The 72,089-nt window shown below is 41.0% G+C and overlaps 2 protein-coding genes across 2 annotated transcripts in view; both read left to right on the top strand.

Moving 5' to 3' along the window:
* The window catches only part of LOC102789955 (zinc finger protein PLAGL2-like), an 11,064-nt gene extending 2,060 nt beyond the window's left edge, over positions 1–9,004 (top strand). The window contains exon 2 of the mRNA XM_006807159.3: positions 4,245–9,004. Within this exon, the coding sequence (XP_006807222.2) occupies positions 4,636–5,937 (1,302 nt within the window). The 5' untranslated portion in view covers positions 4,245–4,635 and the 3' untranslated portion in view covers positions 5,938–9,004. The remainder of the gene's footprint in view (positions 1–4,244) is intronic.
* A 2,903-nt stretch (positions 9,005–11,907) lies between these two features.
* On the top strand, positions 11,908–51,066 carry mfn2 (mitofusin 2). Its single transcript, XM_006807158.3, has 18 exons — positions 11,908–12,260; positions 15,341–15,522; positions 17,296–17,431; positions 17,524–17,686; positions 17,764–17,888; positions 23,900–24,008; positions 24,738–24,845; positions 25,397–25,550; positions 29,499–29,566; positions 30,947–31,068; positions 31,283–31,409; positions 31,482–31,586; positions 42,535–42,637; positions 46,267–46,490; positions 46,756–46,911; positions 47,406–47,602; positions 47,709–47,843; positions 49,307–51,066. Exons 2-18 carry the CDS (start codon positions 15,345–15,347, stop codon positions 49,374–49,376), a joined length of 2,280 nt encoding a protein of 759 aa, XP_006807221.1. The 5' UTR covers positions 11,908–12,260; positions 15,341–15,344; the 3' UTR covers positions 49,377–51,066.
* Positions 51,067–72,089: the final 21,023 nt, after the last annotated feature.

Raw genomic sequence — 72,089 nt, 5'->3', positions numbered from 1 at the left:
GGAGTGTACAGATTGAGGAGGTCAGTGAGGTAGCTGGGCGCATTTTACCCAAATGCAATCAGGGTAGCACACCTTTCACTTTGATCGTGTTGCACTGTTTTTATTGGTCTTCATGCATTCATACTGCACTTCATTGTGTGTTTTCAGGGGGTTGTTGTTGTTGTTGAATTAGTTGTTGTTTTGCAGTGCAGACAAAACTCCATAGCATGCTTTGCATATCATTTGGTCTTGCTTAGAGTCACTTTCCCAGTATGGCCACAGTATGTCTAAACAACAGATCATGATCCACATTGAGGGACAATCTCTTCAGCTTCTGCTGTGTCAGACATGTGAATTTGGTTGTTTATCTGTCTTTGTACATAGTGTTACTCGTCCAGACTAGTCCAGGAATCTTCATGCTGCATGTTGCAGGGGACAGCTCTAATTGGCACAAATTCATGAATTTTAATTAGGGAAATGGTCAGTAATAAATATAGTTGAGGGCAAAAAAGGATTGGTTAATTTGCTTATATTAGAGTCAGGTGATACTGAATAAGGATAGCAGTCAGCCATGATTGTCATCTTGTTTTTATCTAAAAAATTAGGTTAGTTAACCTCCTAGGACCTGGCGTCCACATATGTGGACATCACATTTTGGGTTGTCTAGACCAAAATACTTAATTTTTCTCTACAAGGGCCAGATATCCACTTTCAAGGATGTTATACTGCCACTGTTCTATCAAAATTTAAAACAAATGTCCTCATATGTGGATCTCATTTTTCTCAGAAACAAAAATTAGGTTAAAAAAATCTGGTAATTCTTTGTTTTTACATTCATCAGGTCCCAATCAACCCAAATACCAAATAAAAATTAAAAATGCATGCCATGAAAGAGTTTGGGTCTTAGGAGGTTAAAGCCTAATCTTTGCAACACATGTGACACATTCAAGGCATGAACAAGCACAATTTTGTAAGACCTCATTAAAGTATTGTTGATTATTTTCAAGGTGGAAAAAAAATCCAGACTTTGAGCTTAAGAATTGACAGATGTTTGACATCCTTGTGCTCTCTGTCCCTTTTGGTAATTGTAGTCTACCTCAATTTCTTCTCTACCTGAGCACTCAAAGTGCTTTATACAACATGCCTTATACACTCATTTATATAAGCACTTTTTTCCTATGCTTAAGTGGTTTCTATCCAACATTCACAGAGATTCATAGAGAGACACATTAGCTGGCTTCCTTTCTGTACAAAAATGTTATTTGTCCAATCTCCAAAAGTTGATTCTGTTCATCTGGACGTAGCGTTTTCTGGGAGAAACGTTTCGTCTTTGATCAATGGTCATGAGAATTTGCATAATTATGATTAAGGAATGTCTGTGAAGGTTCTCAGTCATCCAGGTCATTGTAGTCAAAGAAACGTCTTCAAGTAACTTAAAGAAGTCCAGATGCTTTTCTTTGCAAGCTCCTTTGACTATGATTAAGGAACTGACCTCACAGCCCATTGTTCCTCAGGGGGCTGGTTTCAGTCATTATGCAAATGTACTGTTTATAAGATTGGGGAAACCTGCAGTCAGCTGAGACTGAAGAAGTCACTTGGATGAGTGACGAAACGTTTCTCCCAGAAAACGCTACGTCCAGATGAACAGAATCAACTTTTGGAGATTTATTTTCCTGGATGATTGAGAATGCATCAAGACGTTATTTATCCAATCTAATTTTTCTGTGCCTCACTTTCTCTGTGCCTCACTTTCTCTGCGCCTCACCACCTAATTGAGTCACTCCATCTCAAATCAATTTGGGCTGTTTGCTCAACCATCTCCAATTTGCATAAACATTTTGTGGTACAAAAACTTTAACTTTCCACTTGGGCTGCAACGATTCATCAGCATAATCGATGACATCAATTATAAAAATTTATCGACACAGAATTTGCTCCTGTCCATTTCTTCATTTAGTCCAAAGTTGAGGTCGCCCCCAAGAACAAGTGATATATTACATTGTTACATTATGAATGTACTGTGAGTATAATAATACTAATGGAAATGAGTAAGGGTAGCACGGTGGCACTATGGTTTGTACCGTTACACCAAGAGGTGTGAGGCAACAGTGAGTTCAATTCCACCATCAAGTCAGGGTCTTTCTGTGTGGAGTTTGCATGTTCTTCCCATGTTTGCATGGGTTCTTTCCGGGCGCTCCGGCTTCCTCTCACAATCCAAAGACATGCAGTTAGTGGGGATGGGTTTACTGGAAATTCTAAATTGCCCATAGGTGTGAGTGGTTGTGTGTCTCTATGTGTTAACCCTGCGGATGCCTGGCGACCTGTCCAGGGAGTACCCTTCCTCTCTAGGACAGCTGGAATAGGCTTCAGCCCCCCTGCGACCCTGGCAAGGATACGTGGAAGAGAATAGATGGATGGAGCATGTACGTACTTGTCTGTGAGGCTATAGTGGATGTGCTGACACTGAGTGCGTGTGTGTGTGATTGTGCCATGCCGATGTGAAAAATCAGGGGGGGTGGTTTGTGACTGTGTAGGAAAACAGGTGATCGGTGCAGTGAAAGAAGTAAGAAAACCATGGAAAAGGGCAAATGGGAGGGATGAAAGAGAAAACTTGAACGAAAACAAAAACATTGTAATGAAATATCCCTAAGATGTCAGTGTAGGTTCTTAGTTATCCAGGTCACAGTGGTCATGGTAGACTACCACGACGTGAATTTGTCTGAAAACCTCACGTGGGTATGCAACTAGGGCCGCAGTGATTCATTGGGTATTTCGAATAATTTAATTTAAAAAAAAATTTAGACACAAATTCTTTGCTTTGATACTTTGTGAACTCAGCTTGAGTGAAAGAAAATGTGTTTCTCATGTCCAAAACACTAGCGCTGTTCCTGTAATCACCATTAAAACCTTTGCTGGCAAAAACTAGCCAAGTTCTTCATCAAAGCACCTGATCAACAAACTCCGACATGAAGACATCAAACTTTGTAGCTGTTCCATCCACCGCTTTTTGTTTTACACAGAGAAAAATCTGCAGTAAGCATCCAGAAGATGCATTAAGATATGCAGATAAACTCTTAATGTGGTCTGAAACATGTTTGCTGAAGGCTTATGTCAGCCGTCTTATTGTGGAAGCAAACGGGCAAAAAATGGGGCACGGTGTGTAATTTATTTCAAGGTTTTCATGTCTTTTTTTTTTTCAGATTGAAAGTGAAATAATATAAAATACTATCTCAGTTAAATTGTGTTCATATACACACTGACCTGAGTGATTTTAGGTTGGACAGTAAATATTAATGTCTACTCTATCATAAGGTCTTGTTTTCAACAGGGAAAACTTCAGAATGCTGATATGCTTGCTTCTCTTCATTGGAGCTACCGCATTCTCCTTTAAGGGCTTACAGACACAAACTCACTCATTCACTTTCACTTGTACACTTAAACACACAGAAATAAACAAAACTCATAAAGCCTTCCAAAAAGACAGAGTAAAGATGCATTTTGCTTAGATTGCATGTTTATTTAGTTTTCTTTGACATTGACTTAAACCTCGTGCGTTCTCCCAAGTAGTAATAAATATATTAAAAATAAGGCTTTTATGAAACCCCTGAATAAAAAATTTCTTCTTGAAAATTTACAGTTCAGTATTTAATGTTACATAAAATAAACCATATACACGTGTCTTTGAATGGCAAAGATGCAGAAATATCTGCATGGCTAGATGCAGCAGTGCTCGTTCAGCCTGACTAGAGCCTCCTTGCTGGGTGTCTCCCTCTGTTCGCTCACTGCGTTTGTGTCTAGTCTATGCGCTATCACTATGTGTTCTCTAATAAAGGTGAACCCTCAAACCTTCTTCTACTGGCAGCTCATGTCTAAACTGTTTCTCCTTTGGCACAAATAATTTACCTGTTTTTGTGTTCTGAAACTATTAAAATTCTGGCACAGTAAAGAAAGACAAATGCCAATGTCATGTATATGATTACCTCACTGCATACACGAGTAGACATGTATCAGCTAAACAGAAAACAGTTTTAATTGCTTTGATAACTCTGTGCATGCGTGTGTACAAACGAGAACAGTAGTCTAATAACTTAACAGTTGTAGCTTTAAGTGTTTGAGCTCAGAGAGAACCATCTTTTGGTGATATAGTGGTACTATTACTATTATTGTTGTTGTAGTTGTCATGTGATGTCTGCTGCACGCCATCTAAGCCCAGAGGTTTCATGTGAACACACTGACGCATTTTCCTGCACTTTTCTGTTTTGCAGGTCTGTGAAGATGCCGGGCTTCCTGTCATTCAGCTACTGAATGCTAAATTAGACTGCAGGCCAACACAAGAACATTTCTCAGGAAACACACAGACCCAGTCTGAGCTTCCAAAGCTCCTCATCACAACAGCCCTTTTGGGGTTGCTATGGCAGCTGCTGTCACAGAAACCAAGTGCTGGACACAGGCTTGCCCCAGTAAGGCAGGACAAACCTCTAGTCATTGCTGCAAGAGACCGTCAGACAGCACTTAGCATTTATCGTGCACTTTAACAAACGATCCGAACTCCGTGGGCTGATTGTACCGTCTCCTCATGAGTTTTGTGTTTATCAGCGCAGGCTCGTGGCCAGAGTCCCTGAGCAGCACAGCCGAAACCCACCATTGTATTAGACCATGTTCCACCAGCAAGACCATCTAAAGAGCCAGCCACAGGAGAGCCATCCTGCCGTTCGGCAGCTTTTTCACTGCCAGGACTGTGGGAAGCAGTACAACACCCAGCTAGGTTACAGACGCCACCTCGTGGCAGCTCACAGTGCTGCAGCAGCCCTGCCCTGCTCAGATGTCGCTCCTTCCCTGCTGGAGCACCTGGGTGGCCATATTGACAGGCCTCCACCGTCAGAGGGAAGCATTAATGTTGTGGTGCCAGTAAGAGAGAGGAAGTACTCCTGTGAGAGATGCGACCGCCGTTTTTACACACGTAAGGATGTGCGCCGTCACGCGGTGGTGCACACAGGACGCCGTGACTTCCTGTGTCCGCGCTGTGCCCAACGCTTTGGCCGCAGAGACCACCTGACTCGCCATTTGAAGAAGAGCCATGCCCAGGAGACGGGGTTGATGCCACCCTGCAGTTCCAGCACTCCTGTGGCTACACCGAGCCCCTCCACTATGTGCCCAGTAAAAGAGGAGCCCAGCCCAGTCACCCCTGAGATGGCCTCTGTCTCCAAGGAGCCCATGGAGACTTTTTCCAGGGAAATGTACTCCTCGTACCACATGGCCAGTCCTGTCCCTGGCATGGGCCAACCTCATGGCCTTATTCAAGGCTCCTTGTCCTCGAGCATGGGTGTGGCTCGCCACATGCCCTCTCAATCTTCCCAACCCCACCATCATCACCTGGCACCATCGGCAGCTCCACAGCAGCAGCATTACAGCAACGTGCCACGGTACCAGCACCACAGCTCTACCTCATATCCTCGTGGCGACGTGGACAGCTTCCTGCTGGACCTGCAGAGTGCCCCCCCGCCTCACCTGAGTGCAGTAAACTCCTCTACCTCTACTTCTGCTTCCCCTCAGAGGGACGTTCTGGCTGAAGGGGTGAGTGCTGGTGGTGACCCACACTTGATGTCCAGGAGCCCTGCTGTGCCCTCAGCTGAGCTGTCCTGCACCACTAACATGGACCTGGGACCCCTGCTGAGCTTCTTACCTTTCAGCCTGCCACCGTACAGCCCTCACATGGGGATGGGAAGCTTAGTGATGAGCTATCCACCTACCACCACCACCACCGCGTGCTCTCCATCCTCTTCCACCGGGCTGTCCTCCCAGGCTCCAGGGCCGTTCACCTTCTTCCACTCTCCGCAGGCTAGTGCACCACAGGGCCCTGGGCCCCACAACCACACCCAACTACCTCAGGCATACAGCAGTCCTGCTATGAGCACATCCACTTCCCTACCTCATTACTACCAGGCCTTTCAGCAGTAAGCAGCTGTCCCCGCGCAGTGCTCAATGTTTTTGTTCATGAAAATAGTCAAATTAAGGAACGGCGTCTTTACTGTAAAACAGATGTCTTGTTTTAGATATTGTTGAACGCAACAAATCACCTCAGCAGTATTACCTCATTATTTAAAGTAAGCTTGAATGTTTAAGAAGGTGTAGATGTTTTAACTGCAACCAAAATATACTTGTACTTCTCCATCTAGAAACAGTAGATGCACTTCATACAGGTGCTGCTTATTGCTCTCACTGAGCCTGTCATCTGTGAGAAAAGGACACCTTCCTTACTCAGGTGGATGTGAAAACATTGGCGCATTACAGAGAGCGAGCACTACCGAAAAGACTAAGCCTCAGAGCACCTGTTTGTTTGACATTTGGATCAGCTTCCTGTCAATGCCGTGCATCATCCATACGATGCATCCACATGTTATTGTCTTTCAAAATGAAGCGTATTTTGTCCGCTTCAAGTTTCAGCAACCCTGTACAAATGTCTGTCAGATCAAACATCTCATCCATCTTACTGGAAATGAAGCACAAATGAAATAGAATGAGCTTTGTGACCATTAACACAGTCCCTTTTTAGAAGCTTAGGGACATTTAGTCATAAATCTTTTATTTTTTATTTTCACCGAAGACATGCCAAAACACATGGGGGGCTGCTCCACTGTTACCGATGGGGAAACAGGTTTCGAAATGTTCTGACTCTGAACCAGAATATTTGACACAATAGGAACTGATAAGACAAAGTTTCCTTAGAGCAAAATGAACTCATTGAGCAGTACTACCTGTTTTGTTCCAAATATTTCTGTTTTTGAGTTGCAGCATGGATTACCTGTAAAGAGCAACTGGGTGAATCACAGTTTGCTCTCCAGCTATTCAGTTTCTTAAACCATCTCAGAGTCCAGGTTGCTGGAGCCTGTCCCAGAGGGGCTGAAAAGTGGCCTCCACTCTGGACAGACTACCAGGGAGAAACAAAATATGGACATTTAGGAGGCTGAAATACATTACTGAGGTGTCATTTAACGGCCAGTATGAACAGGATGCAGTATTACAGAGAAAAATCTGTTACTTTCATATTTATGGGGAATATTTAAACAAACCACTGAATCCCATGTTTTCTAGGTTTGGGTGTGTTTTTTCAAATCAGCTTAATATTATTTTTCTCATTGGCGGCTGCTGCTGCAATGACCACAGCATGACGAGAAACCTTTTAAATGTACACATGTGAATCAAGGGATTGCTGGAAATGGTAGGAAGTATTGGTTGGACGGTGGCCGCCCTGGCTTCGTGACCTGACGTGGGGCAGCTGGGAACTGATTTAAGCAGAAGGAAGCTTCACATTCCACCCTGTTACCCGTGTTTTCTTTTTTCTGAACTGGACCACTGGATGTGAGCACCGTTAGAACCGAGCACGAACATCCATGTGGAGCATTTCTACCCATTTTACTGTTGCTATTAACACCGTTCTTCAGTGGCTGTGGTGCTGGACTCTGTGAATCTGATAAAATTAGCACTATAAGCACCCTCATCCCTCTTGTCCTGGTCTCACCTTTGCTGCTGATACACGGGGAAGCAGCTAAAGAGTGGATGGTGTCACAGCAAAACAAGAAGCCTCCAGTAACAGACCCAGTTACCTGACATTCACCCAATGTGTCAGGGCTGGTGGAATGGTTTTAAGTCTTCAACTGGTGTGAAGTGACTGATGTGATCTTTAGAGAGGGAGTCATTTAGATGACTCTTTCCTCAACCTTCATTCATAAACCCCTCTAATTAGCACTGTGCCAGGCTTCACATTGTCTTAAAATGCTACTGTTGTGCCTCTCTAAGAGTGTCTAATCTCGTGACTGGGTTGAAGCACTTAGGACAATTCTCAAAAAGTTTGAATTTGATGTGTACCTCAGACCTGGAACTGTGGCTTTCTGCTTTATTTCTGTTTGCTTTTAGTTGTTTGGACTATTTTGGTGCCATTATATTGAAACTTTAAAGGTAGATTTGTTCTTTATGTAGTTGCAGACATAATTCAAACCTTCTACCTCTACATTGTCACGTAACTTTTGCAGCAGTCATTAGAAATTGTTTTAACACGAAGCAGTTTTTAGCACTGAAGAAGGGGAATTTTTCAGAAGTCATTCTGACGGCCTGCATATACACGTGGGCTCGAGTGCTATATTGGAGAGTCATTTCTGTACTTGCCTTTAATGATATTTCTACTTATTTACTACCTCAGATGAGACGGGAAGCTGTCCATCTAACTGCAGAGAAACTTCTCTGTGTAGTTTTATTTTTGTCACAAGCACATGTACTTTGTAGTTCTGTAGTTTTTATTGAAGCTAGCTGCTGCAGCTGATGCTACAGCCTGTGCGTTCACTGCTCGTGCCTCAGCCTGTTTAACACTTGTTTCGGTTAGGGATCAGGCCTCCGTCTAAAGGAATTTCACAACTCTTTATTGGAATGTTGAGATGAAATTGAAGGGAGCGCTGACGTGTTCCAAATAAATGTTCCTACAGTGAGCGTAGCAGATTGATCAAAAATCGAATAAGTCTCCAGAACACAAAACAAAATCAACAGTCGTATGGAACAATACATACGATACGTGTGAAGAACAATAAGCTGGACAGCCACAGAGAGGCTGTCCCAAATTTGGCATAATTGTTTGAGAATGTATGTTTGAAAAGTTTGCCAGCAAACACAGATGGTCTTCACGTGAGCTGTGACTACAACTGGTTGCACTGCTCGCTGCTCTGTCGGCCTCTGAAGCCTATCCCAGCTACCGTAGACCGAGAGGCGGGGTACACCCTGGAAAGGTAGCTTAAGCAACTATGGCAAATGTGATCAAACGCACTCCAGACTGATGGCGGAGAAGGGCAGAAACAAGGTTTCACCTCACTAATGACTGTGGTGCCTGCATTTAGCCTGGCTTTGAGAGCCAGTCCAGTGCAGGTTTAGCCACCTTAAACTTAGTTACTTTTTGCTTTAGGGATTTATATTCTAGTTTAATAGACTAGGAGACTGTGACAAGAAAAGGAGTTGTCATTTTCTAATTATCTGAACATAAAGTCATACAAAATAAAATCTTTAGATTTACACTGTCTGTGTCTATGTGCATTTTTATGGAAATCAAATTGCAAAGTTGGAGTATGTGTATTTAACCAGACTTGGAGTACCTTCATGTAAGCTGTATTTGTATATGTCTGTGAAGGTTCTCAGTCATCCAGGTCATCGTAGTCAAAGGAGCTTGCAAAGAAAAGCGTCTGGACTTCTTTAAGTTACTTGAAGACGTTTCACCTCTCATCCGAGAGGCTTCTTCAGTTCTAAGGTCAAATGGTGGAGAGTCCCAGATATAAACCTGGTGGGAGTGTCCCCCCACAGAGGGACAAAAGGACCCCCTGATGATCCTCTAATCGCCTGAGCCAAGGTGTGGAACTGGGTGTGGGTCCCAATCAGCCAGAGTTTCGGGTGAGTTCATTGTGAAACCTGGCCCCACCTTATCATGCGAATTCCTGAGGTCAGATGGCCCAGGATGTGAGTGGGCGTTAAGGCGTCTGGGAAGGGATCTCAAAACTGGATTATAGATGGCAGAGAGTTGGTGTCGTAAACCACCGCCTCTGTTCAAAGATGGTCGCTCACAGTGGACATAGATGGCTTCTTTCACTCCTCTTTCAAACCATCTGTCCAAAATGTGAACATTGGCATCCTCGAAAGAGTGTCCTTTATCCTTAAGATGCAGATGGACAGCTGAATCTTGTCCTGTGGAGGTGGCTCTTCTGTGTTGTGCCATGCGCTTGTGAAGTGGCTGTTTGGACCAAACAGCCACTTCACATATAAATGGCCCACCCTGTAGAATGATTGGTAGAGCCTTCAGGCCCCTCTTGTGTGAAACCAGTTTGGATTCAGGAGACATTTGAGAGGACAGATGGTTTGAAAGAGGAGTGAAAGAAGCCATCTATGTCCACTGTGAGCGACCATCTTTGAACAGAGGCGGTGGTTTACGACACCAACTCTCTGCCATCTATAATCCAGTTTTGAGATCCCTTCCCAGACGCCTTAACGCCCACTCACACCCTGGGCCATCTGACCTCAGGAATTCGCATGATAAGGTGGGGCCAGGTTTCACAATGAACTCACCCGAAACTCTGGCTGATTGGGACCCACACCCAGTTCCACACCTTGGCTCAGGCGATTAGAGGATCATCAGGGGGTCCTTTTGTCCCTCTGTGGGGGGACACTCCCACCAGGTTTATATCTGGGACTCTCCACCATTTGACCTTAGAACTGAAGAAGCCTCTCGGATGAGAGGTGAAACGTCTTCAAGTAACTTAAAGAAGTCCAGACGCTTTTCTTTGTATTTGAATACAGAAACAAGGTGAATAGGATAGTAACTGTGCTGGTCTTCTGCATGCTGACGCTACCTATAGATTATTTTTAAACCAGATTTAGTTTACTTTTTATTAGTGAGTGAATTGCACTTAAATACAAGCATAAGAAGGCAGAATCTGTGGCCATAAAGCCAGAAGCTTTTCAGATATTTCTGTTAATCCCATAGAATGTCATTTTAAAATATGACTATTGTCAATACATTAAATATTAATATAAAGTCAAACCAACTACCAAGTGTACACAACAAGTTTGAGCCAGTATGCTTTGCATTCTGGGATGCAGCAAGGTAATATAGATGTGCCAAGATCTGTATGCGGTAACTAGCTGTGAAATGATCATGTAGGCTCTGTTCTCAAATAGTCCAGAACAAAGCACCTTCTTCCTGTATGTACCTTTGTTGCTCCCGATAAAGCAGACTAACAATTCCCAGATGGTTTGTAATGATGCATTTTGGTTTGCCCACGAGATCTTATAGTTAAAAACCTCATAGTACCATATCAGCCCTGTCTTATGCTGTATTGCGGCTTCCCGCCCTCATTTCTAAGTACATTTCATGACAAAAACACATACAGACACTTTCTATCTCTCTCTCTCACACACACTCACACTCTACAAGAAGATTGTTAAATTATGCATCTGTGCATTTTAATATTTTTGAGCTGTATGTTTTGGGGGGAGGTTCTTACAGGTGCAGCATTTCTATGTTGGCGGTCTAGAGAAGATTTCCATGAATGATCTGCTGGCACTTCATGATCATACATCCTGTCAGATCTCCATGGTGAGGATTCTGACATGTCTATCTCAGTGGATAACACATCTGGCATTTGGTGTAGGTGAATGTAGCTGTTCACAGTAATGTGGAATTGGGTCTTGTTGATTGTTAAATTAAAGCACAACACCTGCAAGCTGGTTTGTTAAATACTGTTAAAATACTGTGTGTGTGAAGCTGTTGTAAAACCAGTCTAATGCTAAAAATGCCAAAATACAAGCTATTTCAGATCACTCTGATAATGACAGTAACTGTGGGTTTCTCTAGACCATAGGTGTCAAACTCTGGCCCACGGGCCAAATTTGGCCCGCAGCCTAATTACATTTGGCCCGCGAAGCCATACCAAATTACTATTAGAGCTGGCCTACTGGTATTATACAGCTAATATATATATTGTTTAGTATTAAGCTATGCTTGTTCCATATTCAGTTTTTCAGCAAAACTTGTTTGGGTCCATAAGAAAAGATTCATTCTCATATCTGGAGGAAGATTTTTTTTTTCCAATAAATAGTAATGTTAGCCCGCAACTTTGTTCCAGTTTTGAATTTTGGCCACTGTGTATTTGAGTTTGACACCCCTGCTCTAGACTGTCTCAGGTTGATGTTATTTCTTTGTCTAAAATATAGTACTGATGACTCGTTCAAACTTACAGACTTTATGAAAAGAGCACAAAATACTGTAAGCACAAATATTTTTGTTCATGGGCAGCAGGAAGCATCAGCTAAAAGCCACGCCCCTGCTACTTCCATACCGTGCCACCAGAGGCGCAACAGCTGTTCTCCAATCCAGCAGGTGGCGGTATTCCACCTTAGAGCTGTTTGCCATTGACACTAAAGAAGAGAGCGGGTCGAGCAGATAGTAAACGGAGTAGTCGACACAATGCTGAAACAAAGTGTGCGCTGAGAAACTATATAAGGATCAACCTTTAAAATATACTGTTTGACGTTTTTGGGGTTTACTAAAAACCAACGCAGTCAAAGTCAAACTCGGTGCTTTAAGGTCCTTGGAACACGCGGAGACGCCCCTTGCAGTAGCAGCTAACTTGAGTTATCAGTATAACGTACAGGTGTGTGGGGTCGTGGGGAGCTCGGTGACTTGTAGAGCATTCAGAAGCCTCGGGGGCACAATGCAAGAGGACTGTTTGTGAAGAACGACTCCATCCACGGTAAGGCACACCCACGGCTCTGACTTAGCAGGTCGTTAGTGAAGCTAGCCTTAGCTCCTATCGAAGTTGCTTGACAGGTCAGCTCGTAGTTCGTAATTTATCCTTGAGGAGCTACTCCAGACTGTTAACAGGACTTTGTGTCATGGTCAAGAACAAAGATGGAGGAACATATGAGAAACAGAAGCTTAATCAGAGATTGTGCAGCCGGAGTACTTGATGACATAGATTAGCTTGCACAAAGATGATGAAAGCGTCAGTGTTAATATAGCTTGGCGCAACGTGCCGAGTGTTTTTATTTTATTTTATTTGTGTTTATATTAAAAGCAGCATTAAGAAGAGCTTGATGGCACTTTTGCAATATTATCTTCAGCACTGTGTGAAAGGTCGCAGGGGCGGTGACGGAGCGCAACCAGCAGTTTTGACTCTGCGTGGATGAGGTGAAGATCGACACGTGATATTCTTTTCAAATGTAATGAAGCTTTCATAGATCTGCAGTGCCATCTTTGTCGGTATTCTCATAAACCCACACTCACATAGCGGGGGTGCCGCTAAAAATGATCAGTGTAATTTTCCAAAGCTGTGCGGGAAGTCGTCCTCAGTCGTTTTAGCCCGTTGCTCTCTGTGTACTCTTTCCACACTGACAAAAATGACTTGACATCAGGCTCATGTTTTCCTAACAGCAGGTATCAGCAATAAGAAGCAGTTATTTCCCAGATACTACACGGAGCCTGATTCATTTAAAAGAAACTTGCTTAGTGTTCATTTGTGGTTCGAGGCTGATATGTCACATGTTTGGGAAGTTATTTTGTTACAGGTTGCAGTATTATAGTATTATTGTAGTATTATACCCTGTATCAAGTTCTCAAAACAGAAGAGTATTCGGATATGAATACTACATTTTATATTGAATTTAGATACTCATTTGCAACAGTATCCACAAACTGTGCCATCTTTGCCTCCTCCAGCTGACACAAACCCACTGCTGCTCCTCACTAATGGCTTCCGTAGTTAACCTTCATCACACTAAACCAATACTTCAGGATGATGTTCAGAAGTCAGTATTAAACAGTTATCATAACTGTTAACCTGGCTTACTGCACACGTTAACATTAACCCTTTTACTATTAGCATTTAACCTTAAGACTACTGAGCAATTCAAGTAACAACTAGTGGACTGTAGTTAGATAAAGGATGAATAATTATTGCAAGCTGAATCGGCTGTAAATGGAATATTGAGCCGTGACAGAATGGATTAGGTACACGTGGAGACCCAGGCGGGCTGCTGGCTGTCCAGAGCAGCTGGGGAAGTGTAGCTGAACTGAGCAGGGAGTCCAGAGTGTAGAGAACTAATGGGAGCAATAAAGAGTGAAATCAGTGCAGCGCAGAAGAATTAGATGAGCTGAGGGGGAAAGAGCTGTAGACTGAGGAGGGTCAGCATGGATGGTGGATGAGAGAGAAACCGCAGGGGACAAGATGAAAATCTTTAAGTTTTCTACTTTTACAATATTGTTTTCAAATTTGACTCTGATTTAGATATAGCAGTTGTGATGTCAGTGACTGCTACAGTCTTTCACAGTGGGCACTCTTTTTTTTTTTTTTTAAATCTTCTTTATCTTAACTTATTATTATTTGTACTATGCTTCATCCAAAGTTTATTTGTAACTTTTTTAAATACATTTTTAGATGTTAGGTATTTTGCTGTTTGTTATATTGCTTGTTTATTTAGGTTCTATAGGTTCTAAAATCACAGAGCCAGCCTTCCTAGTAAGTTTATTCAGTGTGTTACTTTTACCAGCTCTGATGCTGCTGCCCCAGCAGACAACAGCAAAGAAAAAGTACAGTAAGCTTACCACAACTGACAGGTAATCTCTATCATATTGCTGCCCATGTTGAAGGATATCAGCTTCCTTAGCAAATAGGGGCTTCTCATTCCGTTCTTGTTTCCAGGCTTTGTGCTCGTCATCCACTTCACCCTGTTGTGGATGTGGAGGCCCAAGTACATAAGTACTCCTTGTCCCAGGATAGACACGGACTGTGTAGCCATCCTCTTCCTTCTGAAGATGACCCTTTAATTTGGTCTTTTTTTTACATTTAGGAGCCATTAGTCTGAGAGAGGGAAACAAGGCTGTGCTTAAAAACACACAGAGCAGACTGTTGGCCAATGATAATATTTAAATAAATCAGATAATCAGCTGTCAGAACATCAGCAAAGTTACCATAGTGACAACATTATTTGGCTTGGCGCTTAAAGGCTTATAAGACCCAGACTGTAAATGGTATCTTCTTGCTTTAGAGATCAAGAGAAGAAGTTGCTCTACATGTGTGTTCTGTGCTGTGAAAATGTATTCAAAGAAAGAAAGAGTGAAAAACAGCTGCTTTCTGCTTTTCTTAAATCAATCTAAATATAATAGAACTGCATCAAGCACTGAAATAGCACTCCTTTCATTCAAATACCTCCAGATCAAAAAGTATACATCTGTTGCCTTTGAGGAGCACCTTGTGGGAAAGGGGACACATTTTCCTACAATTTGAGGATCAAATGATGGCTCTAGATCGAAAATTGTGGATTCCCCAGCAGGTTGAAGAGAAAAATATAATTAGATTTATTTTCTGCCCAGCCTGTTGCCTAAATCAGTCCATTGCTGTCAGGTTGATTCGATGTGGAATGACCTCTCTATGTCAAATGTTTGGGAGGAAAGATGCCTAGAGTAAGAAAATTGACAGATTATTGATATGAATGAAGATGTTTGGTAATAAATGTTAAGACTTTATTAACAATAAGCCATGCCTCAATGGTTGTTTTGGTTTCTTTATTAGAAAAATGGTGTGAGAGAGTGTGATAATGATAATTGTAAAGGTAACAGTTTTTGTTTACAACAAATAATAGGCTGTCACCAATAAAATTGTCTTTTAAGGCTACCCCTAGCATGCAGTGCACTATTAGACGAGTATTGGTCGAATTCCTATTTCAGACAGCTTGTCAGTCCAGTTTGCAGTAAGAAAGTAAATGTGCTTGCACTGAATAATGTGTCGCTTTTGCTAAACATACGGGGTGTGTCTGTGATGTTTTATCTCTCTAGTGCCATGTCTCTGGTATTTCCACGACTCAGCACCAACCCATTTCATAGCAAGAAGGAAAAGAGAATCATGGCGGAAGTGAACGCATCACCGCTTAAACATTTTGTCACAGCAAAGAAGAAGATCAACGGGATCTTTGAGCAGCTGGGGGCTTACATCAAGGAGAGTGCTTCCTTCCTGGAAGGTACTACAACACCGAACACACACTCTTACCACTTTACTACACGTAAAAGTCACAAATGTAAAGAGTCTTGCTTGAATTGATCTTTTTCTGGACTCTGTCCAAACCACTTGGCCATGCCTATCAGTGTTGCAGTGTTTTCCCAGCTTGTATCTTTGATCCTGCTACTATGCGCTGTCCAGTCCCAGGTAACCTTTGTGCTGTCAGCTGGGATAGACTGTTGTTATTTTATTTCCCCGCAGTACAGATAGCATGACAGCAGCCTGCATGCTTTTTGTCATAGAGATGCTTTAAGCCTGCTGTGGGCACGTAGTACAGTCGGAACATTACTTGGAGACACAAAAAGACAACAGGGAGCCTTGCATTCATTAAGGTCAGCTGGCCACAGAATTGGCACATTCTTCAGTTTTCAAATGCATTTGGATCGATGATTGATTGATTGATTGATTGATCGATCGATCAACTGTGTCATGTTTATGACCTAAGCATCAGACCCCAAAATCCTGAGGGGGCGGGGGGGACTAGACCAAGTAAGGCTTTCGTATCATTTTTTAGATTGAAAGTGAAATCGTATAAAATACTGTATTAATTAAATTGCATTCATATTTAAAAATATAAATATAAAATCTTTTTTCACAAGCCAGTAAAAATGTACATGGGCCAGTAAAACTCAGAGGGTTGTTAGGAAAGACACCAAATTATTATTAATATTAATTAACGTCTACACCAGGGGTGTCCAACTCCAGGCCTTGAGGGCCTGCAGGTTTTAGATCTCACCCTGGGTCAACACACCTGAATCACATGATTAGTTCATTACCAGGCCTCTGGAGAACTTCAAGACATGTTGAGGAGGTCATTTAGCCATTTCAATCAGCTGTGTTGGATCAAAGACACATCTAAAACCTGCAGGACACCGGCACTCGAGGCCTGGAGTTGGACACCCCTGATTTACACCATCATAACATCTGTTTTCAGCAGCACTAAAACTTGCCTCCTTTTAATGTCAGAAAGTCTTATGGGATTAAGATGTTTTCTTTTAAAAAAAAATAATGTCAATATGACATGTACATACAATCCAAGTTTGTTTTTTTTTTTAAACGGATGTCGTATGCAGTTAAACTTTACAACATTGCAATTTTTAAAATGGAAACCAGTAAGCAGTTTATTCTGTAAGAGCTGTGTTTTTTTTCCTCATTGCTCATTAATGTAAAAAAAAAAAAGTGTTTCTTATCCGATTACTCTATTAACCGATGGATTACTAAAATAATCGATAGTCGTAACCCTAGTCTGTTTCACACTGAATTATGTGAGTGTACTACATCCTGTAGTCGAGGCACACTGAAGTTCACAGGGAGTGGTCAGTAAAATTTATCAGCACAAGCCTGATATACGGCACTACACAACACAGGAAATCCAATTAACGCAGTAAGATCATGTTGAACGCAAGCACATGTCTGGACGAAGACAAAGAAGATCTTCTTTGTCAGATTACCCCCCCCCCCCCCTGCGCCCGCACCAAAACCCCTGATAATCTGTGGCTGCTTGCTTAGTGTGTTTTGAGTGCGTGTTCTGTTGTTCATGCTACAGCCATCAGTGCTCACAGAGTTTGAATGAGGTGATCTGTCCAGCGTCATACTATTTCTTTCATAGTCAGGCCTTTTTTGTCATTGAAGGTCTGTGTTTTGATCTTGAGAAGGCGGCATAAATCACTTTGAATGAATATGATAACTTTCAGCATGAAAAGCTAACCTCCGCCTGATGACTTTGACATATTAGATGCATACAAAAGTGAAGAGCTAGACCCGGTTGCCACGGAGGAGCAGGTCCAGGAGGTCCAGGGTTATCTTGCCAAGGTGACTGGCATTGGAGAAGTTCTAGCCCGCCGGCATATGAAGGTGGTTTTCTTTGGAAGGTATGTACACTTAAAATAAGTGCGAGTTTATTTCATGACTCGAAGTAGAATTGTGTTGAATGCTGATCACAGCTTTGCTACGTGTTCTTCAGGACCAGTAATGGGAAGAGCTCAGTAATCAATGCCATGCTGTGTGACAAGGTTCTGCCATCTGGGATAGGACACACTACCAACTGCTTTCTGAGGGTGGAGGGCACAGATGGGAATGAGGCCTTCATTCTCACTGGAGGCTCTGAGGAGAGGAAGAACATAAAGGTGAGCAAAGCCGACTAAGTCGACTTTGTGTGGAAAGGAAGCTTCATATCTGACTCTTATGTTGTCTGTGGTTCCAGACAGTGAACCAGCTGGCCCATGCTCTCCACCAGGATGAAGATCTGGATGCTGGCAGCCTTGTTTGTGTCATGTGGCCTAAGGCCAAGTGTGCTCTGCTCAGGGATGATCTAGTGCTGGTGGACAGGTCAGATACATGTTTTGTGGAATAATTCTAGGGGTCTTGCAAGTAGTTGAGGCCATTTTTAAAGTCCAGTTCCTTTTCCAGAAAATGTGTGGTCCCATTGAAAATGTAAATCAAATTGCAGTGATTTGGAAATCATTTGAAGTGTGTGTGATAGTCCAAAGACAAGGTATCAGAGTTGGAAAACTGAGAAATGTGTTCTTTTAAAATATATGTTCTATCTGAATTTGAAGCCACCAACCAACCTGTTTAAAAAGAAGCTGGGACAGGGGTTATAACAGACCTGAAAAGCTTTGTCTTGCTTTTCTCACAACTAACAAACTTGAGAGTTTTGTTTAAAGAGCATCCTGTGGAGTCTATACCTTGTAGTAAAGTTGTGAAGCAATATAGGAGTAGTATTTCTCAAGTCAGATTTTGAGATTGCATCACGTATAAACATGTCATTCAAAGAATTTGGATTAAATCTCTGCAAGCAAAGCACAATATGGAGACAGCAGTGCGCTAAAAAACAAATCAGAGCTTTAGCTAAGGCTGACGACCTCTCCAAGCAGCCTCAGTCAAACTACGAACTCACATACAAGTTCTCTTTCAGCATTTGCACTGTTTGCACTTAAAATTTGGAAACACAGCTGGTGGTAAAAGAAGCTGTTTTATATTTATTTAGCTGCCCCCTTGAAATCTAAGCTTTATTCTAGCGCAGTGGTGGGCAACTCCAGGCCTCGAGGGCCGGTGTCCTGCAGGTTTTAGTTGTGTCCTTGATCCAACACAGCTGATTTAAATGGCTAAATGACCTCCTCAACGGCTGTGTCCCATTTCAGGGTCTGCACGCTTGAAGTACGCGCACTACGCGTACTACGTACGGTGCGTACTATAAGTACGAGAAGTGTGGAAGTGAGAGGCTTGTGAAATGGGACGGTATATGCTTCGTCGCGCTGTTCAGGTTGCCTAGCAACCATGATACTAACCGCGAGACACGTTACATACAGCTTTGTTTGACAGAAATGAAGGAGAAAATTGTTTTGTTGGTTATTAATTTTTTTCATGACATCACTTTGATTAGTTGAGTATCTGAGGCTGAGACCACAGGACTGTAAAACAAGATTGTTGGGCTTCATTTCTGTACTGAACAGTCATTTAAGATTAGCTAGTAAATAATAATTAGCTAATGTTGTTCATGAGACTAAAGTCATCTCACTATGGTAATGTAAATATAATATGGCCAATATTATAGTATTGTCAGATTATTATGATTGATATATATATATATATATGTCGTGGTGAAGAGGGAGCTGAGTGTAAAAGCGAAGCTCTCAATTTACCGGTCAATCTACGTCCCTACCCTCACCTATGGCCACGAGCTGTGGGTAGTGACCGAAAGGACGAGATCGCGGATACAAGCGGCGGAAATGAGCTTCCTCCGAAGGGTGGCTGGCATCTCCCTTAGAGATAGGGTGAGAAGTTCGGCCATCCGGGAGGGGCTCAGAGTAGAGCCGCTGCTGCTCCACATCGAAAGGAGCCAACTGAGGTGGTTTGGGCATCTGGTAAGGATGCCCCCTGGGCGCCTCCTGGGTGGGGTGTTCCAGGCATGTCCCACCGGGAGGAGGCCCTGGGGCAGACCCAGGACACGCTGGAGAGATTATATCTCTCGGCTGGCCTGGGAACGCCTTGGTGTTCCCCCGGATGAGCTGGAGGAGGTGGCTGGGGAGAGGGAGGTCTGGGCCTCTTTGCTTAGGCTGCTGCCCCCGCGACCCGGCCCCGGATAAAGCGGATGAAGATATATATATATATATATATATATATATATATATATATATATATATATCTATATATATATATATATATATATATATATATATATATATATATATATATATATATATATATATATATATATATCTATATATATATATATATATATATCTATATATATATATATATATATATATATATATCTCTCACTGACTTTCAGCTTGTTGTGTTTGTGGATATATGACTGACTTTAATTATCCATAAAATCATCAGATTCTCTGTAAGATTAAGGTCGACTATATATATATTTAGAAGTAGAAGCTTTAAAACCAAGTTAACGCTGAAAGTACAAACATTGCTAATGTCACATAACTTTGCCGACATGTGGCCAACAGCAATGTTTTAATGTTCTTCATTATTAAACATTCGCACATAAATAAGTGACGTCATGTTCAGTACTTACTTTTGACAGTTCACTCTTGGCCGCTCCCTTCTGCCGTATTTTGCGGCAAAATTATCCACACCCACCGCCGCGCTATGAATTGTGGGATATATGGGACCGCGAAGCGTGCACCGGACCACGCTTGGTATTTGGGGAAATCGACGGCGCATTTGGAGTATGCGTTTTAAGTGCACTTCGAATTGGGACAGCCGTCGTCGCGTGGCGGTGACGTAACCGCACTTAAAATGCATACTTCAAGCGTGCAGACCCTGAATTGGGACACAGCTAGCATGTCTTGAAGTTCTCCAGAGGCCTGGTAATGAACTAATCATGTGATTCAGGTGTGTTGACCCAAGGTGAGATCTAAAACCTGCAGGACACCGGCCCTCGAGGCCTGGAATTGCCCACCCCTGTTCTAGTGTGACAGCTGCATGCATGACTTTAAATTTGATCCATTTCAATTTGCAATGGTTACTCGGTGTGCTCAATTCTAACTCTGGCATAGCCTAATAAAGAACACCACAGCGAAATGAACTGACTGAACAGTTATTAATGGTCATAAATGGCCTATAGATGTAACTGATCAGTCTGCGTTGTTGTAGCTATAAACGGTGTAACAGGCTCGGTAGCACTAGGAATACACAAAAGAGATTTCTGCATTTCTTGCATCATCAACTGAATGCTTGAAAATCTGCATGACAGTTTGCGACCCTATAGCTTTACAGCAGAGCTTCATTTTGTTGTTTTAATTAGGTAACACTCAGCAGGTTGCATATATGAAAGGTTGCTTCAGCAGAGAATGTGTATAACAATTAAAGCACCTTTGAAAATGTGGCATTTCAGACAAATTCAAACAGAAGCTTTCAGAATAACTTGCTCCAGACTCTGACTTAAAGTTGCGCTCTAACCCATTCATGTTGCTGGTAGGTGACTGACTAGCTTCTTAGTTGCTTTTAGAATGTTTTTGGTTGTCGTCCAACCATAGTGGCAGTCGGCTCTGCATTCTGCTGAATCAGAACATCAAAATCTTTTTGGTCCAGAGCAGGGTTTTAATAGTTTTGCAATTTTCATTAGTTTTTATTTTTATTTAGTTTTGACTTCAGATTTTCAATTTTATATCAGTTTTAATTAGTTTTTACCAATTGTTTGCTAGTTTAGTTTTTATTTTTTTTGAAAATCCTTAGTTTCAGTTTAGTTTTGATTAGTTTCAGTTATAGTTTTAGTTGTGTTTGCAATAATTAAGTGTATCAAAATCCCAGTTTCATCATATCAGTCATTCTCTTCTGCTTATCCTTGGTATGTTGCTATTCCAGCTACCATACCCTGCACCCTGGACAGGTCGCCTGTCTGTCGCAGGGCTAACACGCAGAGACAGACAACTGACATTCCCACCTATGGGTTCTTTAAATAAATAAATAAATAAAGGCAGATGAACAACCATTGATACCAGGCAACTATAAAATGTATATCTTGGCCCCAATGAGACTATTAACTCTTGTGTTCGTAATTTTGGTTCAAGTGAATTGATAAACCTTTTCAAGGCAATTGACTCACACAGTTATGTAGATATCCCAGTCCTGTTGTCTCGGGATGCATCACGCTGCCATGCCTGGGGTTAGCTTCTGTTTTCTGGGGATGAGTGTTGAGTGTGCTCCCTTACCTTCTCAAGGTAAGCTAGCTTCTTGTGTGAGCTTTTCAAGTGCACTTTAAGGTTTGTGGGATTTTTTTTTTCCCTTTAGAAATGTCCCTCATAATTTGTCTCTTTCCACTACAAGACACTTGCTTTATCCAAAACACAGTCATATTCAAAGTAATCCCAAATTGGACTCTGGCGCTTTCTCCTGACTTTTCCTGACATGATTCTGCACGTGGACGGAGCAGCAACACAGACGACTCGATTAACGTACTTGCCACCTGCTGGCATAATGAGACACAGCAAGAAAAAAATCTGGAAACTAAACTTCATTTTCACCCTTGACTATTGTATGACACACACACATCTACGAAAACGAAACACATTTTTGCTATAAATTCAGTTAATTTTAGTTAGTTTTGTGAACACTCATTACAGTTAGTTAGTTTTCCTTTTTTTGTTATTTTTATTTCCGTTAGTTTTCGTTAACGATAATAACCTTGGTCCAGAGCCACTGGAAGCCATGCCTGCATCTGCAAGTCCATCCGCAATTCACAAGAAGCTCTACTGCACCCAGACAATGGACTCAAACTTGCATACAGAAATGGTAAATGGACTGGTTCTTATATAGCGCTTTTCTACTCATCTGAGCACTCAAAGCGCTTTACACAACTTGTGCATTCACGTCTTTCTAAGTGCTTCATAGCTAACATTCATACTCCGATGGATGCATCGGAGAGCAATTTGGGGTTAGTATCTTGCCAAATCAAGGATATTTGGCATGTAGACTAGGGGAAGCCAGGAATCGAACCACCAACCTTCCAAACAGTGGATGGCCTGCTCTACCACCTGAGCTACAGCCACCCCGAGATCACCTGATGGCCAGGGTCATATTTGTCAGGTTATTGGGACCAACCTGCGAACTGTGTTGGATCAGTGATGAGCTACTACGTCGTCTATGGGTTTTCTTCTTTTTTGTTCTTAATGTCGATGCCTGGGAATCCTCGTGACATCAGCTTTTCCTGTGTAAAACGGTGTCATAGCACATTTAGTCAAATGTTTGCCAGAGAGAGGTGACAGAGACACAGTCAGTGCATGTTGAAGTACATTGTTGTTATGGGACTTTGACAGAAGCTGTGACTGATGACCTGTAGGGCCAAAGAGCATCAGACAAGTGAAAACCAGGATCCAAGAAGAAGTTTAACATGCTTTTGCTCCTGCTGAGGTAGAGGGAAGTGTACTCTCTATGGAGGAGCACTAAAAAGGTCACCTCCAGCTTTTGATCGTAGTTTTTCTTCCTGAGACATTTGGGAAGTTGACCGTTGACCGAACCAGGGGTGGGATATCACAGGATATTAGGGAAATTTGTGATGATGCAGAAAAAAAGAATGGATGACTGATTGCAGCTCACAGACAGCAGCATTTATTAATGCAAAAATAAAGAATGAGCTACTCTCATTGATGGCACACTGCCACGCTGCCAATCTGAATCTATGCCTTACAGTGCCAACAGCAGCATTATATACAGTGACACAGTGTAAGACAGCTGTGAACAGCCTGAATAGTTTTTTTTCAGGAGAAATGTTTAACAGTTAGAGAGGATAATGTGGATGGCATCATGCTAGTCTGTGGGATGACTTTGGAAGTCAAGAACCTCTTTTGATTTCCAAAGTGAGTGAAGGCAGAGGCAAGAGTTAAATGCTGGAAGCTGAAGTAGCAAGAACGTTGTTCAGAGTTCAGAAAGGAGTTGAGACAGGCTCTGGGGAAGTACAGCTGTATTGCTAAGGGTAACTGCAGAGGAGGAGATGCAGAGTGTTGATGTGACAGAGGAGGATTCTGGGATAGTGTGAGATGAAGGCAGATAATCTGCTGTGGCGACCCCTAAAGGGAAAAGATGGACAAACAAGGTGGCGGCTTCGTTACTGTAGGTGGCTGGCTTTATGGAAAGATCCTGGCTGACTTGAAACAGAGTGAGACCGAGGCATGTCTCACAAAAATGTCCCAAACCGTATTTCTGCTTCACTATAAGAGTATTTGATATTGGATTTAAATTTTCTTTTTAATGAAAGTGGCTGTGCTGACTTGGCGAGGACTCTGATTCTCGCCAAGTCAGCACAGCCTCGTCAAGTGGCTGTGCTGACTTGGCGAGGACTCTGATTCTGTTGTTTAACATCATGTTTCCATCTCAAGCCCAGGGATTGATGTTACCACAGAGCTCGACAGCTGGATCGACAAGTTCTGTCTGGATGCTGATGTGTTTGTTCTTGTGGCAAATTCTGAATCCACGCTGATGCAAACGGTAAGAACTGCATGAAGAGATGAGGTTCAAACAGGACTGTTGATGACATGTCAAAACAATCTGAGTGAGGGGATTGTGTGACGCTGCTGTGCATTGGGAACATTTTGCTTATATGGTGTTTTCCCTGTCAAAAGTCGTGTGAGGAGAAAACATAATCCAGACAAATAATTTCTTTTAACAGGCACATGTATTCATGCTTTACTGCCAACACAATTAAATTCAACAACTGACATGCGTAGAACTCTGCAGCTTTGTGCACAAAGAAGCCTGGTTTTTGCACACTGCTGCAGTTTGATGCTCTTGTGGGTAGCTGTCGGTGCTCACAGCTGAATCCTGCTTGCTCAGATGAACTCCCTTTTGACTGTTTGGAAGCAGGAATTTAATTGCATGAGTGCCAATGAAAACATGCTACCTTGAAATTATTTACTTGGATTGTTGTTTTGTGTTTTGTTTTGTTTTTTGGCACATGACCTTTGACAGAAGAATAATTCTATAGTTGCCATCAGGAAAGGTCATCACAGATGAATCCAAAGTATTTCAAAGGGTTCTTTTTTTTTATGATGAAAGATTTCTGTCCTGATGGGTCTCATTCAGAGTAACAGTGCCTCCCTCAATAATGCTGGTTTGAGTATAAAAAAATGTGAATCTAACATTTTTTTTGCCAACCATTTGTATTTTCTCATTCACGGATTCCTTTTTTTCAAACATTGGTACATTTTCATCCTGCAGGAGAAGTCCTTCTTTCACAAGGTCAATGAGCGACTTTCCAGTCCCAACATTTTCATCCTCAACAACCGCTGGGATGCTTCTGCCTCAGAACCTGAATATATGGAGGAGGTCAGTTATGGTGCATACACAAAGGACTTCTTTATGGCTGTTGTAACACTAGCAAGAGTGTCCACTTCAGTTTAGCATTTACCATTTGATGTCTCACATGGGACATTTTGGTCTCCTAACAGCTAAAGAGGTGTCCTTGTTGCTGTGGTGGGCAAATTTAAAGACACGATGATGACTTTGTTAAAGTTGTGTGTGCATGAATGCGTATTAGCTGTCAGGAGGTACTACAAACCTTAAGATGGTCCTTAATGTGGCTTGTTGGTTACACACTAAAGGGCACTGTTCCAGGAGAAATCACCTCAAAACTCTCAATACCTGTCTAAAGATTAATTTTTTTAATAGATGTGTTAGTCTGATGCTGCAGTGTGTCCTCTTTGCCTTGTATTAGAAGTTTCTAAGAGAGTTTATGAAACGTTTCTATTTAATTTTTCTTAATACCATAAATGTATAAATCTCAATGTGGCATCACTTCCTCATCCAAAGAAAGCTTTGTTCTGGTAGGCTTTGCCTTTGTGATTCTTGCTAATTTAAGTGTGTTCTTGCTCAACCAGGTCCGTAGGCAGCATATGGACCGTTGCACTAATTTTCTGGTGGATGAATTGGGCGTAGTGGACCGAGCCCAGGCTGGTGACCGTATATTCTTCGTTTCTGCCAAGGAAGTACTTCAGGCTCGTGTGCAGAAGGCTCAAGGAATGCCTGAAGCAGGTGAGGGCACCAGTCTGCGCAATCAAAACTCTGGAAAGGTTTGAATTTTGAAATACGCAGCAAAAAAGTTCCTTGACAAGCTCTGTACAATGATAAGATTGTACCAGATCGATCGGGGCCCAGGTTGTCGACTGCCTCTGGTGCTGTTGGCCAGTGGAAGGCTGGTAGGTACTGGGCTACTGTTGGCCGAAGATGAGACAGTGAGAGAGGAGAAAAGGCAGGATTGTGGAGGAGTGGGTACTTTAAATGTAAGGACCATGACTGATGTGATGGACAGGACGAAGGTAGATGTTTTGTGCATGCAGGAGACAGAGTGGAAGGTAAGCAAGGCCAGAAAACACTTTCTGCTTTTCTTTACAGCCATGTGACAAGGTTATTAATCCCATCATGGTGCCACACAGCCATTTGTGAGTGTCTGTAGCTAAGGAGGTAGAGGAGGTCATTTATCTAATCAGAAAAGCTGTTCCCGTCTCCAGTCTGCATGCCAAAGTATCCTTAGGAGTACTACTAAACCCCAAGTTTCTCTCTGGTGCATTTATTGGAGTGTTAATGTTAGAAAAAATGTACTTCGTGTAGAAAGTCCTTGTATGAATGGCTGAATGAGGCGTGTTGTGTTAATTGCTTTGAGTGCTCGAATATAAAAGCGTTATATAACAACCAGTCTATAACATAGTAGGCTTGACCAGTAATAATGTAACGTTAAGTCTAATCATAAATACGAAGTCTGTAATGTCCATGCAATGTCCATTTAAAACTTCAACTTTAATTTTGACTTCCTTGTAGCATGCTGTTAGTTTTGCCAGTGGAGGAAAAAAGGTGGGATGGGGTCACATCCCTGTCTTAAACATGATTTAGTATCCTCTAAATATTTTACTTTCATACGGCACTCTTTGGAAAGCCTGTGTGTTGAATTGTGTGCTGTTTGTTTCTCCAATGGCTCTGTTTGTGTTTTTACCAGCTTCTTCCTTTATGCAGCACTCAGCTCTGCTCACTCACTAAAACCTCAACAGCACCATCTGGTGGACTAAAAGTGCAATTGACTTTAGTATATAAATAAAATATCACACGCACAGCATCTCTGCATACATAGGTTTCTATGGCTATGTCCACATGTACACGGATATTTTTGAAAACGCAGATTCTTCTATGCATTTGGGCCTTTCATCCACACGTAAACTATGTTTTCAGTCACTGAAAACTTGATCATAAAATGCAGATTGTAAGCATGATCATGACCACCGATCAATAACCAGTGATCAAAGACCATTATGGACCTGGCAGTCATAGTAGCGGGTGGGTTTTGATAATCGATTTATCGATTAAAATCGATTCTGGCTTGGATAATGTGATATCGATTCATTAAAATCCTGAATCGATTTTTTTAATATAAATTAATTTTGCCCGAAATGCCAGAATCTCAGGTTAAACCTCACAAAATTTCTAAAACCACCAAACAGCTAAAACAGCTTTAAATGAGAGCAGGAACACGGATTCTGCACAAAGACTTAAACACAAAGCACGGACCTGCGGATCAGAATCAGTGAGATGTCGCCTTTCTCACCCGACGGCATGGACACGGTTGGGGCTGAAAACCGACAGCTCGCTGATTCTGATGTTTCGGCGGGTCCGCGCTTTGTGTTTACGCCCATTTTGCGCTGATTCTAAAGCTGTTAGTTTTATCTCTCTCCAAACAATATTGACCGAACCAGCAGCAAAAGAAGATCCAAACTACGCTTCACATAAACATCGTCATGGATTCCCTCTTACTTTTGCTGTTTTGCTTCCACCACGATAAAATCACACTTCATGCACAGCTCTCTCTCTCGCTCTCTCTGTACTTCAACAACATTTTCCCGTCTAAAAATCTGCTTTCTGCATTATTCGCTTGCTTGTTACGCACAAGACTACCATTATTTTCCGAAAAGAAAACCTAGTTTCTGCCGTTCAATAGGCTTCTGAACAAATTTAAACTTTTTAAAATTATGCAAAACGCAAAACGCTTAGCCATGTCTCTAATAAAACCACTGTAACTTCAGAGGTAATATTCATATGTTGATTAAGGCTTGTTTTTGATGTGCAGAATATTTTTATAAAATCCCAGGCCAGGAAAGTCGCCTTCATGTTTTTCTGTTTTATCTTCAGCTACTTTGACACAAAGGCATCTGCTGTGATGCTCACACCTTTGATAAAGTCTGGAAAGTGTCAGCTTCCTTTTTATAGATACAAAAATATGTAAATGTACCGATCTGAATTATAATATTTCTGACTGTCTGAGGCAAAATTTCCCAGATTCAAATCGAATTGAATTGAATCGTGGATCGAATCGATTCTAGAAATCAGTGACGATACCCAGCCCTAAGTCATAGACTACGTCCATACACACACGGGTATTTTTGAAAATTGAGATTTTCCATTTTCATTTAAATGGAAATAACGTACGTTGTTGTTTATATGAGATAAATTTCTAGAATAAAAAAATACTGTCGTTGTTAATCTTACTACCTGCAGTTTGTACACGCTTACATATACACACACACAGTTACTGTCCCTCCATTTACAAAGACAGAGGCATCAGAGTGAACTTTGGACGTGGCTTCTACATTCAATACAGACGCTCTCACAATGCAAATTGGTTTTAAATAAATGTAATTTCCTTTAAATTAAATTTCTGTATGTTGTATACATTTTTTCATTCCTAAGTTGTGAGTCTACACCAGCCAAAATACTGTCTTTAGTTATTAACATTTGAAATGATGAAGGCACTTGAAAAGTAACACAAAATTAGCTGCCTTTTCAGAAAAACACAAACCTTTCAGAAGTACTTGAGATTTTATGAACGTACAAAACCCAGTTTACTCTTTCCCTCCCAGACTTCTTGACTTCTGATTGGCCAACATTTCTACATGGTTAGGATGCCATGAATTGGCATGTTCTTGAGAGCGTTTAACTTTGTTTTTGGCGTTTACATGTGGATGGAGATATTTTATTTCAAAACTGCACATGTAGAGGTTTTTTTTTTTTTTTTTTTTTTTTTTTTTTTTTAAACGAAAATTGAAAATCTCAGTTTTCGAAAATATCCGTGTATGTATGGACGTAGCCTATGACTGCCAGGTCTGCCTGCTCTTTATGATCAAGAAATTGACCAGGTAAGACCCCAGGTGCAGGCTGTGTAGAGATGCTCCTGAGACAATCCAGCGCATAATAGCAGGGTGCAAGATGCTAGCAGGCAGGACATACATAGAGCGCCATAACCAAGTGGCCGGCATAGTGTACAAGTCCCGAGGTCACCACCCGACGGCGTTGAAGAATGTCTGAGCTAAGATCCTGTTAGACTTCCAGATACAAATGGACAAATTGGTAATGGCTAACCAAGATAGCCAGATAGCTATACCGAATGAAAGCAACATCAGGAAGAAGGAACATAAGAAGCAGGAGAAGTACCAAGGGTTCAGAGAAGAGGTGGAGGGTGAGGGTAACAGTGGTCCCAGTGGTAATCGGAGCACTTGGTGCAATGACCTACAAGCTAGGCGAGTGGCTCCAGCAGATCTCAGGAACAACATCCAAGAACTCCGTCCAGAGAAACACCGTCCTAGATACTGTGTAGGACCTTCAAACTCTCAGGCCTCTGGTAGAGGACCCAAGCTTGAAGGATAGACCGCCCGCAGGGGCGAGAGGGGAATTTATTTTTTAATATAAAAATAAATGGATATATTTATATTAATTAATTATTAGATTAGATTACTGATAAGTATTAGAAAATGTTTAATTTGGCTTATTCGTTGTGTTTAAATAGATTATAAATAAAAAAAACACACAGAATTCTTGTGCCACGTAAAAGTTGTATGCGATCTGTATAAGAGTTTTTTGAGTTTGAATAGACTTTAAAGTGAGGAAATAAAAAGTGTGAAACCCACTGTAGCGCACATTCTCACTCCTGTGCTGTTTCAGGTGGCGCTCTTGCCGAAGGATTTCAGGCCAGAATGTTTGAGTTCCAGAACTTTGAACGGCGTTTTGAGGTAAGATCCTCAAAACTAGAAATGAGATTTGATCTAATTTCTGTCCGTTTGAATCAGTATGCTACATATGTGCACCAAATTTCATACATCTATGTGAAACACACAATTGGAAATCCTAACATCCATCTGTACGTCAGTGGGAAAATATATTCAAAAAATGTCCACCTTATACTTTCCTACACTTAAATATGGGCTTTGCTTTTGTTTTAATAATTTTAATATAAAGTAATCCAGTCAGTGAGGTGATGTGAAAGGGGGGGTGGTCTCCACAAAGGGTGGCATCTCTTCCCCCTGAGCCTCCGTTTTCTAGCTATTTTTCTTGCAGATATACTGATAGGGTTCCAGATTGTGTTATGTTTCTGGTGTGATGCACATGCATTAACCTGATTCCATCAGCTGCTTGCACGGCTTGGTAGTAAGATGGTGTAAAAATCAGAGTTTCTGACTCCAGCTTGTCGGTCTGGTGAACCACCTGTCACCCAACTTGAAACAGTCTCGTCCACAGTCCTCATTCATAAAGTGTTTTACAAACCCGAAAATTATGACCAACAGATGCATTTTACTTTTTCAGTGCAGCTAGCCAAACAACACAGAGTCAATTACTGGTAAAGGGGGAGACGGAGAAAGCAGATATTCTTGATTTGTTACCATAAAATCCATTGTTGTAGCCAGGGACAGCACAACAGTTATCCTCTTAAACTGTTTTTTAGTTTTACTGTTCTTATTGACCGCAACCAACCAACAAACTCTGGGATGTCACATTTTGTACGGGAAAAAGATGGCGCTAAACATGTTATAAAAAGCACTTATTTCATAAATCCAGCTACATAGAGTTTTATCTATGCCAGTTTTTGAAAGCAGGGCTCCATGGTGTAAATTAGCTTTCACATAGAGCTTTCTGTGCCTGCACTCATCATGTCATTGTATTTTTATTTTTTTTGCCTGTCCTGTCTGCGACTGTAGCAATCAGAATTATTGTCTGAAGGCCAATAAAAATGCCCAACAGATTTATTTTTCCAAGTGCACCATTACTGATTTTGCTATACTGGTCCACTTGATGTCATACTTTAATAGATTTCAGGATTTTTATGTTTTTACTTCTGTTCTGTTATTACAATCAGAATAGACAGGACTGGGGTATGGGGTATTATACATGATTATATATCCCTATCTGTAAATAACGACTCATGTTAATTAATGTGCATTGTCCCGTTGAAATAAAAAAATATTCTTATGCAGATTATGTAACTTAGTCTAACTGCATTTGTGATTTAAAGCTGGAAATTTACCTTCAATTCCATCACACCCAGGGTCATTCAGTTGCATTCTGTCATTTTTCTTGATTTGATATCTGAATTGCTGACTGTCTGCTGTATTTAGGAGTGTATATCACAGTCTGCAGTGAAGACCAAATTTGAGCAGCATACAGTGAGGGCCAAGCAGATCTCTGAAGCCCTGCGTCACATTATGGATTCGGTATACATTGCTGCACAGGAGCAGAGGTGAGTCTGTGATTAAAAGCAGTATTTGTATATGCTGAGACTTTAAACCACAGACCCCCAAAAAGCATTGCCCTCCTCCTTTAGCCACAGAGTGCCTGGGGAAAGAATTCCCATAAATGGTTTTCATTGTGATTAAGACCCATGTGTGCAGCACATCTCCATCTTGAATAGACTTTCATTCTAAACTTAAAAAGCTGTGTGGGTTGGTGTGTAGAGTCTATTGTTTGGAGACCAAAGAGGACCGTCAGGACCGATTAGAGTTCATCGACAAGCAGTTGGATCTACTGACCATGGACTGTAAGTCCAAGATCAAGAAGATTACTGAGGAGGTGGAGAGACAGGTGAATCCCGGCACAGTGTGACTGTCCTGGTTTATGTGGATTCAGCTAAAAAGAGGGTGGTTGTTCTTTTAGGTTTCTAATGCCATGGCAGAGGAAATCAGGAAGCTCCATGTGCTGGTGGACGACTTCCATATGGACTTCCATCCATCACCAGTGGTGCTCAAGGTCTACAAAAATGTGAGTTTAACTTTAGCATATTCTTAGACTTTTACATTTACTCAGGGCCTTCTCGATATGACGTTCTTCTGCTTCCCTGGCCGCTGTGTCTGTGAGGATGCTATTCGTTCTGTGTTGTGGCATCCTGAGGGCACCCAGTTTGTGCTCCAGTGGATGATGAGAGTCAAACCCTAAATACTGATCCGTATGCTTTGGTCTCCAGTACACGTCAACTTTTAAATGTACCCCATTACTGATGGAAATCTCACAGTCTAACAAGGCTAACCTATCATTTTTTTCATATCCTCCCTGGTCAATCATTAAGGAACTGACCTCACAGCCCGTTGTTCACCACTGGTGCTAGTTCCAGTCATTATGCAAACTTGAATGAGTGATGAAATATTTCTCCCACTGAAAACGCTACGTCCAGATGAACAGAATCAACTTTTTAGGTGTAGTGAAAGTACATCAGGGTATGTTAATTGCACAATATTGTCTCCACTTGAAATACTCCAGTCAATCAGTCAAAACTGACAGATTTTTGATATCATGGCTTTAAAACCTAAAATCATTCAATCTTCTATGAACCTTATGTGTTAATCTAAGGAGCTTCTTTAAGACACTTTTCTTTCCAAGCTCCTTAGACCACAATGACCTGGATGACTGTGAACCTTCACAGACTTAATGTGACAGCCAAGCAACAGCAGATAGCCACAGCCCTGAGCTTGGTTTTGCTTGAGGTTTCTTGTGGTTAAAAGGGAACTTTTCAGTCCCACCGTCACCAAGTTCTTGCTCAAAGGAGATTGTTTGATTGTTGGGGTTTTCTGTCTATTATTGTAGCTTGCAATATAAAGCAACTTGAGGCGACTGCTCTTGTGATTTGGCTCAATATAAATAAAACTGCATTGCACTGAATTGAATTGATTTCATTAGTCATTGCTGCTTCAGGAACTTAATAACTTTGCCATAAATGATGGAACCATGAATTCTACTCTGCCAGAAAATCCTGAAAGAGAATGTTTGACCATCAGCTCATGCTCTGAAGCTCAAGCCACCTGGGTTATGCAGCACAACAGTGATCTGAAAAACAGAAGCAAGTCCACCTCTGAATTGCCCAGAAAAACAAAATGAAGGTTTTGGAGTGGTGTAGTCAAACTCTGGTCTTAAATCTGATTGTGATGCTTTGGCATGACGTTAAACAGCCCATTCATGCTTAAAACGCCTCCATTATAACTGTATTAAAATAATTATGCAAATAAGAGTCGGCCAAAATTTCTCTTCAGTGATGTGGAAAACTCATTGCCAGTTATCACAGATACTTGATTGCAATTCTTGCTGACAAAGAGTGGTATAACCAGTGATAATTTAGAGGGCAATCACTTTTTCACACAGGAAACATCTATGTCAGAGAGTAGACACAGAACCTAAGGCTAAGTTCACACTGCAGGTCTTAATGCTCAATTCCGATTTTTTTTGGATCAAATCCGATTTTTTTTTGTCTGCGTGTTCACACTACAAATAAAATGCAACAGCAAACGCGCTCTAGTGTGAACGCTCAAAGCGGCCCGCATGCGCAAAAGAAGACTTCACACACAATGCGCTCTATTTAGACCCAGAGCAAACAGTATTGTTTGACAGATGGCCCTTAATATAAAGACTTCGGACTTTTACGTTTCCCAATTTTTGCTTTAAGTTATTTTGTTATTTACATAATAATGTAAATAACAAAATTTATTTACATTATATGTAAATGTATTATTTACATAATAATGTAAATAACCTAATAATTATCCTTATTGCTGTTTAAGAGGGGAGCGGTGCTTCAAAGGATAGCTGCAGATTTCTGTCAGAATCTGCAGATTATACAGTACAAATAAAATGTTCACGTTTCTCCAACGTTGTCTTCCCAACAGTTTCACTGACATCTACACGGGATGGCCAGGAAGCGTTCGCGATGTCTTCTCGGGCGCTTATCCGGCGCTGATAATTGGCGTCTGTCTTGTGTCGGTGACGTAAAAGACGGATTTAATGCGACATGACCGTTCAAACAGCAGTCGCTTTCTGAAACATCGGATATGTATTGGATTCAGTACCACATACGAAAGTGACCCAGATCGGATTTGAAAATATCGGATTTGCGCTGTTCACACTGTCATACCATGATCGGATATGGGTCGCATAGGGTCAAAAAAATCGGATTTGATGCGCTTTCGCCTGCAGTGTGAACGTAGCCATATAGACCAGGGGTCTCAAACTCAGAGGAGCTGTGGGCTGCTGCTGCCGCCACTGTCATCTCATTGGAGGGCCACTTAAGTGATCAAGTAGAACAAAAAGAAAAACCAAGAAAATATCCACAAATATTTCCAAAAATGTAGTGCTTTTCTTTATTTTAAATATTCTATGATAAGAAAAATCTGCAAAAGTAAGCACAATTGTTTTTCCCCCTCACTCTTAGCTAACTGAAGCCTTTCATTGAACTACCAAATAAACAAATTTGTACTCTCTTTCTGGCCAGACACGTGGCAGCACTTCTGCTATCATTTTGTTCATATTTAACAAAATGAAAATGCAGACATGAGTGTACACATTAGTGTTTGACTCTCTTACTGAACTAACACAGTTTGTACTCTGTTTTTACCTCAGCCAGGTCCACGACTCTGAACCATGGTAAAGAGACCTCTGGTTAATACGTCGGGTTCCGTGTCGGGCTGGTAGCCGGTAGTTAGCTTTACTGTCTGGGTCAACTTTGCTAGCGAGAGACAGAGAGAGGCGTTAAAAGGCTGCTCCAACAGAACTCTATTGTTTCGGAGGCGGCGAACACAGTGTACAGTTCACTCTTAACAGCTTACTTACAGCTGGGCTCGTCAGGCACTCTGCAATGACTGTAGTGGTTATTATGATATTTACGTGGTTCATCTTCCGTTTCTCATCGGTCGCGACTTGTTTTCAACTCTCCTTTCTCTCTCTCTCTCACACTCACACACACACACACACACACACACACACACACACACACACAATGAGTGGGGCAGTCCCACTCATTTTCCCTGCTGCAGGGACCACACTGTTTGTGATGTTTATAGATCCTTCACTACAAGAACTATGATGCGCTGGGCAACTCTTCAACCCCCTTTTCAGCATTTTGGCCAATTCTCTCTAAACATTTTATGTTTAGTCAGGTCAGTTGTGGCCCCCAAAAGCCCTTCTCCAAAAGATGGGGATCTACTCACTGACATTGACACTTGCCCCATCCCACCATCCACAGAAAGTCACAATCTGGGTCTCACTTTGGACTCCAGTTTCATCCCAGGGTCATATAAGGGATGATATCAGGACCGTGGACAGCTCCTTGGGGCAATTGAAGTAGCAGAATGTTTCAACATCGCTTGAAAAAAAAAAAACTGCCAGCTTTTAAACCAAAGCCTCCCACTTTATGGAGGACCACAAGAGCCACGCGCATCAAAATAAAGAATTCTGTGCTTAAATAATGAATTGTAGAATAAATTCTGCATTTGTAAATTCATTTTTGAATTCCAATTTAATAAACTGCATTTCAAAATCCTTTTTCCAATTGCATTTCAAAAAACATTTTTGAATTCCAATTTAATAAACTGCATTTCAAAATCCTTTTTCCATTTGCACTTTAATAAACTGCATTTCAAAATCCTTTTTCCATTTGCACTTTAATAAACTGCATTTCAAAATCCATTTCCCTTTCCTGTTCGCTCTGGGATTAGGTGCTGGATTAGCTGCTGGATTAGCTCTTCGATTAACAATTTCCTTGAGGCTATTCAAATTGGCCACACCGTGGGATGTAAGGAGCTCTCTGATTGGTTGGTCAGACACGGGCTGTCTGCTTGGATTTTTCTAACTCATGGCTTCGCCCTGCTACGAAGCGTGTGTGCTTGTACAAAGGCCGTTCAACCTCAGGATTTACACTCGGTTCGACACAGATATGTGAAGAATGAAGGGACCCTGCACCGAAACTGAGTTGCAGCCTCTGACTGAGTGCCTGTTTTTGCAGTCTGGCCACCTGTTGAAGGTAACGTGCTAACGTGGCTAACACTAGCATCACCTCATGTAGCCCCGTTATTTAAAGGTCATTTTAGCTTATGAAATTTTTATGTCGCAGCTGTACGAGCTAGCTACGTGTTTTGTAAGCTGCTGTGCTCTTCACAAATAAAGCTGGAAGCAGCTCAGACTGTTAGAACCAGCACTGAGGCCTGTTACATTTATACAGTGTTAGAGCAATGGCTGCAGCCTACAGCCTTTAAACTAGCGATTAAAATGCTGACAGTCAACTCGTCAGTCCAGTTGTTACCACATTACTCTATGGTACTTAGAGTGAAAACAACTGAGACAGGCTGATTTAAAATAACAGCTTTCAGTTCTCTCATTCCTTATATCAAGACTGGAGATCACACTACTGATTTCAGCTCATTTAATATGTGAGTGCACAGATTCATTCTCAACTGGACATAAACGATGATCAAAGGTTGTGTATATATGATGAAGTCATCAAATCCCAGCCTCTAACACAGTGCGCTGAATCTTAGCTTTGAATGTCCAGTATATTCTAATCAGTGCAATCTAAGCATTCACTGAACCTACAGTACCTACAACTGTGTGGTAAAGATACAGATAATGAAATTTAATTATTAATACAATATACATCATGAAAAATGAAAACTAAAATTGATTCAGTTTAGTACTTTTCTCTGTATGCTCTGTGATTATAAAGGCCTTAAATTCTGTGATATATACTGTAAATGATTTTCACAAAGGTCGTAAAGTACTTAAATCACTGCTGATAGTCTGGTTGTTTATATTTTCATGTTTTTGTGTCTGTAGGGCTGTTTGATGATAATTTGGACTCCTCTGGGAGATGAGGACACACCCACATCTGTTCCATACTGCAGCCATGGATGGTGTTACAGCTTTGGGGCATCAGACACACACACCGGAAAACCAGCACCTGGACTTCATGCAGGAGAGACTGCCTCAGTGATGGACTCTGCATCCTCTACTTTACCTCCTAATCTCTTTCTTCTTTAACACACAATTAAAATCACTTCAAAAGAGTGTAAACTTACTGAGGAAGTTTTACTTGTACACATTTGTACTTTTGCTTGTTTTGAGTTATTTTTAAGAAGAGTAAAGTTATTCACATAAAGTTTTTATTCTTCTGTATTTATTCTTTTGTATCATGTACCACAGTCATACTGAACTTTACAGACCTGGTGAATTGGAGAAAACAAAGATCACACACATATATATCATTCAGCTTCAGCAGTATTTCTATTCATCTTATGAATTCCAGTCTAATGTCAATTCACTGAGTTCAGTTTTTGTCTTAAACTCCAGATAATACCACCTGGTTCAACAATCTTTTTATCTGATTTCTGGCAAAATGTTTTCTTCTTTCTTCTGAAAGAAGAAAACATTTTGGGCTCAATTTCAGCCTCAGGCAAAATTGAGCCCAAAGAAACAACAACAAAGTTTAGCTCCTCTGGATTTTCCATGGAAAATTGTTTTATCACTCATCCAGGTGATAAAACACTCATCACCAGTGATGAATGTATCTCCCACTGGAAACCATTGTGTCCAGTTAAAGTCAATCGACTTTTTTAAGGAGAGTTGTTAGATGCTGTGCTCATGAGGACAATGAGTTTTAACTTGCAGCACAACACAAAGCTGCCATACTGGATCAACGATGAAAACATGAATATCCTCATGACACATCACACATGATCCAGCATTGTTCTAAGAATGCAATCTTTCTTATCGGAAGTTTCCACAGCTGCCAGAAAGGGACAGATTTCTGGCTGGTCTTAATGAGTGGTCGTTGCTCTCTCGTTTTCTCTGGAATTGCTGCACGGAGGATGTAACACCCATGATAAGCGCTGAGGTGTGTGTCCTTGTCAGAAATCAGCAATGCTCAGCTTCCAAGTAAGGAAAAGTGGAACCAGAAGATATTCAAATGCATCTCTCCACAGCTGCTGATGAATTCTACAAAAAACAAAGTTTGTTAAAAACATTTGCAGGTGAATCACCACTGATTTATCAGTGACATCCATTTTATCAAAAATTACTGACAAGTGGATAACTAGGATATATAATATATATATATTCATATATATATAATTTCAAAAATGTACTGTACAAAATGGAACTATATATGACAAATGTGGTGTGGTGCTTGTGGAATTTTTAACAAGGACCCTACAAAACTTTACAGTACTCATGCTGCCAAACTTTTGACAGCTAGGTGTGCAGTTCCTGCTTTAAATGCATTCAAAATCTAAGTGATAGGAGGCCAGAAATGTTTGAGCTCACTTATGAACCTACATCATTGAGGCAGTCTCTCCTGCATGAAGTCCAGGTGCTGGTTTTCCGGTGTGTGTGTCTGATGCCCCAAAGCTGCCTCAGAGCTGTAACATCATCCATGGCTGCAGTATGGAACAGATGTGGGTGTGTCCTCATCTCCCAGAGGAGTCCAAATTGTCATCAAACAGCCCTACAGACACAAAAACATGAAAATATAAACAACCAGACTATCAGCAGTGATTTAAGTACTTTAAGACCTCTGTGAAAATCATTTACAGTATATATCACAGAATTTAAGGCCTTTATAATCACAGAGCATACAGAGAAAAGTACTAAACTGAATTAATTTCAGCTTTCGTTTCTCATGATGTATATTGTATTAATAATTAAGTTTCATTATCTGCATCTTTACCACACATTTGTCACACAGGTGTAGATACTGTAGATTCAGTGAATGCTTAGATTGCACTGATTAGAATATACTGGACATTCAAAGCTAAGATTCAGCGCACTGTGTTAGAGGCTGGGATTTGATGACTTCATCATATATACAACCTTTGATCATCGTTTATGTCCAGTTGAGAATGAATCTGTGCACTCACATATTAAATGAGCTGAAATCAGTAGTGTGATCTCCAGTCTTTATATGCTGAATGAGAGAACTGACAGCTGTTATTTTAATCAGCCTGTCTCAGTTGTTTTAACTCTAAGTACCATAGAGTAATGTGGTAACAACTGGACTGACGAGTTGACTGTCAGCATTTTAATCGCTAGTTTAAAGGCTGTAGGCTGCAGCCGTTGCTCTAACACTGTATAAATGTATCAGGCCTCAGTGCTGGTTCTAACAGTCTGAGCTGCTTCCAGCTTTATTTGTGAAGAGCACAGCAGCTTACAAAACACGTAGCTAGCTCGTACAGCTGCGACATAAAAATTTCATAAGCTAAAATGACCTTAAAATAACGGGGCTACATGAGGTGATGCTAGCGTTAGCCACGTTAGCACGTTACCTTCAACAGGTGGCCAGACTGCAAAAACAGGCACTCAGTCAGAGGCTGCGCTCTCCGTTTCGGTGCAGAGTCCCTTCATTCTTCACATATCTGTGTCGAGCCGAGTGTAAATCCTGAGGCTGAACGGCCTTTGTACAAGCACACACGCTTCATAGCAGGGCGAAGCCATGAGGTAGAAAAATCCAAGCAGACAGCCTGTGTCTGACCAACCAGAGAGCTCCTTACATCCCACGGTGTGGCTAATTTGAATAGCCTCAAGGAAGTTGTTAATCGAAGATAGTGATGTGTCCTGTGTGTCGAAGCGTCGAATCGTGTCGGGGCGTTTTTGTGAAGCGCGTGTCGGGGCTCGCTTTGATTACGTATGCAGTGACGTTCGAGGCCTCGCGGGCAGTCCGTACCACGTGACTGATTCAGGGACTGGTTCACCGGTTCGCGCCAGATTCGAAATAAAATGGGCAGAAAAACACAGCTGATTTCTCCATCACATTGTGTTGTGGAATTGGATTACGTACGTGTTACATAGTTACTTGAGCATTTCTTCTTAGATGGAACCAGCAAGGAAGAGATTTTTATTTTATTTTATCTTTCCTAATAAAGTATGCACACAGTAATAAATATCACAAATGATAAGCACCATAATATAAATAAACAACACTACAGAGGCTATAATCTGATTTCTGTCTTTTAGTTTATTAAAAAGTGAAGCACCAAACTCTAGTTTGTGTCATTATCCAGATGTACATAAGCATGATTACACAGTTACCAGGAGCAGGTTTTGATTATCGATTAAAATCGATTCTAGCTTGGATAACGTGATATCAATTCATTAAAATCCTGAATCGATTTTTAATATAAATATTACTACATTTCAACCACCACCAAACAGCTAAAACAGTAAATGAGAGCAGGTACACCGATTCTGCACAAAGACGTAAACACAAAGCGCGGAGCGCTGACGCATCAGAATCAGTGAGATGTCGCCTTTCTCACCAGACAGCGCGGACACGGTCGGGGCTGAAAGCCGACAGCTCACTGATTCTTATCCGTCGACGGGTCCATGCTTCGTGTTTACGCCTTTTTTGCGCTGATTCTGAAGCTGCAGGTTTTATTTCTCTTGAAACAATATTGACCGAACCAGCAGCAAAAGGAGATCCATACGCTTCACATAAACATCGTCATGAATTCCCTCTGACTTTTGCTGTTTTGCTTTCACCAGGATAAAATCACACTTCATGCACAGCTTTCTCTCTCTCACTCTCTCTCTCACACACACACTCTCTCTCTCTCTCTCTCTCTCTCTCTCTCTCTCTCTCTCTCTCTCACACACACTCACACACACACACACACACACACACACACACACACACACACACACACGCACAGTATACTTCAAGAACAGTTTCCTGTCTAAAAATCTGTTTTCTGCATTATTCGCTTGTTTGTTAGGCATAAGACCTCCATTGTTTACAGCGCTGTCAGCCGCTGTTTTTTCCCTTTTAAATACTTCCGAAAAGAAAACCTAATTTCTTCCGTTTAATAGGCTACTAAAATAATTTAAACTTTTTAACATTATGCAAAATTGCAAAACGCTAAGGTGTGTCTCTAATACAACCTCTGTAATTTGCTCTGCTTCAATTCAGCAGCATCAGGTAATGTTCATTTGTTGATTAATGGGTTTCTTTCGGTTTTGATCTACTGCTGAATATTTTTATAAAATCGTTTTTCTGTTTTAGCCTCAGCTATGTTGACACAAAGGCATCTGCTGTGATGCTTACACCTTAGATAAAGTCTCGAAAGTGTCAGCTTTCTTTTTATAGTTATACAAATATGCAAATGTACTGATCTATGATCTGAATTATACTATTGACTGACTGTCTGAGGCTAACAGTTACACAATCATACCAAAACTCTGTCCTGATAGTTTCCACTTTCTCTTTTGTATCACATACTGAGACAATATTCGGGATAAACAACCATGAAAACAATTTATTTATTCAGTTTAGAGGTTTACAGATCATTATAATCACAGAGCCCGCTTCACTTGTATTGTCCACTTGATGGCGCAGTAGAGCAAATGAATCATCACAATGCTTCGAACCATGAGTCGACCAATTGGGTGGAAAGCTTCAGTTCATCATGAGGCTTCATCTCACCATCACTAATCGAAGAGCTAATCCAGCACCTAATCCAGCACCTAAGCCCGGAGCGAACAGGAAAGGGAAATGGATTTTAAAATGCAGTTTATTAAAGTGCAAGTGGAAAAAGGATTTTGAAATGCAGTTTATTAAAGTGCAAGTGGAAAAAGGATTTTGAAATGCAGTTTATTAAATTGGAATTCAAAAATGAATTTACAAATGCAGAATTTATTCTACAATTTATTATTTAAGCACAGAATTCTTTATTTCGATGCATGTGGCTCTTGTGGTCCTCCATACCACTTGTCGCGTATATCTAAAACATTTTGTCCTGATTCCTGCAGTTTGAGATTATGCTCGTTGAGATGTCCAGTTCTATCAGCAAGATACTTTCTACAGATAAGCCATCTAACAGCACAGTGGAGCAGGATGTCTTTGTATGAGCTATCCATCTCCTCGAGCAGAGACTGGAATTGGCAGTAAGTTAACGTTCCTGGGCCTGAAGCTGATTTTCACATACCAACCTCCCCAGTGTGTGCAGCTTTGCTCTCAGGTCCAAGACATATTAAATCTGGCTTTTAGCTGGACTTGGACCTTCCTTCCAGCTTCCCTTAACCAGGTCCAACACCCCCGTGACCTGGAGTACCTCAGCAAACAACTGAGGCTCTAATCAGCGATCCAATTGCGTAAATCCTCGTGAATGAACTTTCAAATCATGGACTTTAAAGTCTTTTTCAGCCTCTCCACCAGCCTGTCAGTCTGAGGGTGGTAGACACTAGTCCAAACAGATTGAATGCCAAATAATTCATACAGCTCTTTAAGTGTAGCTCAGAAGGGGTGTGGCCTCAGGAGGTAGAGCAGGTCATCTACTGACCGGAAGGTTGGTGGTTTGAACTCTGGCTCCCCCAGACTGCATGCCAAATATCTTTGATATTAAGATATAAATATCAAGATTTTAACCCCAAGTTGCTCTCTCATGCATCCACCTTTTAATGTTAGAATCTTAAAAGCACAGAAGAAGTGCTTGTGTGAATGTGGCATGTTGTATAAAGCCCTGAGTCCTGAGTGCGGTAGAGTAGAAAAGCGCTACATAAGAATCATAAGAGTTCAGTTACCATTTACCATTTAAGTGTGCAGTCAAATGAGACCTGATAATGGGTGCAAAGAGGCTTTTGGAATGGTCGGCTGGTTAACCATCTGACACTTCAGGCAGGATGCACACCATCAGCGCACATTCTTTTGGATGCCCGGCCAATAAAATATACCTTTTTCCATATCATCATGTAGTTTAGATGTTTGTTAGCGGCCCTGAACCTACACAGTAGAAAAAAGGTTGTCAATTTCCCCTTGTGGGACTAATAAAGGTATATCAATAATCAAAGGTGTCAGTGAAAGAGACATGCAGATTGTGGTCTGTAATGACATCTTATATAAGGGATTGTCGTTAAACCTTTCAAAAAAACTCATGCTTTAACTTTTCTTTGTCATTGTTTGTTGTAGGAACTCCATCGGCACATAGAGGAGGGCCTGGGCAAGAACATGTCGGAGAGGTGCTCCACCTCCATCAGCAGTGCACTGCAGACCACACAGAATGACATGATTGGTAACATGTCCACCTTTCTACTTCAACAGGCTCCGGTTTACGTTAAGCCACTATGAGGTTTTCAGCTATGATTGCCAAACACATGTGTATTTGTGGCATGCAACTAGTTACACTATATGGCAGGGGTGGGCAATTCCAGGCCTCGAGGGCCGGTGTCCTGCAGGTTTTAAATCTCACCTTGGGTCAACCAGAGATGGGCAGTAACGCGTTACTTGTAACGCGTTACTGTAATCGGATTACTTTTTTCAAGTAACGAGTAAAGTAAGGGATTACTATTGCAAAAACGGTAATTAGATTACCGTTACTTTCCCTAGGAACGCTGCGTTACTGCGTTACTAAAACCGTGATCTTTTGCGAGAATGTCTCATGACAATGACGTAAGCGAGTGCGACGGCTGTGGTAGCGCGTGTGTAAATCAACAATAGAAAACATGGAGCGAGGGATAGAGTACGATCGTACAGCATTTAATACTTGGAAATACCGACATTACTTTGAATTTGACTCTTTAAAAAGCGACAAAAACATAAGCGTACGTTGTACACTCTGCATCGGAAGAAAACTTCTTTCTACGTCGAAAAATTCCACTTCCAACCTGAGCAAGCACCTAGCACGCTGCCACACGAATGTTAAATTGACAGAAAACCCCCAGGATCCCCTCACTGACGTGACCACTGTGGCTACCACATCTACTTCCACCGGGCAAACCTCAGATGGACCCACTCCTGCTAAACAGGTTAAACTAGACGTAAGAGCGACAGGACTTATTAGTGCCGCTGAACTGAAGAAGCTCGTCGCTGCCTATATCGTCGAGGACATGTTGCCGATTTCCACTGTAGACTCTGAATCATTCCGACGCATCGTAGAAAAAATACCAACTAAAAGTGGTGTCAAGCTGCCCCAGAGAAAGTCATTTGTAGGATACCTTGAGAGAGAATATGACAAAATGAACTCTAACTTGAAGGCTACACTTGAAGAGGCAGAGTTTGTTTCCACCACTGCCGACATCTGGACGGTAAATAATAAAAGTTTTATGGGTGTAACAGTTCACTGGATTAATTCCACATTACAACGCAACAAGGCCGCCCTAGCATGCAAGAGAATTAGAGGCAGCCATACCTATGATGTAATTGGAGCAGAGATTGAAGAAATCCATTCATCATATGGACTACAAGGCAAAGTTATTGCCACTGTAACGGATAATGCATCCAATTTTGCCAAAGCATTCAGAGTATATCAGCCCTGTCATTTGGACTCTGAATCTGAAAATGAAGAGGGTGATGACGAGGAACCGACCTTTACTGATGTCATAGAAGCTCTTTCAACTGCATCTGATGATGCACAGTTTAGCCTCCCTCCACACTACAGATGTGCATCGCACACAATTAACTTGATTTCAACAAGCGATGTTGACAAACATCTAAATTCCTGTGCAGACACCAAGGCTGTATATAGGAATAGCATTGCAAAATGTTCTGCTCTTTGGACTAAAGCAAGTCGATCAACATTAGCCTCTGAACAGGTGGAGGAAGTCAGCCGGAGGAAACTAATGGTACCGACATCCACAAGGTGGAATTCCCTGTATGAGGCCATTTCTAGAATCATCACAATTCCCTTGAATGAACTTAATCCCCTGTGTGTAAAACTGGGAATCAAGTGCCTTAATGAAAGGGAGTACCAGTTCTTGAAAGAGTACTGTACTGTGATGAAGCCCCTGACAGTGGCTCTGGACATCTTACAAGGGGATGAGTGCACCTATGGGGCTTTACTGCCAACACTCACAAGCCTGATGTCAAAGACACTTGCCCTGAAAGATGACCTCTCTAGAATGACAGCCAGCCTTCCAGATGTCATTGTAAAGGTAAGATTATTATTAATTGCTTTGGGTGGATTTGTTAAATTTATTATACCATTCACAGTGGGTGGATGTTATACTTAGTTTTAAGCAGCGTGTACAATTATTAAAATGATAGAATAAAAGACCAAGTATTCACCCCTTGTTAAATATCAGGGACATTGATCATCATTAATCATGAATATTAATCATAATATCAACAAAAGCCTCAACCAAAATTAAATCTCAGACAGTATTGATAATAGAAAATATAGATGGTTTGGAGCTGTAAAGCCCACAAAATAATGACAATAGGTAATTATATAGTAAAATAATTTTATTCTTAGATGCATCATATTGTATGTTACAGGCCATCAAGACTCGTTTTGATGCTGTTCTGGATAGCCAAGAAGGACTTCTCGCAGCGGCCACTTGTCCCAAGTTTAAACTTCGTTGGCTGAGAGATGAGCATAGGAGAGAGTATGTGAAGGAGCTCCTGATAACAGAGTGTCGTAAAGCTGCTCCTGCAACTGAGAACACTAATGTGTCCCAAATACCAGCCAGCCCAGCCGAAATGGACTTTTTTGAATTTCAGAATCAGCCCACAGAAAGCTTCTCAGCAGAAAAAGAAGTAACTGACTTTTTAAGGTCAGGCTATGAGCTTGAGATTCTGAATCAGTTCCCAAATCTCAAAAAGATGTACATGAAATACAACAGTCCAACTCCATCCAGTGCACCAGTGGAACGGCTGTTCAGTTTAGGTGGATTGGTGCTTTCCCCAAAAAGGAACAGAATGTCTGATAGAAGGTTTGAGAAGCTTCTGCTGATGCGATATAACCACTGTTTCAGTCCAAAAGAAAACAATAAAACATAGGTATTTTTCAGGGTTTCCCCAAAATGAGACTGGATTAACAGCCTAAATGTAGCATGCAATAGCAATTTCTGTTTTTGTAATCTCAATATTATGCCTCTCTGCACTTTACCAACTGTTAAAAGATGTTATTGTTAATTTTATTTATTTTATTTATTTATTTTTTGCTGTATTTATATGAAAGGATGTGTGTGTGTATACACAAAAATAATTTATGTTACATGCTGGAGTATGCAGAAATACAGTTTAAGCCTTTATTTTCTTAAAATATGGTGTAATGTGCAGAAATATGTTCAAATGTTAAACAAATTTATTAAAGTCAAAGACTGTTGAATTTAATTAAATTTTTGTTTGATGCACTGTTTATAAAGTTAAGATTAAAAGTAATAAACAATTTTTTAAAAAGACACTTTTCCATTTGATTCACTTTTATATGATGGATTATGCAGAAAAAATAGAACTGGCCCAAAAGGTCTATTGCTTTATCACGCATTCAGGTAGTGTATCATGTTTTTTAAAAGTAACTAAGTAACTAAGTAACTAAGTAATTAATTACTTTTGAAAATAAGTAATCAGTAAAGTAATGGGATTACTTTTTTTGAGAAGTAATCAGTAATCAGTAACTAATTACTTTTTTCAAGTAACTTGACCAACACTGGGGTCAACACACCTGAATCAAATGATTTGTTCGTTACCAGGCCTCTGGAGAACTTCAGGACTTCATGTTGAGGAGCTAATTTAGCCATTTAAATCAGCTGTGTTGGATCAAGGACACATCTAAAACCTGCAGGGCCTCGAGGCCTGGAGTTGCCCACCCTTGCTATATGGAATAGTTATTGTTTGAAAATTGTGTTGTAATTCATAGCCAAGCAGAAAATAGTTATTTATTTTCACAATGACGCTGCTGTTTTCTGTTCATGTGTGCAGAGGGTCTGAAGCCTTTGCTGCCCAGTGCCGTGAGAGAGCAGGTTGACAAGCTGGTGCCTCGAAGTCAGTGCTTCAGCCTCAGTTATGACCTTGCCTGTGACAAGCTTTGCAGTGACTTTCAGGAAGATATCAGCTTCCACTTCTCTCTGGGCTGGACCATGCTGGTCAACCGCTTCCTCGGACCCAAGAATACCCGACGCGTTCTCATGGGCTACAATGACCAGGTAACATTGCCAGAAGTATAAACTTCCTCAAAGTGTCTACATAAGCAACATTGTATACAATTAAAAAGCATATTTGATGCATAGAATCCGGAAACAAAAAGCATAATCACATACCTAAATTGATATAGAAAGCTTCTTTTTCACCTTCAGCCGTGTCCTACTGTTGGACATGACCAGAATAAAACCAGGACAAAAAGACCAGAGCTGGATTGATCTGTACAGGGCCGTGTGCTTTGTGAGGTTATTCGCTGTGTTGTCCATACAGGTTCCTCGCCCAATGGCCTTGACACCGGTCAGCACCAGCATGCCTCCATTTCCACAAAGCGCCATGACCCAGGAGGAGCTGATGGTCTCTATGGTGACCGGTCTTGCTTCCCTCACCTCCCGTACTTCCATGGGTGTTCTTGTCGTTGGTGGAGTGGTGAGGATCTACAAACACACCGCACACAATTAGAATTGAATGAAATATTAAGGAAACAGATCTGTTTTGGTATTCCAGAATCAAAGAGGTAGTGATGGGCAACAAATGTATTATAATGCTCTACAGAGTGAATTGCAAAGCTCTGAAAATGGGACAGTACTTGCTTTTCCTGTTGTGGGATGGGAGTTGAAATGATCTGAACTGTGATGTTTTTGATTACATGCTGGCAAAAAGCACAATAAAACCACAGCAACAGTGTTTACTCACCACCTGTAACACTTGCCAGAAAGGCTTTCTCATTAAGTTCATCATTTTATCATAGTTTTTATTAAAGAGTTATTCAAATTTTTGCACTATGAAGATTCCAAACTAACTTTTTGAATGCTAATTTTATTTCCTCATGCCTTTTGTTATTTCATAATAGCCAACCATTAAACGTAGACTTAGTGCTCAGCCTATGTTTCAGCCTGACCTTGGTCTTTCATTCTGTGTAGATCTGGAAAGCAGTGGGCTGGCGTCTCATCGCTTTGTCACTGGGCCTTTATGGGCTCCTCTACATCTATGAGCGGCTCACCTGGACCACCAAGGCCAAAGAAAGAGCCTTTAAGAGGCAGTTTGTGGATTACGCCAGTGAGAAGCTACAGCTCATTGTCAGTTACACTGGATCCAACTGCAGCCACCAAGTCCAGCAGTGAGCACACATAATTAGACTAATGTTACAGGAGAGAATGCCAAGTATATTTGTGATCCAGCACTGAATATTGTCGAGCCTTTCTAACGCTGTGTGTGGTTGACAGGGAATTGGCTGGGGTGTTTGCTCAGCTCTGCCAGCAGGTTGACATCACCCGTCAAAATCTTGAAGATGACATCACTGACATGAACAGCAAGATTGAGCTGCTGGACAGCCTCCAGAGCAAGGCTAAGCTGCTACGGTAAAAAATGATAACCTCAACTGTGGCTCTTTGCTCATGCATGTTGTGTGTCTCTCTTTACAATGTAGAGCCTTGGGCGGAGTGATGAGGAGCAAAGTCCTGACTATAAACATATTTCCAGTTAAAATGAAATTGCAGTGGTGGAAAGAGCGAGTTAACTGTCAAACTTGTAAAACACTAGGCATTATTAAACATTTTGTTCACAGGTTACAGGTGACAAGCTATTTCAAAGAGTTCTTGGTTCCAACCTGCTGACAAGCTGGGGTCTTTCTATGTGGTGTTTGCATGTCCTCCCTGTGCCTAAATGGGTTCTCTTCCGTATCTGGGCTTGCTACCACAGTTCAAAGACAGGCACATTAGACTAATTTATGATTTGGAATTGGCAATAGGTGTGAATGTGAACAGTTGTTTGCATTAGCCCCGTGAAACTGGTGATGTATGCTTCAACATTTCCTGGGTCCACTCCACAGTCTCCTTCCGGTAGGAAGTGCCCGGAACCACTTTTCCTAGGATCCATCATAATCTGATTCCTGAACCATCTCCACTGGCTCCATTTGATGTGGAGGAATAGCGACTGTATTCCTGTATTTCTGTATTTCTGTATGTAGTCTGTGTTTTTATACTTTGGTCACTGCTCACCCCAAGTGGTGAGCAGTGACCAAAGTATAGGCTCCAATGGGGTGGGGGTTGGGGATGAAATGATCGAGTGTCTCTGCAAACAAACAAAAGTCTGGGCCTGAACCTGTGTGCATGCAGCAACACATGTTCTTATATGTGGAGGTGCAACATGAACTTATAGTAAGGCAAATCCAATTTATCATGAACAACATTGTGCTGTCTCTTACTTGTCCATGTGTTCTGTTCAAGCGTGGATGCAAAGAGTTCCCTTGAAGCTGTATCAACCAGCTGTACTTGAAGAAGAGTGACTTCACACTAAATAAATTTGTAGGGCTGGTGTGATTAATCAAGTAATTCATTTACAAATGGACACATTCTATGCTTTTATATGATGATGTAAACATGAGAGTTTTGCCCACATTTGTGACAAAAAGAGACCTGCAACAGAAACGTAATTAACAGCAGCATGTAAATAAAACACCTGACAACATTAAACCCAGACAGCCCCCAGTTTTTAGCAAAAACATTGATAACACAACTGCAGAGAGTGAAAGAAAACATGTTTCTGGTCCAAAAAGAAAAAGCAGCACATAAACTGGAACCTCGAAGTCCACCAACTACACCAGACTGTGCCAGGTTCCAAACTGAGTTGTGCAGCCATTCACAGCAGGGCCAGAGTGTTTTTTGCACTGTGCCATGTTCAAGCATGATCTCAGGGTGACTATATTTCTGATCAACACATGCTGTTTGCAGGTGTTTCTTTTAAACATGCAACTTGTTGCATAATTGTCTATTTTTTATTTTTATTTTTTTAAACGTGTGTTTGCGTTTGTGTGCTTTTTCAGGAATAAAGCGGGCTGGCTGGACAGTGAGCTCAACATGTTCACCCAGCAGTATCTTCATCACAGCAAGTAAAACCAGGTGGAACATCCTCAAAGGGAAAGAGTGGCACCGGAGCAACGTTTTGTACATCTGTTAATGGTTCCTCACAGGTGTATTTGAAGTCACTGAGAGAAATACTAACATTACTTTTAACAGAAGGCGTGGTTTGGATATCTGACATAAGTTGAAGGAGCTGCTAATTAGTTGTCATGTAGTTGTGTAGACGTGATGTCAGGATCAGTCTGTTGAGCTTGTCCGTGTTCAGTTGTGGTAATGTGCAAATGAACATGAACTGGCCATCTGTTGATGGCTCATCAGCACTGATCAGTCACACCCACCAACTTCTGTCAAAAACTCTGTCACGCTGTCCTTTAATGGAATTCTGCTTAACCTGGCACTTTTTGCCTGTATAGATGTGATTTTGTGTATACATGTGAACACTGGACAAATACAGAAGTAAGACACTCCACCAGTGAATGGGAAAATGTGTGTGTTGTCATGGTAGTCCGTGATATTCCATTGCGTCATGATGACACACACACACACAGACATTTGATGTGCATTTCCTTTATTATTGCTACTGATAAGACACCACACATCCGAATGACTAAAAACATCAGAAATTGCTTTGCAGTTAAATAATAGGAGATTTTATATAACCTTTTATTCTTTTTCTTGTGACGTTGTCAGATTAAGCCACTCTTGCTGTTGCAGATGTAAGGCTTTACTTTGATATGTCCCACCTGCTTACACATTGTTACAGATAAACCACACACACACTCGAGTGAGACAGCATTTCCACCATAACAACGAACGTCTGAGGAAAGACAAAAGGATGTTGACCCAGCCTCCAGAGTCAAATCGGAGCTGAACCGACTTGTAAAGTGACAGAGGACAGCTGCACAGTTGGGCCTTTGTTAAGCTGTAGCAGTGAATAATAAGATACAGCAGGTTTTGGATACTCACAGAGTACTTGTTAAGAGCAAACATTCACTGTTTGCTTGCTTTCTGGTGCTCTCTGATTAGAAGAACATTTAGAAACTTTTAGAAATGGTTTGCTTCACCTGCACCATTTAGCAGAATTGCAGAAAAAAAAGACTAGAGCCACACAGTTGAGCTAAGACTAGCTAAAGTAAAGAACATGCAACTTTATTGTATTTTTATTTATTAGATTTTCTTGAGCTGATTTCTAGTCCCAGCTTCTCACGGACATCACAACATCTTTGTGTTTGGTGTTTGGCTCTTCCTTTAACAAAGCCAATTTGAAAGTTTAGCACTGTGCAGTATGTGTGGAGTAACATTTTTCACTCCCACTAAATGTTGTGCTTTCAGAAGTGTGAGCAGAATGAAATTATTATTTTGAACTAGAAGCAGTGACAAAGAAGAAACATCACAGTAGATGTGACTTAATTGTCCACGGTTGTATACTGTTTGTGTTGCCAAATGATGCTGCTGTAATAACCCTGTTTTGTTTGTTTTTTTGTTGTTGTTTTTTTGTTTTGGGGTTTGTTTGTTTTTTAGGGCAAATATATGCTTTTCATCCATTTGCTCTGTTTCTTTTGTTTTGCCCTAAAGCAAGTGTACACCAACAGAACAGTTTTCTGCTTTTGGGACATTGACAGTACCTGCATGCAGCCTTTACATGCAACTAGTGTAATTTCTTGCCCTATTAAAATGTGTATGTATGTGTAAAAGTAAATAAAGAGAAATTATCAACTATAAAGTTAATACCAAATTTTATTTATGTATATGTGTGTGTGTGTGTGTGTGTGTGTGTGTGTGTGCGTGCGTGTATGCGTGTGTGTACGTGTACGTAGGCACACACGTTATGCAAAAAATAACTAGTGAGTTTCTGAATGTTATACAGTTGAATTTTACAATAATGCTTTTGACCATCAAATTCTTAGTGACCAAAATTAAGAATTATTTTTTCTGGGGGTTTTGTACGTACGTACATGTACACACACGCACGCACGCGTGTGTACGTACATGTACACACACGCGTGCGTGCATGCGTACATGTACACACGTGCGTGCGTGCGTACATGTACACACACGCGCGTGCGTGCGTACATGTACACACACGCGCGTACGTGCGTGCGTGCATGTACACACACGCGTACGTACACGTACACACGCATGCGTGTGTAAGTGTACGTACGTACAAAACCCCCACAAAAAATAATTCTTAATTTTGGTCACTAAGAATTTGATGGTCAAAAGCATTATTGTAAAATTCAACTGTATAACATTCAGAAACTCACTAGTTATTTTTTGCAATATGGTATTGACAGTCTGACTGTAGTCTTCTCGGTGTATCCTTAGGTGTGAAATGAGTGCAGTGAAAGCTGTTTCGCAAGTTTCTGCTCTGCATCAAACTAGACCAGAGTCCACGGAAGTCTGTATTGCAGTAGTGTCACATCCACAGGACTCCATTCTCTTGAGAAAAGATTCCAAAAAGCATATCCATAAACCAAAACTTGACGTTAGTGTTAAGGCCGCACTGTCTTTTAAGTGCTGTAACAGATCCAGGATCTCAGTCTAGAGTCCATCTTTGACCAATTACGTCTTCAAGGACCGGACATCAGGCATCACTGCATGTCTCGATCTATTTAAGAGATTACAAAAAACCTTTGTTGTTATACTTCATATTATTAACAGGAACATATTACTGTATTTTCATCCACACACTAATGAGGGGAGAGAAAAATAAATACATTTGTCATCATCATACAGAGCTTTCCTTTTCAACTTTTGTCAATCAATCAATCAATCAAAGCTTTATTCACCACATGCAGGTTGCCCTGCAGTGAAATGGGACACCCCCCCCCCCCCCCCCCCCGACCTTACACGCACAACACAGACATTATATGGGGATACAAGTCGGAGATCGGTAGCGTTACAGAAAACCACTGAAATATACACAACATTGGGAAAGTACAAGAGGAAAAAAAGAGACCTCTACTCATGCTGTGCTTCCATGGTAGAACAGCATGAGAACAGGAAACAAAAAAACTCCTATGCACAAAAAGCACATAAATGTCCGCAGCACAACTTTGTTGAAGACATGACAAGCCACAGGATTGAGTGGGGGTTGAGGAGTAATCCGAAGCGAACACAGCAGCCGCCCTGCACAGCACTACCATTCCAGTGCGGCACACAGACCCGCCGTGTTCCCCCGCATGAAACAAGCATTGAAGGCGTTTGGAAAGGGAGGGGGATGAGTGTGTGCTTATCAGTGTATGTGTATGTGTGTGTGTGTCCATAGTTCAGCTGAGACAGTGTCCTTCGTCCTGCCAGGCTAAGTAAACAGTCTACCAGCCAACCCAGGTGGCCTTGCATGGAATGGGAAGGAACAGACTAAACACAGTCGTTATCAGGGTGTTGTTTTTCGGCTCCAGCCTCAAGACCGCTGCTGGCGCCAAGGGGTATCCGCATGAAGTGATGGTGCCTTTTACTTTAGTGCGAACAGCTCATATGAATTTCAAAGCAGTTCTACAGTCCAACACTGGTCTCTCAATCTCCTGTTGGAGAGCCGCGAGCTTCGCCATACTTGCGTTCTGTGATGTTGTCATTTCTTGTGCTCAAGGAGCCGATTTCTGAGAACTCACGGCAGTGTGCCTCCCCAAGATGTCATTCAATTTGCGCCCAGAGATCTTATTCCGAGCTAGCCCTTCCGAGATGTATCCAGTCTGCAGTCAGAGATTTTATTCTGAGTATTCACAGCAGCCGTAGCCTCTCCAAGATCTTATCCGTGCTGACTCAATGAGCCCATTTTGAGAAACTTACGCCTCTCCCATCATTCCAATCCCAGCGGGCAGCTTTGTGGGGGTTTGAACAGCCGGTTCCGCTTTCTTAATTCTTCGATAAGTCAGGGCCAAGCCAGCTCCGATCCCCCAGAACCCTGTTACCATGGTTCCGAATAGGTAGATATCTTCAGCACTCAGGCTCACCCAAGCCCAGACTTTTAGGGACCAGTTGATCCAATCCATAATTCCTCTTTTAGGTTTTAGAGAACAGACTGTGAGAGAATGTTCCAGGGAAAAGTAATAAAAAACACGAGACAAGACAAGGACATGAGGAGCTAAGCAGGGAAGATAAGGGAGAGGAGAGGAGAAAAAGTGCGACCGCCTTCGCTGAGAGCCAAACTACATAACAGTTTTTAAACTGGGTTGACAGGCCAAGTAAAACCAGTGCTATGATAAATATTTTGTACCATGTTTTTTCCAAATACTGTTGTCACATTTAGTGCAAAAAGAAACAGTAAAAGCTGGAATTTCACAAGCTGAAAATGCTTGCAAACCGAAAAGAACAAAAAACATCGTACCCCCTCTCCTATTGGTGGAAAAATGCACCACATCAGTCAATCCAAAAATATGGCAACACACGCATTTGGTTGCTTAGGATGAGGGGAAAGTTGTGGCAGTGACAGCTGGGAGAGTATAGTAAGTGCGTAAGCTAGTTGTATTTTTTTTGCTTTATGTGTTAAAACTCTGAGCTGAATACTGAATGTCCATGGACCCTGTGCATGAGAAAATGCTAACTTCCTGGTTTGAGACCGGATGTAGGGTTGTACATTTCCGGTAGCTTTACTTTGCGGTCAATCGCTACTGCCAAGATATACTCCAAAATCATGTCCAAAACTCGAAAACGGAAAGATCGCGTTAAGTTACAAAGAGCAGAAGGTGGGAACACTCACCACTGTTGTGTCATAAAAAATCTAATGATCAATTTTGACGTTTAAAGAGTTTAGATCGATCAGTTGTTTACATCACTCAATACAAGCAGAATTGCATTACTGCATGCAGATACACATCGTCCACATTCAGAAGCACATCTCTGTATAGTGACTGATCTTATGATTTAAACAGGCAAATGTTCAATATTCAAACTACAGGTGAAGAATAGTCAAACCAGATGTTTCCCCGTTATGTCGAGATCAGCTAGTCAAGTACACACCCGCACAGCACGTTAACAAACCATGAAAAAAGCCACACAAAAAATGAATGATTGCTGGTAAGGGTTTCTATACATTAGTATTTACGAAGTGTATGTTGTGACTTACCTTCAAAATTACAGTGGTCCCTCGCTATAACGTAGTTCACCTTTCACCTCGCTGTTTCGCAGATTTTTTAGTGCAAGTTTGCATGCTTTTTTTTTTTTACATTACATTGTGTCCTGCGTCCTGATCGCTGCAGACGATCTCCTCTGTGACGTCTCTCCTGTACAGTACAGAATTGCTGCATCGATCGCTAGCAGTGTGACTCTGGAGTGCAGTACTGTATGTCGATGAAACGTTTTGCACCGTCAAAAAATAAAATTGGCTACTTGATTTCACCTATCACTGGTTATTTTTAGAACATAACACCCGCGATAAATGAGGGACCGCTGTTTACAGATACTGAGAAATATAAAATTTGAATCCCTTTTCTCTTTTGCTCTGAGGCACGGGGAAAAAATCATGTGAACATCATTTACAGATATATTGTGTAAATGCCCAAGACATCTATAGAAATGTAAATCGCCGCTTGATTCATTCATTTGCTTAACTTGTTTTGGACCGTAAACAAGGCGCAAATAGGACACCGGAAACAAAGCTCCCCACAGGAGTTTCCGCACCGGAAGTAGCATATGCTAACGTGCACATAGTCTATTGCCATGCCATGTCAGCCCTGTCCCTGTTTACTGTGTATTTTTAGTTTGCTTACCTTTGCAATCTTTGTAATTTACTTAGAGGTTGGACTAAAGCTGTTTTGAGTTTTATTTGGAGCTTTTGGAGTCCAGGGTTTGAGTCCAACTCTGCCAGCCACACAGACAGTGTGACAGCTACAGTAAATACACTTCGAGTGTCACTGCAAAGGCCCTGTAGTACTGGTGAGTATTCAGAGTGAAATGAACACCAGTATATAGTTTTTCATAGGAGGAATATCAGAGCTGTAAAATATCAAAATTATGAATTAGAGTTAAAACAATTTAATTTTCACCCAAGAGAAGAACTGCATTCAGCACATTCACATTCTTTCTTAACTATAGACTTAACTTGACTATAAATACACATGCAACTTGTGCATGAAAAAAGCGATTCTATATATGTTTGTGTGACAACTAATATACGTGTCAAAATATGGGAAAATATGAGTTTAAACATCAAATGTTTACATATAACTCAGTTGATTTTTTAAAACACAAGTAACTTTTTTCCCTTTGTATCTGTAATATCTAAAGCAGCTAATTAAAATGTCAACAAGTAAATTAAAAGGTGTTCAGTAAAAAGAAATGAACTATTTTGAGTTATACTCACCAAATACTAAAATCAGAATTATAATACTTTATTAATCCCTAAGGAAATTATGTGGTTACAGTTGCTCTAAGACCATAAGAACAGTAACAGACAGAAATAAAATAAATAACACAATATTTTACAAAGTTTACAAAATATGTAGATCAGTCAAAGCAAACCAGTCTTTAGAAGGTCTGAGCAGAGAAACACAGACATACACATCAATGCGATTATGTTAATTATTTATTAGACTTTATAATCTTCGAGCAAATCTTCACCCTCCGCATGATCATTGAACAAACATTGGAATACCAAAGGAAGATTTCTATTAATTTCATTGACCTCGAGAAGGCTTTTGACAGCATCCACCGGCCGACTCTATGGGCTCAGTTTTCACTAGCAGGACTTTGATTGTAACAAACTCATTTTTGTTTTAAAAGTTATTGCTGGTTAACCACTTTCACTGTGTATAAAGGGTGGAATATGTAGGTCCAGGAAGAAGTGAGCAGCATTCTAAATGCTGTGTACGCTATTTACTGTCCCACAAAATGAAAGGCTAGGCAGGTCATTACTGTGCTGAATATGGAGCTTCGATTAGCTGGAAGCTCAAAGCTTTAATTTAATTTGATTAAATATATTTTCACTGCTTGCATACATGGTAGACACCATTGGGATTGCTGCTACACTAACGCTTGGGTCTGTGTAGATTCCCCTGACTGTAGAAACTACATCATCCTGTCCACGATCCTATCCTTCGTAGTGGCTGAGGCTGTAATGTGCTGGTAATATTACTGATGACACACTTCCAACAGAGCAGCCACACTACTGGTAATAAAAACATCCCGTACATGCATTTTCATATAGAAGTGAAAACACCGTGATTGTATATAAAATATACATAGAAATATAAAATATGTTCTGCTTTTTGGCTCTTTGTACAGGACAACACCATTTCTGAAAGTAGGCAAAATGAGTGGGTATATGAAGTGAGGACACCAACTGTAATAGACAGAGTTTCCCCTATGGAGGAGGTTTAAGATGGTCACCAGGCTGCTAAGCTTTCTATGGACATTTTTGAAACACTTTCATAAACACTTCACTAGAATACTCACAACTGGTAATAGTAAAAAACAAACAAACCCTAAACTACAGGAAGGCATGTTTTTGACCCTTTACTTATATAAAAGAACACAAACATTAACAATAATGTTTCTGGGATATTAGAAAGTATAATATAGTATAGTATATAAGCACAATACAGTACACAGGTGAGAAAATACATGTTGTCATGTACAAAAAGTGTAATGTAGTGTAAACTGTGTGTTTACTCTCATCCAGTAAACTAAATTTTAGATCACTTTGATTTATATGGCACCAAATCCTAACTGTTTTGAGAGTCTCAAAAGTAAACACATCATTTTGGGTACAAGGGCTGTTTTAAATTCTGAGGTGAAATTGTTTCAGTCAATTACTATCTGAAGTCTAGAACTCCTCCCTTGAGGTGCTCTTCCAGTCCTTTATAGCAGCTGCTGCTTATTTGTGAGTCTCTCTGCATTTCGTTTTGCGTATAGTATTTGAAAGCTGTTCTTTTGGGTGTGACCATGGAAGAATATCCCAATCTTGGGTTGCTTGTGCAGTATGCTTTGGGCCACTGCCCATTTACACTGTCAATAGTTAAAAATGTTATATATAAGCACATTTTGTAATTCTACAGAAATATGTTAGCTACTGTTGTCACATTAACACCCCCCCCCCACCACCACCACCACCACCACCACCACCAAAATTTTGTTATGACTTCAGTTACTCTACAAACTGAATATCAATTTTCAACTGTAATATCAATTTTTGTCTACTTCATGCCCTCTCCCTTTTTAAAGACACAGATAGATGCTTTGGATCATGACTTTTTTTCCCCTGTGTGTGTAACACAAAAAGTAAAGTATGAATGCCTATGTTGGATTAATTGTAGCTTGTAGTTAAAATGTGTGCTTGTACTGATATAGCAACGTGCTACTGAGTTGAGCTCTTAAAGTGCTTTCTAGTACCACTAAGTCTCATTCACCCAATAACTGTAGCTCTTTCTAACATTCGCACACACACTGACAGAAATACATGGACCCAGCTCAGGGTCCCTGACTCCTCTGGTCCATGTGCTGATCAGTAGACAACCCAGTCTACCACCTGGACCACTGCTACCCACTTCTAAATAAATGTCAGTTTTGCTTATTTTAAAACGCACCCAAAAATAACTAAGGGATTAGGGTTAGGCGATTTTCAACTATGAGAATGCATTTTTGCAATCAATATATTTTAGATGTACCGATTTGCCACTGTAGGCCTGCTTAGTCATGCACAGATATCTTTTTAGCGTTTGTGGAATTTTAATTTTCAAATCAAAATAAGCTTTAGGAATTCTCTGTAATTTCTATATTTGCATTTGAAATAAACTTTAAGTAACGTCTTACTCACTAATAGTGAGTAAACAGGACTTTGTGCTCTGGTGCATTTTAAGTTGCTGTGAAGAACTGATAAACCAGGGCAACATCCAGATCACACCGCATTCACAGAACGCAGACTCCCAGCCCCATTACCACAGGCTCGAGATAAATGATCAAAACGTGCCAGTGGATAAAACTGGATTCATTCATTTTTCTTCCTTGCTCTTCAGTGTCTGGTTCCTTGTTTTTAAAGTTAAAACAAAATGCTAAATTGAGGCTAAATTCAACTATTTTCAATAAATTGCTCCAACAGTCTGATACAAAGCCTAGATAAACTTCAAGTTTCAAGTTTATCCTAGTTGTTACAATACAAACATTGTGCTAAATGTACCAAATAGATCTCATGCAGACTGGAGATGTTATTCAACCACTCATCGTTACACTGTCCACTTTTACTCCTGTGAAAAATTGCTCAATGAATGGGCACTACAGACAGCTATTTAGCCAACAAAATGCATCTTGCATGGTAAATCTGTGTTGCTTGATCAACAAAATGGCAACATTGATCCCAGAGGTGGCTCTCAGCCTCATGAAGGTCTCATGCTCTGCTGGCCTGTGAGCTGGTCTTGTTCTCGCTGTAATCGCCTGTGAAAAAACAAGTTAGCAATGCTTTCAACAGAGAAAAACTATTCCAGCACCAGTAATAAATATCTGACCGTAGGAAATTAGCTATGTTTCCAGCTTTAACTTTTGGAAATCTTTTTACTCTTTCTGATTATGCTCTGTATGACGGATTTACATATTTCCTCTTATATACAATAACCTACAAAAGGAACAGTGGAACGAGATGTTTGAATTCTGTATAAACGGCTTAAATCTTTTTACTCTTCATCACCTCAGTGTTACTTCAAGTGCTACATCAGTGTTTGCCATCACTGTGGTCTGCGTAAGTTCATCCTGCTGGGGACCTTCCGGGCCCAGTGAGATGTTCTCTGTGGTTCCTTGTACAAGTTTGAACTAAGCTGTCAGCCACACAGTACTGTATGTCGATGAAACGTTTTGCACCGTCAAAAAATAAAATTGGCTACTTGATTTCACCTATCACTGGTTATTTTTAGAACATAACACCCGCGATAAATGAGGGACCGCTGTTTACAGATACTGAGAAATATAAAATTTGAATCCCTTTTCTCTTTTGCTCTGAGGCACGGGGAAAAAATCATGTGAACATCATTTACAGATATATTGTGTAAATGCCCAAGACATCTATAGAAATGTAAATCGCCGCTTGATTCATTCATTTGCTTAACTTGTTTTGGACCGTAAACAAGGCGCAAATAGGACACCGGAAACAAAGCTCCCCACAGGAGTTTCCGCACCGGAAGTAGCATATGCTAACGTGCACATAGTCTATTGCCATGCCATGTCAGCCCTGTCCCTGTTTACTGTGTATTTTTAGTTTGCTTACCTTTGCAATCTTTGTAATTTACTTAGAGGTTGGACTAAAGCTGTTTTGAGTTTTATTTGGAGCTTTTGGAGTCCAGGGTTTGAGTCCAACTCTGCCAGCCACACAGACAGTGTGACAGCTACAGTAAATACACTTCGAGTGTCACTGCAAAGGCCCTGTAGTACTGGTGAGTATTCAGAGTGAAATGAACACCAGTATATAGTTTTTCATAGGAGGAATATCAGAGCTGTAAAATATCAAAATTATGAATTAGAGTTAAAACAATTTAATTTTCACCCAAGAGAAGAACTGCATTCAGCACATTCACATTCTTTCTTAACTATAGACTTAACTTGACTATAAATACACATGCAACTTGTGCATGAAAAAAGCGATTCTATATATGTTTGTGTGACAACTAATATACGTGTCAAAATATGGGAAAATATGAGTTTAAACATCAAATGTTTACATATAACTCAGTTGATTTTTTAAAACACAAGTAACTTTTTTCCCTTTGTATCTGTAATATCTAAAGCAGCTAATTAAAATGTCAACAAGTAAATTAAAAGGTGTTCAGTAAAAAGAAATGAACTATTTTGAGTTATACTCACCAAATACTAAAATCAGAATTATAATACTTTATTAATCCCTAAGGAAATTATGTGGTTACAGTTGCTCTAAGACCATAAGAACAGTAACAGACAGAAATAAAATAAATAACACAATATTTTACAAAGTTTACAAAATATGTAGATCAGTCAAAGCAAACCAGTCTTTAGAAGGTCTGAGCAGAGAAACACAGACATACACATCAATGCGATTATGTTAATTATTTATTAGACTTTATAATCTTCGAGCAAATCTTCACCCTCCGCATGATCATTGAACAAACATTGGAATACCAAAGGAAGATTTCTATTAATTTCATTGACCTCGAGAAGGCTTTTGACAGCATCCACCGGCCGACTCTATGGGCTCAGTTTTCACTAGCAGGACTTTGATTGTAACAAACTCATTTTTGTTTTAAAAGTTATTGCTGGTTAACCACTTTCACTGTGTATAAAGGGTGGAATATGTAGGTCCAGGAAGAAGTGAGCAGCATTCTAAATGCTGTGTACGCTATTTACTGTCCCACAAAATGAAAGGCTAGGCAGGTCATTACTGTGCTGAATATGGAGCTTCGATTAGCTGGAAGCTCAAAGCTTTAATTTAATTTGATTAAATATATTTTCACTGCTTGCATACATGGTAGACACCATTGGGATTGCTGCTACACTAACGCTTGGGTCTGTGTAGATTCCCCTGACTGTAGAAACTACATCATCCTGTCCACGATCCTATCCTTCGTAGTGGCTGAGGCTGTAATGTGCTGGTAATATTACTGATGACACACTTCCAACAGAGCAGCCACACTACTGGTAATAAAAACTACTATTCCAGCACCAGTAATAAATATCTGACCGTAGGAAATTAGCTATGTTTCCAGCTTTAACTTTTGGAAATCTTTTTACTCTTTCTGATTATGCTCTGTATGACGGATTTACATATTTCCTCTTATATACAATAACCTACAAAAGGAACAGTGGAACGAGATGTTTGAATTCTGTATAAACGGCTTAAATCTTTTTACTCTTCATCACCTCAGTGTTACTTCAAGTGCTACATCAGTGTTTGCCATCACTGTGGTCTGCGTAAGTTCATCCTGCTGGGGACCTTCCGGGCCCAGTGAGATGTTCTCTGTGGTTCCTTGTACAAGTTTGAACTAAGCTGTCAGCCACACATCTGGGGTTTTTTTGGCACACTGCAGTGGAACGCTCAAACCCAATGCCTGTTACACACCATAACCCTGTATCAAATGTCCACATATAATCTTGATTACAGACGTTTGGTCAGTCGTCCCCCTCCCCGCACAACTTGAAAATGGATATTGAAATTGTATGGAAATAATTTCCTTCAGCTGAAATTGGATTAGTGTTTGGGCTAACGTTTATGTTTCACTTGTTTAGTGAAACCTCCATGCTTTCAGACACAGAAGCAAAAAGACAGCAGCCAATTTAGTCGCATAATTCTGTCTGTTTATGGAACATCCTGTCAGACAGCTAAGATAAGAAAATAAGTTATGTGTATCTGTAACCATATTTGTGATGGAAAATGGACTTTTTACTTTGACACCCTGTCTCAAATCTAGTCAAATATACATTCTTTCAGTTTTGCTCTAAAATCTTCTTACAGTAGTGAATTCTGTGAAATGATCTGCCGATAGCTGGCCATGTCCCTGCAGCCTCCAAATAGGCCATGAAGGGGACGCTTGCTGCTGCACTGGACTTCAGGTATTTATGTCTCTTACATTATAAAGTAGTGAAAGAAAATGTTTGAAAACATGAACAGATGGGCAAAAACACTGGTATATTTTAAAACTATTTTCTGTTATTGTTGACATAAATTTAAGCCCATGTTGCTTAAAGGCTTGGGACTTTTGCTGTTTGGTGAACTGGGGCCTTGTGAGGCAGGCACATCATTTTTCATGGCTCAGTCATCAAGATCAATTAAGTGAAACCAATCGACACACTGCATGGTAAATGAGTGCTGCTACTTTCATGTGGCTCACACAGACTCTTTTCTTTTTGGTATTTGTGAAGGCGAGCCAGATCTAACTGATTATTTCAAAAATAAGCAACAAATCTATCACATGATGTAGAGGCTGCAAAACAGCGTATCAGCAGAGCACATGCTAGACAGTAGGAGCTCATCAGTAGCATTTCAGTTGTCATTCTACTCTGCTGCATCTCTGCTTGATTACCTGAGAGCATTTTATAGAAGATGTAAGTTTAACTTACCAAAAAATTATGTATTTTATTAAATATTTGTAAACAAAATGATAGTTGGGTATTTTTAGTATAGACACACTGATAGTAGTGCGTTCAACTTTTCATTCCATAAATTTGGACAATACAGAAATTAAATACTTTTCCTCTCCTGTCTTTTTAAGCATGCCTTCCAACGTAAAATTAGTCTTTAGTCTTAAAGGTTGCTATCAATGCTTTTTGTTCCTGGTCATAAGCCCAGCACTCTAACAGCACATACTGAACAGATTCAGGTCCATTACAGTGCACATGTTGTCTAGTTGAGTGCTTGCCTATCCACTGCAGTGTCTTATAAAGACCTGTATATCATTGATTGCTATTTCTTCTTTTCAGATCCTGCCCACTCTCCCACAACTGACATGGTTTTGAATGTTGTACAGGGTGGGCCATTTATATGGCTACACCGTAATAAAATGGGAATGGTTGGTAATATTAAAGTCCTGTCTGTGGCACATTAGTATATGTGAGGGGGCAAACTCCTCAAGATGGGTGGTGACCATGGTGGCCATTTAGAAGTCAGCCATCTTGGATACAACTTTTGTTTTTTCAATAGGAAGAGGGCCATCTGACACATCAAACTTATTGGTAATGTCACAAGAAAAACAATGGTGTGCTTGGTTTCAACGTAACTTTATTCTTTCATGAGTTATTTACAAGTTTCTCTTTGTTCGCAGCCGTTGACAAGATTATATGTTGGCATTTGAAAGCAGATTTCAATGCATGACACCCTACGAGACCACCCATCTCCCATGCTCCAGTTAGCAAACTGCTTGCTAAGTTTCGTGAAACTGGTTCAGTGTTGGATTTGCCAAAAAGAAAACTGTCACTAATGAAGAAACATCAGTGGCTGTCCTAGCTTCATTCAGCAAGAGCCCACAGCGTAGCACTCGCCGCATGTCATGAACATCCCTTCGGTGGATATTAGCTACTCACAAATGGCACCCTTACAAACTCCAGCTACTGCAGCATCTCAATGAGGATGACCCAGATCGGCGCACAGAATTTGCAGAATGGGCAAAACAAAAATTGGAACAGGACCCTCAGTTCACGCAGAAGATTTTGTTCAGTGATGAGGCAAACTTTTATGTGAATGGTGAAGTTAACAAACAAAACCACCGCTATTGGTCTGACACTAACCCACATTAGATGGATCCCTCCAAGACTGTTGGACCAACAAAAGTGATGGTTTGGTGTAGTATATGGGGTACAACGATAGTGGGTTCATTCTTCATCAATGGAAACCTCAAGGCCACTGGATATTTGAAATTGCTACATGATGATGTGTTTCCCTCTTTATGCACTGAAGCTGGCACGTTCCCTGAGTTTTTCCAGCAAGATGGTGCACCACCACATAATGGGTGCCAGGGCTGAGCATTCCTAGATGAACAGTTTCCTGGAAAGTGGATTGGTCATCGTGGGCCAGTTGAATGGCCTTTATCTTTATATAGTTTCTACGTCACTTTTTGATATATACTGAACTTTTCCTGGACATTTCCTTTTATTACCTTTTGTCAAGTCCACAGATGGCAAAATAAACATCCAATACATGAAAAAGAGACTGTTGGACAGTACTTTGCATTATATAAGTACAGATGATAAGCCTTTATATTTGAAACTTACCGAAAGCTCATAAAGTTGCTTTTACTGTGTTTCCAGCACTCTTGCAAGATGGCCTTTGCAGTGTAAGCCTCACCATGCCTCTGTATATTACCCAGTATGTAACCATAAGCTTAACTCCTCTTATTGTCAAGGGCATTTATCCCAGTTACACCTGCCATTCTGCATCCAGACATTTTAAATGGCTCTCTGCTGCTGACATGTGAGCTCTACAACCATATTTAAATTTTGATCTCATTAGGCCTTGGAGACCTGATAACGCAGGTTATCTTCTTGCATTTTGTTTTATTTTTATAAGGTCTCCAAGAGAGCTTTTCATCAAACAAAACACCTAGAAATGTGACTATATTAAATTGCTATAGTATCTAGCCAAGCAACTTTAAAGACAGTAGTTTGTCATTTTGAAAAACCAATTACTGTCACATTTGCAACAAAAAGTTAACGCTGAATCCTCACACATTTGATCATTGCACAAAACACTGAGTCGTCAACACAAAACACTGAGTTGTCAAACTCAGGACAATAACAAAGACAGTCACACTCATAAATACGTTCTCTTAATCAACAGTTCTGCCTCTGAATTGTAATTTCAGACCTACCCCACTACAGTCAGGCAACATTAGATATTTAGGTATAAGTTTTTCCACCAGGTTCTCAGACTTGGTAAGATTTAACTATTTTCCTCTATTAAAAACAGTAAAAGATCACACGTTGGCAAACTTTAACTATATCACTCATGGGAAGAGTAAGCACAACTAAAATTAACGTTTTTTATGGAGATAGAACTCACTTGTGGCTTGTGGTTGTGGGTGGTGGCCCCAGGTTGGGTGGATGTCTTCTTCTGTGTGGGTCCAAGTGCAGGGCCTGGGGCTCCGTTTCTCAGGACTGCTCATTTTCTGGTCTGTGCCCCTTTGGCTCCCCCACCATTTGGGGTGAGTTGGCTTACGTCGGGATCAATGTTCCCTCTATTTTTTCATGTGTTGAGCGAACAAACAAATTCCCTTGGACCACTGTGAGCAACAGCAGACGTGTGCACTGTGGTCACGCCAGCATCAAATCCATCTAAGTTACATGGTTTATTAAAATAATCAAATTACAGCATTTACATTTATGTTAGACTACTTTTAATTAACTGCTTTAGCCCACTTACAATGGAAATTTAAAAAAAAATGTTAACACTATTGGAAGTAAAAATAACTTGAACTCCAATTTTGAAAACACAACTTTTTTTTCCTTTCTTTCTTTCTTTCTTTTTTTCTTTTCTTTTATAAAGCTCTGACTTGTATTATGAGTATGAGTCTGTGGTCTGGGACAGAGTCCTGTAACTCTCTGTCTGCAAAATACAGTATATAATGACCAATGTTAGGCAATTAATTATATAGTTACTTCTTCGAAAAAGTAACTGAGTTTTGCAAACAACAAAGTTTGCTGTTTGCCTAAAAATGCAGCCAAGGTGTTTTTTAAATAAACATTTCAAACTATTTACAGAACAATCAGCTGTTCTGCATCAAATTTGATGCCACACAAATTATTTGTGCCACTCCAAAAAATAATTTCTGTCCACTATGAGATAAAGGAGAACAACAGCCTGATACCTGCAGGCCTGACAACAGGAGATGTATCACTTCTGTAACATCTGTAACATTCAGTAGTCGCCTCATTGTTCTGACACACAACAAAACTATTGACTACACTTACACACTAACTACACAAGATTTGCGCTAAACGTTCCAAATCTCTCACATCTCAAAACTCCTGAAACTTCCCCCCTTCCTAAACAACTAAATGCCATGTTGCCATATCATTTTTTGATTGGTTGACATGGTACATTTTTTGACCAATAGGAAAGGGTGGGGTTTTTTTGGTTTTGTTTTTGCTCACAGAGTGCTTTCCAGCGTTTTCCTTATAAAATGCCGTTTTTACCATTTCTTACTGGAGTAAATATAAACAACGATAGTATTCAGGAAGAAAACCGAACATTGCATATATTTTTAATCATAACTCTTGTTTTACGGGACCTATCAACACAATTTAAAAACTGGTATAGTTTTTAAATTGTGGTATAGTCCACACTTTTCCCATCAATTGTTCTGTCTGTCCTGCTCACATCTCCAATGGTCGTACACGTTGTCATTAAAGTGGCTTCACTCCACATCAGCCACGCCGCTTTGCTAGCTAAAACACCGGCGTTGGCACATAAGGACGCTGTCATAGCCTGTCAACGACGTTGATTAGCTGCGTATATATGAATGTCAATCGCATTATTGGCTAGACTATGGGATAAGGTGGCATCATTCTAATCCCATATGGGAGCAGCCAGTCACCTACTGACTAACACTGCAAAACAGAATTGTTAAAGTATTAATTTTAATTTCAATTCAGGTTAGATTTTTTTTTGTGCGCAACGGAGATTTTCTGTGCGCAGAGACCGTGCCAGCAGTGCGCAATTGCACATGCGCGCAGCTTAGAGGGACCATTGTTTGGGATGTCAGGTCTGTGCCTCTGAATATGTGCCTGTGTTGTTTATTTATGTACTAATTTGCAGCACTGAAGGCCGAGCAAACATAATGCTGAGTGCAGAAAGAGAAGGGAAAAATGTGAAAAGTGACAAGGGGAATAAAACAAGCTACCTGCTGCTGCAGCTACCAAGTTTGAAATGACTTAAAATGAAAAGTGAAAAGTGAAAGGAGAAAATTAGAAAAAGGATCGATACAGATCATCTAACTCAGTACAGCCATGGCAAAGCTGCCCTTTGATGTTCAGCTTATCGAACACGATGACAGCTTGGGAGCCTCCTTGAATTAACTTTTCAGCAGTGTTTTCAGCAGCGAATGTTTCCACCTGGTTCTGGCTGAACTCCCCAGACTCCTGCAGAACCAGAAAATCTTTATCAGAATCAGAATCAGAATCGTGTTTATTGGCCAAGTATATGTGCAGACACATACAGGGAATTTGGTTCCGGTAGATGGTGGCTCTCAAGCACAGCAATGTAAATCACACACACACACACACACACACACACACACACACACACACACGTACACACACACACACACACACACACACACACACACACACGTGTCTATATACACACATTACACATACATACACATACATACACAAAGCTGTGTAAACCAACTATAAATAACTAATCTAAACTTATATACATAAAATACAGAAATAAAATGAGGTGGAATGAATACTACAGAATTTACATAAGGTGCAGTTGCAGTCTGGCAGTGGGAGCAGTGTGACAGGTCAACTGTTAAGAAGGGAGATGGCGAGGGGAAAGAAACTGTTCCTATGTCGGGTGGTCCTGGTCTGCAGGCTTCTGTACCGTCTGCCAGAGGGCAGCAGATCAGCAGATCTTTATGAAGTATTTCCAGCTGGGCCAGGCATGTGTCAAAGCTGAACAGGCTTTTGTCCATAGACTCCAAAATGTACACTTTGCTGCCAGTCTGTGAAGAGGCTGGCTCTTCTGGGCGACTTTTCATGATGGAGAGAGCCAATTTGCCGCTGGATGGAATCGGCACCTTGTTTGTTGGTCTCACCATAACATTGTGCTCAAGATTGTCGAATACTGTAAAATGTCTATATCTCCTTCACGGTCTTCCAGAGTGCAGTCAATTGAAATATAGCTACAATTGTTATTTCTATTACCTTTAAAGCTTCAAGTAGTAAACTAGTGGAGAAAATTAGTGGCCGAAATTCTTTCAATCAGTTGCGCGCCCTTATCAGTGCTGCTGAGATTCTTGTTGTCTCGCTTAGTTAGTTAGCTTAGTCTCCAATATATCGGCTTTGTAGACCTTATCACAAACAATCAGTTGTGCTCTTTTGCAGTGAATTCAATTCAGTTCAATTCAGCTTTATTTATACAGTGCCAAATCACAACAACTGTTGCCTCAAGGCGCTTTATATTGTAAGGTAGACCCTACAATAATACATACAGAGAAAAAAACCCAACAATCACATGACCCCCTATGAGCAAGCACTTTGGCAACAGGGGGAAGGAAAAACTCCTTTTTAATAGGAAGAAACCTCCAGCTCTAGGGTGACCGGTTGCTGTGACCGGTTGGGGTGAGAGAAGGAAGACAAAATAAAGACATGGTGTGGAAGAGAGACAGAGATTAATAAAAAGCGTGACTCAATGCAGAGAGATCTATTAACACATGTTGAGTGAGAAAGGTGTCTGAAAAGGAAAAACTCAATGTATCATGGGAATCCCCCAGCAGGCTACACCTATTGCAGCATAACTAAGGGAGGATTCAGGGTCACCTGATCCAGCCCTAACTATATGCTTTAGGAAAAAGAAAAGTTTGAAGTCTAATCTTAAAAGTAGAGATAGCGTCCTTCTCCCAAATCCAATCTGGAAGCTGGTTCCACAGAAGAGGGGCCTGAAAACTGAGGGCTCTGCCTCCCATACTACTTTTAAATATTCTAGAAACAAGAAGTAAGCCTGCAGTGTGAGAGCAAAGTGCTCTAATAGGGTGATATGGTACTACAAGGTCATTAAGATAAGATGGGGCCTGATTATTCAAGACCTTGTATGTGAGAAGCAGCATTTTGAATTTAATTCTGGATTTAACAGGGAGCCAATGAAGGGAAGCCAATACAGGAGAAATCTGCTCTCTCTTTCTAGTCCCTGTCAGTACTCTTGCTGCAGCATTTTGGATTAACTGAAGGCTTTTCACTGAGTTTTCAGGACATCTTGATAATAATGAATTACAGTAGTCCAGCCTGGAAGTAATAAATGCATGAACTAGTTTTTCAGCGTCACTCTGAGACAAGAAATTTCTAATTTTAGAGATGTTGCATAAATGGAAGAAAGCAGTCCTACATATTTGTTTAATATGTGCATTGAAGGACATATCCTAGTCAAAATTGACTCCAAGGTTGCTCACAGTGTTACTGGAGGCCAAAGTAATGCCATCCAGAGTAAGAATCTGGTTAGATACCATATTTCTAAGATTTTCAGGGCTGAGTACAATAACCTCAGTTTGACCTGAATTAAGAAGCAGAAAGTTAGTGGCCATCCAGGTCTTTATGTCTTTAAGACAGTGAATCAGTGCCTCTATCGAGTGGTGCTTTTTCAGCTGTCTAAATGCTCTGTTTCTGTTCGTTTGTGCTTTTCAAAACTGCTCCCAACAAACATAGATGTTTACATCAGTGCTGTAACAACTTCTACTGTTATAACTGCACATTACTTTTCTTGGCTTATATATACACTAACTTATTGGAAGTTACATGTCTACTTTTTAATGCACAGGTACAATACACAATCTGCACTTTTCTAATTATTCTAAATATTCTTAACTATTTAAACATCTTTCAGTATCCTGCTCTGTTTGCACACTATCTGTACGCTAATTCTAACAACTGTACTGTACTCTGCTCTGGTAACTATTGTCCATGATGTAAATATGTAAAAAAAATGTGTTTTCTGTTCTGTGTCCTGTTCTTTTTGTATATGTGTGTGTTTTTTGCTGCTGATACAACCAAATTTCCCCTTGTGGGACAATTAAAGGATTATTCTATTCTATTCTATTTACTCATTCCACCAAGGCACACAAAAGATTTGGCTACACTTATATTGTCCCAAAGAAATTCTTCACAATTCACTTACTTAACACTTTTTAACTAAACTTTTCCCAGTTTATTCTACCAAGGTCCAATCTCTGTGCTCTCTACTTCGATTATTGTTAAATTTTGCAAATAGCAATACTTCCAACTTCTGTATTTAGTAAACTATTATACCTAGTACCTTTCCTACTCCAGAAAATGGCCAAAAATCCTCTATGTCTCCACAGCGTGCTATTTGCATTGACAACTCCACACCATATTATTTTCCATCAACAGCCTTCACTATATCAACAAGCAAGTATTTTACATGGACTGTAGTAGTTAACAATAGTTAACTCATTGTCTCTCATTCAAAACCCTAACTTTATTCCATTCTACACAATGGTTAGGGCTAGACAAGGATGATTTTGTGTTATTTTATGATGGATGTAAAAAAAACTGCACAGCCCAAACTGACAAAACAAAACTGTGATAAAAAAAAAAATCAACATGATTGCGAAGGCTGCAGAAAAATTCCTTGGAATTAATGAATTGGGATGGGAGAAAGTTAAGGAAATGCTGAGTGGTGCAAGTCCTAGTCATGGGATGGTTCTTTGTGATATTAATCATTCTACAAGGGCTTTGTTATATGAGCTGTAAAGAAAATTCTGTAAAACAACAGGAATATTCAGGCAGCTGGGTTGCCAGAGAAAACTGTAAAATAATGAAAATTTACTATCACATAAAAATACTGAAATATTCAGTAAATAAAATACAGAAAATATTAGTATAATAATAAATTAAATGCTCCCTCTTCACAACGACGGACCGGTGCAGTGTCCGCATCACTGCGTCCGCAGCACCAATCCGTCTGTCAATCTCCGGCTCCCTTCTCCCATCACTCGTGAACAAGACCCCGAGATACTTGAACTCCTCCACTTGGGGCAGGAACTCATCCCTGACCCAGAGTGGGCACCGGGTCAGGGCACCCTTTTCCGGCTGAGAACCATGGCCTCAGATTTGGAGGTGCTGATCCTCATTCCCGCTGCTTCACACTCGGCTGTGAACCGTTCCAGTGCAAGCTGGAGGCCATCACTCGATGTAGCCAACAGAACCACATCATCCACAAAAAGCAGAGATGAGATTCTGAGGCCACCTAAGTGAAAGCCCTCCGCCACTTGGCTGCGCCTAGAAATCCTGTCCATAAAAATTATGAACAGAATCGGTGACAAAGGGCAGCCCTGGCAGAGCCCATCACCCACCGGGAACGAGTCCGACTTATTGCCGCCAATGCGAACCAAGCTCTTGCAACGGTTGTACAGGGATCGAATGGCCCGTAGCAATGGCTCAGACACCCCATACTCCCGCAGCACCTCCCACAAGACACCCCGAGGGACACGGTCGAATGACTTCTCGAAGTGCAAAAAACAGATGTAGACTGGTTGGGCAAACTCCCATGCACCCTCAAGTATCCTTGAGAAGATAAAGAGCTGGGCCAGTGTTCCGCGACCAGGACGAAAACCACATTGTTCCTCCTGTATCTGAGGTTCAACTAGCGGACGAACTCTCCTTTCCAGCACCCTGGCATACACTTTCCCGGGGAGGCTGAGGAGTGTGATCCCCCTGTAGTTGGAACACACCCTCTGGTCCACCTTCTTAAAGATGGGGACCACCACCCTGGTCTGCCAGTCCAGGGGTACTGCCTCTGATCTCCACGCAACATTGTAGAGGCGTGTCAACCAGGACAGCCCTACAACGTCCAGAGCCTTCAGGAACTCGGGGCGGACCTCATCCACACCAGGGGCTCTGCCACCAAGGAGTTGTTTAACTGCCTCAGTGACCTCGCCCCTGGAAATTGGCGGGTCATCCCCGTCATCCCCAGACTCTGCTTCCTCCTTGGAAGACGTGTCAGTGGGATTAAGGAGGTCCTCGAAGTATTCCTTCCACCGCCCGACAATTTTCTCAGTAGAAGTCAGCAGCGCTCCGTCAGCACTATACACAGTGCAGGTAGAGCACCGCTTTCCCCTCCTGAGACGCCTGACGGTTTGCCAGAATCTCTTCGAGGCAGTCCGAAAGTCTTTTTCCATGGCCTCTCCGAACTCCTCCCACACCCGAGTTTTTGCTTCAGCCACTGCCCGAGCCGCATTCCGCTTAGCCTGCCTGAGTCAACTGCCTCTGAAGTCCCACAGGCTAACCAAATCTGATAGGACTCCTTCTTCAGCCTGGTGGCTCCCTTCACCTCTGGTATCCACCATTTGGTTTGGGGATTACCACCACGACAGGCACCAACCACCTTGCGGCCACAGCTCAATGCAGCAGCTTCGCAATGGAAATGCTGAACATGGAGCATTCGGACTCAATGTCCCCAGTCTCCCTCGGAATGCTGTTGAAGCTCTGCCGGAGGTGTGCGTTGAAGATCTTGCGGACTGGGGCCTCTGCTAGGCGTTCCCAGCACACACTATGCATTTAGGTGCACTGTGTCTGTCTAGCGTCCTCCTCCGCCACCTGATCCAACTCACCACTAGGTGGTGATCA

The sequence above is a fragment of the Neolamprologus brichardi genome, chromosome 20 (genome assembly GCF_056152115.1).
Source record: "Neolamprologus brichardi isolate AB-2024 chromosome 20, ASM5615211v1, whole genome shotgun sequence".
NCBI lineage: Eukaryota > Metazoa > Chordata > Actinopteri > Cichliformes > Cichlidae > Neolamprologus > Neolamprologus brichardi.
The sequence above is the reverse complement of the archived record's forward strand: the minus strand, read 5'-3'. Positions and strand labels throughout refer to the sequence as shown.

Excerpts from the sequence above, each read along its gene's own strand:
- mfn2 (XM_006807158.3), top strand. The coding sequence starts at position 15,345 with ATGTCTCTGGTATTTCCACGACTCAGCACCAACCCATTTCATAGCAAG. Across the intron at positions 17,432-17,523 it reads AAGGTGGTTTTCTTTGGAAG|GACCAGTAATGGGAAGAGCT; the intron begins GTATGTACACTT and ends CGTGTTCTTCAG. Across the intron at positions 42,638-46,266 it reads CACACAGAATGACATGATTG|AGGGTCTGAAGCCTTTGCTG; the intron begins GTAACATGTCCA and ends TCATGTGTGCAG.